This window comes from Trichosurus vulpecula, chromosome 2 (assembly GCF_011100635.1).
Source record: "Trichosurus vulpecula isolate mTriVul1 chromosome 2, mTriVul1.pri, whole genome shotgun sequence".
Taxonomy (NCBI): domain Eukaryota; kingdom Metazoa; phylum Chordata; class Mammalia; order Diprotodontia; family Phalangeridae; genus Trichosurus; species Trichosurus vulpecula.
Window position 1 is genome coordinate 42,008,312 of NC_050574.1, and position 72,089 is coordinate 42,080,400.

The 72,089-nt window shown below is 43.2% G+C and overlaps 1 protein-coding gene across 1 annotated transcript; it reads left to right on the forward strand.

Annotated features, from left to right (window-relative positions):
- The first annotated feature begins 2,590 nt into the window (after positions 1–2,590).
- LOC118836373 (CD177 antigen-like) lies at positions 2,591–34,643 on the forward strand. The gene is made up of 21 exons (XM_036743685.1): positions 2,591–2,630; positions 2,993–3,136; positions 3,228–3,500; positions 3,827–3,958; positions 4,137–4,262; positions 4,938–5,081; positions 5,288–5,470; positions 5,958–6,089; positions 6,475–6,585; positions 12,154–12,472; positions 16,228–16,325; positions 30,010–30,153; positions 30,342–30,447; positions 31,080–31,156; positions 31,483–31,614; positions 31,793–31,918; positions 32,562–32,658; positions 32,771–32,799; positions 32,913–33,095; positions 33,715–33,836; positions 34,144–34,643. Exons 1-21 carry the CDS (start codon positions 2,591–2,593, stop codon positions 34,243–34,245), a joined length of 2,820 nt encoding a protein of 939 aa, XP_036599580.1. The 3' UTR covers positions 34,246–34,643.
- Positions 34,644–72,089: the final 37,446 nt, after the last annotated feature.

Sequence of the window (72,089 nt, forward strand, 5' to 3'; positions counted from 1 at the left end):
CTTCTCTACTCCACCTCAGCCACATACACAGATAGTCATGCCCTTGATCTTGCCATCACCCACAAGTGACCCACTTCCCTGTTCATGAATTCTAAAATTCCTTTATCTGATTTCATCATTTCATTTTTCCCACTACTTTACAATCTCTCACCCTGTTCTTCATCCTTGATGTGACTTCTAATCCCTCTATCCCTCCTTTCTCTCCCAAGATATTCCCCCTAGCACTGACTACACTCTTCATCCCTATCATGATACTTTAGTGAACCAGTTCAATTCTACACCATCCCTGCATCTTGAATGTTTTGTCCTCTTGTCCTACTGATGATCATGCCCTTCCAAGCCTCATGTAAGGTCCTGCTGGATATAGACAGTCTCTGTTCTAAGGCCCCTCCCAGCTCTGACATGCCATGTTCTAAGGTCTTTTCTCAGCTCTGACACCCTATGTAATAAGATTTTTAAGCTCAGACGTTCTAGGTTTCAAGATCTCTTCTACCTTTGACATGTAGTCCTCACATCCCATATTCTAAGGGCCTTCCCAGCTCTGATATCCCATGCTGTGAAGTTTTTCCTAGTTCTGGCATTCTGTGTTCTAAGATCTCTTCTGCTTTCTCATTCTAGATTCTAGGTCTAAGATCTTTTGCAGTTCTAACATTGTCTCACTGGGTCATCACACAACTCCCAATGGTTCTTGCAGGAACGTCTCCAGTTGGGGTTCACAGCTCCTCAGTGATGCCTATTTGGATGAGGATGTTCTGATCACCCTTGGCCATGTTCCTTCCCTACATTTGAGACTCAGCTGACATTACCCCCACCCCATCCCAGAGGAATTTTCCTAAAGCACAGGTCAGATCATGTCACACTCTACTCAATAAACTCCAATGGCTCCCTATGGACTCCAGCGGCAAAGACAACACCCTCTGTTTGGCTTTTCAAGTCCTTCACAACCTGGGCCCCCTCCTCCCTTTCCAGGTTTCTCACACCTGACTCTCCTCCACATGCTGCAGTCCAGTGGCTGGGCTCCTGGCTGTTCCTCACACAAAATGCCCCAGGGCTGGCATTTCCACTGTATGTCCCCTACATGTGGAAGGCTCTAGCTCCTCCCTTCTGCCTCCAGGCTCCTTTGGCATTCTGTAAGACTCAGCTGACATCCCACCTTTTTGAGAAGCTTTTCCTGGGCCCTCAGCCCCTTATCCCCTTCCTCTTAGATCACTTTCCATTTACCATGTATGGATCTTATTTGTGTCTAGATGCCCCCCACACACTTTGGAGACAGCTGGTGGTACAGTAGATACTGCTGGGCCTGGAGTCTGGAAGACCTGAGTTCAAATCCAACCTCAGACACTTACTAGCTGTGTGAACCCTCAGTCTCCTTGACTATCAAGCGGGGATAATACTAGCACCCACTTGCCAGGGTGGTTGTGAAGGTGGAATGAGAGAATCTTTCTACAAAGTACTTAGTACAGTCCTTCACTCCCTTCCCATCTCTCGTTGTATACTAAGCACAGGCCTTGGTGCTAATAGGTAACTGATAAAATTCTCTGCCTCTAAATCATTATTCTTTTTTTTTTTTTTGCTTTTTGGCAGAGCAATCGGGGTTAAGTGACTTGCCCAAGGTCACAGAGCTAGTACATGTGTCAAGTGTCTGAGGTCGGATTTGAACTCAGGTCCTCCTGACTCCAGGGCTGGTGCTCTACTCACTGTGCCACCTAGCTGCCCCCCAAATCATTATTCTTTTAAGTCAACCTAGGGAAGGAGGGAGGACTGGGAGAGATGAGGAGAAAGCATGGGGATAGAAGGAGGGCTAGACAGGAAGAAAGTAGTGTTAAAGATAGGGGGGTCAAAGTTACTGTCAAGCTGTGCAACTTTTATCGCCCCCATTCCCACCAGGGCTGTCTTCATAGATGATTGACACATTCTGAGCTGAGGCAAATCTAGAGCAGAGATGTCCTCATCTGATGAGGAAACTAAGAATCAAGGACCCTGATAGACTCCCCTGAGGTGGTAGGGTCTCGGAAATCAGATGCCCGGAGTCCCTGGGGAGTGGCTGGGTACCTGGGTCTCTGAGGAATGTGGGGGATGGAGGATGAAATTTCCCTAAGGAGCCAGAAGCCTGGCTGCTAAGGTGCTCTACCCTGCCATGCCTTTCCTTTGACTCAATAGTTAAGTAATTATGGGTTTTCTTTCCCCAACCTGAAGAGGATGTTAGCTCAGCAGAGGGACATAAGAAGGGAAGTTGGATCACTTAGAAGGTGACAGAAACAACCTTCAGCTCCCATCCAGATCAAGGCTCCAAGACCATGAGACTCCAGCTGCTGTTCTGGCTCCTTGCGGTAGCCCTCGAGCTTCCTTGTACGCCATGTGGTTCACTAGTCCCCCAGGTCCTCTGGCAAGGACCAGGAGCTAGAACTGCAAGATCTTGGAAGGGGAGGGAGAAGGATTCTGGAGAGTGGGGTCATCCTTGTTGTGGTGGAAAGGGGAGGAGGGCTAGACCTCTGGTGCCTAAAAGTGTAGAGCTGCAGATCCAGGCACTTGGGTGGGTTTGTGTGGAAGGCAAGAATTGGTGAATGGGGACTTCTAGGTCCCTGATAGGATGGAGGTTGGGGATCTCAATGCCTGTCCTTCAGGGAGAGGTAGGAAGGAGGGAGGGAGGGATGTCAGAGTTTCTGAGAGGGGGAGAGTTTGGGTGGCCAAGGGTTAAAGGAGCCTGACAAGAGCAGCTCTGAAAAGAATGTGCCTAAAGGCACTTGGGTGAACTTAGCTGGTGCCTTGGAAGGACTCCTGAACCTGCAGCCAGGGGAGCTATCTGAATGCTGGTTGTCTCTCACTCATGGTGTGATTCTGAGTAAATCACTTCCCTTCTATGGGCCTCAGTTTCCACACCTATAAAATGGGACCCTTCCAGTGTCAGATTTGGGGGTGCTCCTGGATGTGAGGAGCTGAGGTCACCAGGAAGAAGAAGGACAGCATCTAATGTTGCCTCCTCTTTCCCCAGGGAGCAAGGCCTTGGTCTGTAAGAAGGGCTATCTGATCCACGATGACGACAGATCAGCTTTCCCCGTCTCATGGACTATCCATCTGAATGAGACCTGTCAGCCAGGGGAAGGATGTCAGGAGACCCTTATCCTTCTGGAGTCAGGTAAGGAATTCTGGGATAAAAAAGGGGCTCTGTGACCTTCTGTCACTTCCCCAGTCCACCTCCCACCTCCTCAGGGGCTCTATTGTCCTAGGCCAGCAGCTGGTGGACCTCTGCCTCCAAAGACCAGGTACCCAGGACCAGCCTGTCCCTGCCTCCTTCTATCAGAAATTCCTTCCCCCCGCAGGGAACAGAGTGGGTGCAGTTATCAGTCATGGGTGCACTGGAGGCCAAGCCCATGAAGCCAAGGACATCCAGCACAGAGCAGGCCCAGGGGTGACCATTGCATCCCTCACCAAAGTTTGCCACTCAGACCTCTGCAATGATCTTGAAACCAGTGTCCCCTTGTGGACTCCGGAACCCACAGGTACCCTGGGCAGAAGGAGGGAGCAAAAAGGGCTGAGAAGCAGAGGGGGGAAGGAAGGGAAGGGAGGAGCGGAAACATACTGAGGTGAGGACAGGAGAGAGGAGACTGAGAGACAACAGGGAGAAAGATGAAGTCCTACAGGAAAAACAGGAACAAGATGTGGGTAGAGCAGACAGATAGAAGGAGGTGGAGGAGGAGGAGAGTGGAGATGGTGAAAGACAAGGAGGGGATGAAGAAAAATGAAGGGAACAGAGGAAGGAAGAAGGGGTCTGGTCCTTGCTCAGGGATCTGGGCTTCCCCGGTACCCACCCATTTTCCTTCCTCAGATGCCCCAGCACAAGGGGGCTTGCGGTGCCCAGTCTGTGTGTCTCCTTATTCCTGCCCTTCTGATGCTCCCCTGGTCACCTGTCCCTCAGGCACAACTCACTGCTACAGTGGAACCATCCAGCTCTCTGGGGGTGAGAACCACAGGCCTGAGTGCCTCATGGTGGTGGGGGCTGAGTCTGGGCTGCAGTCCAGAAAGCTGCATCTCTTGACTCAGGCCAGGTTCTAGAGCAGGACTTGTCTCCCTTAGGGGCACCTGCATCCCAAGCCTGTGGGTGAGTCCCTCTCACCCCCTTCTGTCTCTCTCTACAGGGGGTCTCTCCCATCCTCTAAGGGTTCAGGGCTGTGTTCCCCACAATGGTTGCCAGCTGCTCAACGGGACAACAGCGATTGGGACCATTTCTCTGACAGAAAGCTGTGAGAGTGAAGGGAGCCAGGGTGAGTCAAGGGACCCCTCAGAACCTCATTAGCCCAGGGTCATTCTTTTATGAATCCTGAACTTCCTTGACCCTGGACGTTCACTTAATGCCCCTGCTGCTCCCAAAATCTGACCCACCCAACATATCCCCAACATGTCCTCTTCTCATCAATCAACAAGCATTAATTCAGTATCTCCTATGTGCCAGCCACTGTGGTAGGCACTAGGGTTACAAGGACAAAAAAGAAACTGTGCCTGCCCTCAGGAAGCCTACCTTCTATCAGAAAATTCAAGCATGTACACCTACACACAGAGCTGATATGGATATAGATATGGAGACAAAATATATTCAGTATATTGGGAGGGGGAACCAGTAGCCAGTCCCTTTCCCAAGAATTCCTCCTCCCACCCCTCTCCTTGCCCTGGAGAACTACTCACCTTTGACTCTCCAAGGGAATGTGGGTTCCCAAAGGATCACAGCAGTGGGGTTGAGGGGAGATCTGGAGAGAACATGAATCCCCAGTTAGGCCACTTCCTGCCACCTGGTGCCAGAGTCTATCTTTACATGCAGAGTATAAGAGGGTCCTATTGATGGGGCAGAGGGAATAAGGAGGGTTGACTAGTGGCCTTGAAACTTGGGACCTGGGGGGCTGAGACACCTGGGTCCCCTGATTCCAGATGTTTTCTTTCCCTAGACACCAGGACCCTGGTCTGCTTCAAGGGACACCTAGTTGCAATAAAGGACAAATCAGATTTCCCCCTCTCATTTACGGCCTCCTACAGAGAGACCTGTGAGCCAGGGGAAGCCTGTCAGGACACTCTGATTCTCCTGGAATCTGGTAAGGTGCAGATAGAGCTCTGAAACTCCAATACATCCTCAGCCCTTTCCTTTCACCAACCCAGGCATCCCAGGCTCCCAGCTCTCACCCCAGGTAGCAAAGCACCCACCATCCCCACATATCTCATCATTTGGCCCCAAGAGGCACATTTATAGGCCCAGTCCAGCCTCCACTGAAAGACTAAGGTACATCCCCCATCCCTGCAGGAGACAGAGTGGCTATAGCCTTCAGTAAAGGCTGCCAGAGAGGCCGCACACGGGAGCCACTCAACACTTGGCACAGAAGGCCCCCAGGGGTGACCATCTCCTCCTACACCCACGTCTGCCACTCAGACCTCTGCAACAACCTCAGCTCCACCTTTCCTTTGTGGCGCTCCCGACCACCCACAGGTACCCTGAGCTGGGGACAAGGAGGGAGGGAGGGAAGAAGGAAGTGGGCCTGAGAGATAAAGAAAGAGGAGACAAGATGGCAGGACGAGCTAATGGTCCTTGTTCTAAGACCCCTGCCATCTCTGACATTCCCTGTTCTAAGGCCCCTCCCAGCCCTGACATCCCCTGTTCTACAGCACTCTAAGTGCTTCCCATTCATTCTACAGCATTACTCAATCCTCACAACCACAAACCAATGAACAAAGATTTTTATTTCTGTCTTAGAGCTGTTGTTGCTCAGGGAGGAGAAGGAGTCACACAGACCAGTCCAGCACAGAGCCAAGATAAGAAAGTCGATTCTGAGGTCTTTCCATAACAACCACCATGAAGACAAGGGAACCCAGAGGCGTGCAGAGAGGCAGAGAGACAGAGAAAGACAGAGCAGGGGGAAAACAGTGGGGGCCCCAGGTTCCCCAACAAGCCTCTGACCCTCTTCCTCCCCAAACAGCTGCCCCTTCCTCCAGTGGTCTCCAGTGTCCAACATGTGTGGCCTTGGGATCCTCCTGTTCAAGCACTGCTCTTTCCCTGTGCCCAGAGGGCACCTCCCAGTGTTACCAGGGACTGTTACAGCTCAGTGGAGGTAAGGGCTGTGCCTGGCTCCTTCTGGATCTGGGACTGGGGGATTAGAATACCTGGGACCCTGAAAGGACAGGGGCCAGGGGATCAGGAGGGCTGGAAGACTGGGCTGTAAGCTGTCAAATCAGGAACCTGGGTCCATGGGGAGGGCGTGGGAACTGGGAGGTCTGAACTCCTGGGTTCCTGGGCTGGTAACTGAGGGATCTGGACTCCTGGGTCCATGTGGGGGGTGATAACTGGGGGATCTGGATTCCTGGGTCGATGTGTGGGGTGATAACTGGGGAATCTGGACTCCTGGGTCCATGGGGAGCAGGTGGGAACTGGGAGATTTGGACTCCTGGGTCACCAGTTCTAGAGTGACAGCTCTTTCTGTGTCTGTTTGGGACCAGGAGGGATTACAAGGAACTTCAGTATACAGGGCTGTGCCCCCGAAGCCGTCACAGGCTGCCGTCTACTTGGAAACACCCAGGCTTTTGGGCCCATTGCTGTGACTGAGGAATGTGAGGACCAGAGCAAACCTAACAGGGTTTCTGCCATCACAGTGCAAGCCTGGGGAATGGGAGCTGGATTGCTCCTGGCCCTGTGGGCGTGCCTTCCCGCAGTCTGATGGCCTCTGGCTCTTCTGTGACCCATTAAGATCTGGAGAGCCCCCTGATCCGTTTTGCTATGAGAATGACCTTAAACACAAATGGCTCCTCACTCCCAATCCCCCCACCCAATACCCCTGTGCCTTGATTCTGGAAGAGGCTTGGCAGGAAGCATGTGGATATTAAGCATATAAGCATATTCATTGAGATTCAAAAATACAATCTGCTCTACAATACAATCTGGGGCCTCAGTCTGTGTATGGCACAATGGGGGAGGAGAAAGCAAAGACCATTCCCCTCCTCCTCTTCTTCCCCCACTCCCTGACACTGCTTTTGTGCCAGCCCAGCTCCTGACAGACCAGTGACCTCTGCATGGGCTCTCCTCATAGAATGGCACCAGCTTAATGGACAGAGAGCTGGGAGATCTGGGGACAAGCTGACCTCTCACCCATCCTGGATGTGAGACCCTGGACAACTGAATTCGTCTTGGCCCCTAATGCTGACCTGCATTGGTTTATAGGATTGGAGCCATTTAATCTGAACCACAGAGGTTTCAGATAAGGAAACTGAGACCTGGGAAAGTTAGGTGATGCCCCAAGGTCTCACTGGAACTCTGCATTAGAAGTGGGATTTAAGCACAGCTCCTTTGCCCTGAGAGCCAGGAATTCTTCCCCTGCAGAGCAGATTTCCTCATGGAGACTTCCCCATCCAGATTACATCACAGTAAGAAAAAAAAAAGATTGCTCAATGAGCCAACTGCCCCCTTGCTCTAGAGAATACCCAACTACCTGAGGGGGCTGTAGCAATAATGTGGGTAGCAGCTGCTGAAGGGGTGTAAGACCCAACAAGACCAGCAACAAGAACTGCCAGCACAGGTTCTTTGATCTGCTTTTCTAAGGAAAGCAACTTTAAGGGGTTTACAATCTCACTTTAATCAAACATACATGTATCATTCAGTTAGTCCAGGGGGGGAAAGCCAGCACCCTGAACTTCAGAGCAAATGTAAACAGAAATTACAAACAGAGAAAATATAAACAGAGCAAATGACACCATTAAACAGACAGACTTTATCTGATCAAGACATCACATACATAGTTACCAAAAAGAGAAGCACCAAGACCTTGGTTTTCTTCAAACCTGGGGAGGGGAGGGGTACAACTCTTTAACAATGGCTACCCAGAGTCTCCACACCAACACTCTTCCAGTGAGTGAGAGCCCCAAACAAAACACTAACCTCTGAGTTTATATACCCTTCTTAGGGCCCAAAGGCTTCATAACTGATCAGCAGAAAGATGTGGGCCTGGGGCTTTGCACCTAGTAAGACTTAATCAAAGGCACTTGATTACTTTAGCATTCTGAAAGAGAAAACAGTAAAAAAAAAAAAGGTCCCACTTTAATTACCATTACAGAGGCTCATCCAGGACCTCTCCCCTCAATGGTCTCATCCTCACAGTAACTCCCCCCAAACTTCCTCAGTGGTCTTCTCCTCGCCATGCCCCCCCTCACCTTTCCTGAGTGGTCTCCTTCTCACAGTGCCCTCCTTGTATGTAAGGAGGATTTTGTTATCCTTTTAGAGTTTGGTTTCTCAGTATCCACGGCCATGAGAATGTCTAGTTTCCAGGTGTTAAATAATAACTTCCAGAATAGTCTCAAGGATCCTAGATAGTAATTCCTAGAATCATAGTGACAGACAGTCCTACTGAGATTTGTGCGGTGAGATATGGGAGTGACATAACTGATGTTTACTATGCTTGCTCAGAATGATGATGTTGTCAAAGTTAACCTGTGAGCTTAATATTGGCAAGGTGCCTTCTTCATCTGTTGCCCTATAATGCAAGTGGGCACTGGTCAGTGAGTGGGGAATCCACAGGGAACCAATCGGGGAATCCATGGGTAATGCATAGAGGAATGCATATGCCTGCCTCAACTGGCCTCCATTGAGGCTTGAGGGGATTTAGGAGAGCCCAGGCTGTGCCTGTCCCAATTGAGCCCATCGAGATGTAGACATAGTTGCCCCCCATTCTCCCCCTCACCCCGCGAGAATGACGATTAGGGAATACTGTAGAAGTTAGTACTCAGCAACACTTCTGAGAAGACTAGACTAGAATAAAGCTGATTATTAACCCCTTCGAAGCTGTCTGCCTCTCTGGTGAGATCAAGAGTGAACCTGTTAGAGGCTGGAGTTCAGAACCTCCAATGGCTCCTGTGTGTTATCTGTGAAACACTCCCCGACCTCTCATCAGTGGTCTCATCCTTACCGTGCCACCATCTCCTACTCATCTCTCCTCAGTGGTCTCATCCTCACAGTGTTGTCCCCACCCCACCCCCCACTAGGAGCCTCAAGCCCATGATTTTCCATAGCAGGAAATAGAAACGATACCTGCAGATAACTTCAATACACAACATTAAACTATTCAACAAAAATTCATGAAACACCTGCTACGGGCACAACACTATGCCAGGTGCTGGGGCTACAAAGGAAAACAATTCCATCACTGCTCTCAGGGAGCTTCCACTCTACTAGGGGGAAGGCAACAGGTCCCACCCTCTGTAAGTGCTTCATGGAGCAGTTGGCCCCAGCTGACTCTTGGATAAAGATTGAGATTCTGAGAAGCACAGAAGGAGAAAGAGCATTCTAAGCAGGGACAATTTAGATGAAAGTGCAAAGACATGGATTATCAAGTTCAGGGTCAGGTTTGTATGATTTCACTGGCATGGGAAGTCTCAGGTGAAGAAGCTCCCTGCTCCACTGCAGGCTGGCACCTTTTCTGCCAGCTTGTCATCTGAGCAAGCACTTCCTAGAGTGCTGAGCAGGAAAATGTCCTGTTCCAGATCACACAGCCAGAGTGTATCCCAAGGGGGTCCTCAATCCAGGTCTTTGGGATTTAAAGGCCAGCTTTCTGTCCACTATGGCCCATCAGACCAATATGAGCTTGAAATGCACTACCATAGGTGGGGCACAAACAGTTGGTGTGAACATATGGAGTGGGGATATCTCTAAATTTTGCTTCTCATGTTTCTTTTGAGCTACTACAATTCTGCCTTGCTCAGAGAGCCCTGCCCCTTCTTTGATGCAGGCACACCACACTGGGAGGTCCAAGTCTCACAATCAATACTAAAGTTCTTCAGAGACCTTGAGAGTGTCCTTGTATTGCTTAATATACATGCTCTCCTCTTGAAGGTTTTTCTTTCCCTCAGTCTGCTGGCTTTCACTTTGACCTGCCTCCTTCTTGATAACATGGAATCTCTGACCACACTTCCCAGGACTGTTTGCAATTTTACTCACTAATTGTGTCAAGGAAGCAGGCATATTCCTCATTCCTCAATTGCATTTTCAGGCTCTCCCTCTACCATCACCACTCAGTAACCTCTCCTCCAACAAATCACCTCCTCAAGATGATGGTAACTATTATTTGCCAACCCCAGAGACATTCTCCTTCCTTCCTCACTGAATTCAGGGACTGACTCACAGTCTTTGCCTCCAGCCTAACTCCTTCCCTTAGCCTAAGAGCTTTTACATATTAAATCAAATTCCCTCACTTCCCAGTTGCTCAATTTACTCAGTTCCAATGACTTTCTTTTCTCTTCCACCTCAGTCACATACAGTCATGTCCTTGATCTTGCCATCACCCACAAGGGATCCACTTCCGTGTTCATGAATTCCAACATTCCTTTATCTGATTTCATCATTTCATCTTTCCCACTACTTTACAGTTCCTCACCCTGTTCTTCATCCTTGATGTGACTTCCAATCCCTCCATCCCTCCTTTCTCTCCCAAGACATTCCTCTGAGCACTGACTACACTCTCCATCCCTTGGTGAACTAGTTCAACTCTATACCATCACCTAATCTTGAATCTCTTGTCCTCTTCTCCTACTGATGATCATGCCAGGTCCTGCTGGATTCAGACAGTCTTTGTTCTAAGTCCCCTCCCAGCTCTTACATGCTGTGTTCTAAGGTCTTTTCCCAGCTCTGAAACCCTATGTAATAAGGTTACCTTAGACTCAGACATTCTATGTTTCAAGGCCCCTTCTAGCTTTGATATATAGTTCTGGCATCCCATATTGTAAGGCCCCTCCCAGCTCTGACATCCCATGCTCTAAGGTCTTTTCCCAGCTTTGACACCCTATGTAATAAGATTGTTGAGCTTAGACATTCTTTGTCTAAGACATTGTTTCAAGATCCCTTCTAACTTTGATATATAGCTGTGACATCCCATATTCTAAGACCCCTTCAAGCTCTGACATCCCATGCTCCAAGGTTCTTCCTAGCTCTGGCATTCTGTATTCTAAGATCTCTTCTGCCTCTCTCATTCTGTGTTCTAGGTCTAAGATCCTTTGTAGTTTAACATTGCCTCACCAGGTCATAGCACAACGGTTCTTGCAGGAACTCTCCCAGTTTGGGGTTCACAGCTCCTCAGTGATGCTGGTTTGGATGAGGAAGTTCTCATCACCCTTGGCCATGTTTCTTTCCTACATTTGAGAGCCAGTTAATGTTACCCCCACCCCACCCCAAAAGAATTTTCCTAAAGCACAGGTCAGATCATGTCACAGCCTACTCAGTAAACTCCATTATCTCCCTATGGCCTCCAATGGCAAAGACAACATCCTCTGTTTGGCTTTTCAAGTCCTTCACAACCTGGCCCCCTCCTCCCTTTCCAGTCTTCTGTAATGTTAATGGAATATGAAGATCTTCCCCGTCCATTAATAGGCCCATGTGACATGTGCCCCCTTTCTTCCTGGAATAGGGGCCATGTTCCCAAGTCTAAAGGCACACAGGTGTTTCAATCACAGATATCTTCCTGCTTTGAGCTCTGGCCCAGCTCACAACTGTGATACATCCTGAGTCACACAGAGCCCATTGGGGGAGGAACTTGCCTAAGGAGGAGCTTGCTTAGGGGGAGGTTTGCTTATGGGGAGGCTTACTTATAGGAAGGCTTTCACACCTTTTGGTACTAAGCTAATTAGGCACTGAGTCACGAGGGTTATGATACCTCCTAGGTCTAAGCCTATTAGCCAAATATTTTGTTCAGACAGTTGGAGCCCTGTCTGTTGAATCTCTGTGCTGATTTCTCTGCTTGTATTTTCTACTTATCTATAATTAAAGTAAGATTGTTGGCCCTTTTAAAAGTTCCCTTTCCTTTAGAAAAGCAGATCAAAGAACTGTGCTAGCAGCCCTCCTGTGTGCTGGTGTTATTGATCTTACACCTCCACAGCAGCTGCAAATAGCATTAACGTTACATTTGGTGTAGTCAGCAGGATCTGCATAGGCTAAAAGGAATGTATGGGGTTTAGTGGGACTGGGATAATTGCCTGTTGTTTGCCAGTTGCGGTGGCTATGGTTCTGTGGAGCCCCAGGAGCAGCAGTGACCTGAGGGGAAACAGGCAAGTAGCAATGACCAGTGACAGGAGCAGTTTCCCAGGTGCCCAGAGCAGGGCCCCTGGGAGATAACCTCTCCTTCCCCCTCCTTACACCACTAGCATTCAGGAGGAGATTGGTGGGAGCAGCAGCTGTGGGAGGTGGGAGGTGGAGATGGCCAGAGCCAGAGCCAGGGCTCAAGTGGAGTAGCCCCACCATGCACTATGCCAGAGGAGTGGACACCCTGAAAGTGTATTGCATTCAGAGCCCATGCAGGGACACTGGCCCCCAGAACTTGAAACAGGAGCTGGAGCAGTGTTCAGAAGCAGCAGAAGCAGAGGAAGTGGAATGGAGCAGTCCCTTCCCCTGTGAGGTGGAATATGGAACAGGAGCAGGAGTGCAGAGCTGCCTCCATGTGGACCTAGGCAGGAGCCAGGAGCGGTCAGCCCCTGCATGAAGAGGAACCCTGGAGTTCAGAAGTCAGCTTCTGGGCAAGATAAAAAACTTTGCAGCAAGGCCGGAGCACTGAATATGCTTTCCTGTTGTATCCCCCTGGGATGGTTTGGGATCTGGGGTGGGGAAAAGTTATCTATGGTGGGATAGGGGAAGCGCCATGGCCCCCAGGAACCCACCCTGTTGGCTTTGTCACCCAGGACCACTCTCAGGACTTGGAACAGGGGGCTGGAACAGTGTTAAGACTAGGACTTGGCTCGTTAGAGCATGTGTGCACCTGAGAGGGCTAGGAGGGAGCCTGCAATGCTAGCGTGGGGAGAAGGACACACCCCCAAGAAGACTTTATTCTTTGTGCTTGTTTAAGACCAAGTGGCCACCCTGGTAATAAGTTGTTATGTAATTTGCAAATGTAAAGCTCATGATGTGTTTATTTTGTGGGAATTATGTTGTACTTACTTCTTAAGTGATGTTAATGCCTATCCAGATACAAGTTGTCCCTAAAGTCCCGTCAGCCTATGTAATTAACATGTAACATCTTGGAGCCAAATGTACTGTTAATGGAATATGAAGATCTGCCCAGTCCATTGATAGGCCTATGTGACCATTTGTGTTCAATCATAGATGTCTTGCTGCTTTGAGCTCTGGTCCAGATCACAGCTGTCATACATCCTGCATCACACAGAGCCCACTGAGGGAGGAACTTGATTAAAAGGAAGCTTGCTTAGGGGAAGCTTGTTTGTAGGAAGGCTTTGACACCTTTTGGTACTAAGCTAATTAGGCACTGAATTATGAGGGTTGTGATCCCTTCTGGCTCTGAGAAGTGTGTGTGTGTGTGTGTGTGTATATATATATATATTTCAAGGTGAGATTTTGCTTTGGGGGCTTGCTCATGAGGACTGTTTGATTCCTTTGATGGGACTCTAGGTAACTGTTTTTTAACAGCCCCCTGACTACTCAGATGTTGGTGCTCCCTTGATCTGGTGGTGTATGTACGTGGTTGTATTACTTTGTTCAGACAGTTGGAGCCCTGTCTGTTGAATCTCTGTGCTAATTTCTCTACTTGTATTTTCTTCTTGTCTGTAATTAAAGTAAGATTGTTACCCCTTTAAAATTTGCCTTTCCTTTATAAAAGCAGATCAAAGAACCCATGCTAGCAGCCCTCCTGTGTAGTGGTGTTATTGGTCTTACACCTCTACACCAGCTACAAGTGGCATTAACACTACAGCTTTTCACACCTTACTCTCCTCCACATGCTACAGTCCAGTGGCTGGGCTCCTGGCTGTTCCTTAAACAAAATCACCCAGGGCTGGCATTTTCACTGTCTGTCCCCTACATGTGGAAGGCTCTATCTCCTCCCTTCTGCTTCCAGGTTCCTTTGCCATTCTGTAAGACTCACCTGACATGCCACCTTTTGTGAGAAGCTTTTCCTGGTCCCTCAGCTCTTTATCCCTTTCCTCTGAGATCACCTTCCATTTTTTCTTGTGTCTAGATTCCCCCCCCCCACTTTGGAGACAGTAGATAGTGCTGGGCCTAGAGTCGGGAAGACCTGAGTTCAAATCCAGCCTCAAACACTTACTAGGTATGTGAACTCTCAGTCTCTTCAATGAGCAAGTGGGGATAATACCACCTACTTCCCAGGTATGTGAACTCTCAGTCTCTTCAATGAGCAAGTGGGGATAATACCACCTACTTCCCAGGGTGGTTGAAAGGTGGAATGAGAGAATCTTTGTACAAAGTACTTAGTACAATCATTCACTCCCTTCCCATCTTTCTTTGTATACTAAGCACAATGCTTAGCACTAATAGGTTATTGATAAAATTCTCTACCTCTAATTCATTATTCTTTTAACTAAACCTAGAGAAGGAGAGAGGATTGGGAGAGAGGAGGAGAAAACACGGGGAGAGGAGGGATAGGCAGGAAGAAAGTTATGTTAAAGACAGAGGGGGTCAAAGTCAATGTCAAGCTGTGCATGTTCTCCCACAGCCTCCCTGGGCAGTCTTCATAAATGATTGAGACGTTCTCAGCTGAGGCAAGTCTGGAGCAGAGATGTCCTCACCTGATGAGGAAACTAAGGACCAGGGACCCTGATAGATTTCTCTGAGGGGGCAGGGTCTAGGTAATGGGAGGCCCTGAGTCCCTGGGTACCTGGGTCTCTGAGGACTGTGGGGGTTGAGGGATGAAGTTTCCCTAAGGAACCAGAAGCCTGGCTGCTAAGGTGCTCTACCCTGGCATGCCTTTCCTTTGACTCAATAGTTAAGTAATTGTGGGTTTTCTTTCCCCAACCTAAGAAGCATGTTTGCTCAGCAGAGGGATATATGAAGGGAATTAGAAGGTGACAGAAGCAACCTTCAGCTCCCATCCAGACCAAGGCTCCAAGACCATGGGACTCCAGCTGCTATTCTGGCTCCTTGGAGCAGCCCTCAATCTTCCTTGTATGCTGCGGGAGTCACTGGACCCCCAGGTCCTCTGTCAAGGACCAGGACCCAAAACTGCAAGACCTTGGAAGGGGGAGGGAGATGGATACTGGAGAGTGGGGTCATCCTTGTTGTGGGGGAAAGGGAAGGTGGGCTAGATCTCTGGTGCCTAAAAGTGTAGAGCTGCAGATCCAGGCACATGGGTTACTTTGTGTGGGAGGCAAGAATTGGCAAATCAGGAGTCCTTGACTCCAGATAGGATGGAGGCTGGGGATCTCAATGCCTTAGTCCTTCAGGGAGAGGTAGGAGGGAGAAGGAGGAGGGAGGGATTCAGGAGCAGGAGTCTGGATCCCTGGAGAGTGAAGAGGATCCTCAGAGTCCTCTGTAGGACAGCCACTGGAGGATTCTGGCCTCTGGTTGGGGTGACAGGGAGACACAATCTTACCCCAGATAGTGACCTAGTGCAAAGTGCCCAGGGCTTGGATTCAGAGGGACAGGCTTTGAATCTTACTTGGCTACTCATTTCCTTGTGACCCTAAGCAAGAGCTTCTATTTCCTTATCTGTGAAGTGGGGATAACAATGGCCCGAAGTCACAAAGCTGGTGTAAGAAAATCACTTGGTCCGCATTAGAGCAGTCCAGAAATGGAAGTGGCTGGTATTTTCCCACAGAGCCACCTCCTCCTGGCTAATGCCAAAATTTCCCTCATGAGGGCTCCCAGGGGGTCAGCCTGGGGTGGAAGATAATGGCTAGAAGACCTGGATCCCCAAAGGGAAAGAGACACTGGTGCTGAGCCAGGCCCTTCCCCTTCCAGGCACTGGGGCCTTGACATATTATACAGGAGTGATTTTAAACTCTGGACAAAACAAGAGAGAGCAACCACAAAACCTAACAATTGAAAATGCCATCACCTGTCAGGACAGGGAGGTGTGTCAGGAGACTGTGCTCTTCACAGAGTCAGGTGAGGGGGTCCCAACTCCATCCCCTTCAAAGACTGTAGAGACCCAGGCATTCTAAATGCCCTAAGTCTCAGCTCCTCAGGGACTTACACGTGTTATTCCCCAGCCTCTAACCTCCTAAGGGCCCCAGTAGTGCTGACCTCTAGCCTCCAACCTCTTGGGGATTCGAGAGTCCCCATTCCTCAGTTCCCCTACTCCTCAGAGACCCACACATCCTGATCCCCCAGTCCTTACCCTGTGTAGGATCCTAGGGATCCTGATCCCCACGTTCTCAGGCTCTCTCTACCTCCAGGGACCAGAGGCACCACTAGGGGCAGTAAGGGGTGTACAGCAGCTGGGATAACTTCCTCTGGCCCCAGCACGATTGCAGCTCCAGGGGTGACATCATCTCCTACACCAAAGTCTGCTCCTTCAACCAGTGTAATGACATTAACAGCACAGCTTCCATCCTGAGTCCAGCTCCTTCAGGTAACCCAGGGTCTGAGGAAATGGGGCCAATCACCAAAGAAAGACCTCAGGAGGCCTGACTCTGGTCCTCTGCAAATTTAGGCCATTTCTGACCCCTTGCCAGGCCTCAGTTTCACTATATAGGAAATGACAGTATTAAGCTAGATAATTTCTAATATTTCTTCTAGCTCATATGTTCCATGTTGCCTGTCCTATGGCCTCTCCCAGCCTTGACATTCCAAGGGCCCTCCCAGCTCTGACATTCCCTGTTCTAAGGCCCCTCCCAGCCCTGACATCCTCTGTTCTACAGCATTCTAAGTGCTTCCCATTCATTCTATAGCATTACTCAATCTTCACAACCTCAGGCCAATGAACAAAGATTTTTATTCCTATCTTAAATCTATTGTTGCCCAGGGAAGAGAAGGAGTCACACAGATCAGTCCAGAACAGACTCAAGATAAGAAAGTAGATCCTGAGGTCTTTCCATCACAACCACCATGAAGATGAGGACCCAGAGACATGCAGAGAGAGACAGAGACAGAGATAGAGGGAGCAGGGGGGAACTATGGGGGCCCCTGATCCCCCAACAAGCCCCTGACTGTGCCCGCAGTGGCGTGGATATATCATGAAGTAATTGACACAAAAAGACAAAGACATGGGGCTTGGTGAGTTGTATAGTTAAGCTATAGACTGATTTTAATGGAGTTACTGACAGTATTTTATACAGGTTAATTGCTGAGTTATCCTGACTTCAAAGAAGAGTACAATAAAGCATTAATTAAGTTTTTTATCTCCTTGTTCCTGGGAGTGAGACACTATTTTTCCTCAAGGCTAACCAAATTGAAACATTTATGTTCTCTCACACATAGATTATTACCAGGCTGAAACATTTCTGTCATCTCCCATGTGGGCAATCAGCTACAAAGGTGGGTTTTCTTTGCTAAGTCTTCTTATCCTAAAACTGGCCTTGCCGTGCATAGACCCATTCTCAATTGACCCTGCCTTGCAGAGGTCTAAGAGGCCTAAACAGGTTATAGCTGGCTCCCCATGTCTCCCCCATTTTTATTCTGTAATTTTAAGTGGCTTAAACATAGCATTCATTATCCTAAGGACACAAGATAGACAAAAAATTACCATGACCAAACAAAGAATACAAGGTAGTGTATGAAAAATAGTCAAAAATACATTATTAAATGGGTTAAATTTTTTGAAAATATAGATAATTGTTTTTGCTACCCCCTCTGAATCAATACCAGGAAGAGGGGCATTTCACTATTTCATCATTCCAATCAATCCCCCCTTTCTCTTTTGTAGACACTTCACCATTAGAGATACACGTGAATTCTTTCCCTTAACCATCACCCATTTAAGTAAATATAGGAAGGACCGATCGAAGCATTGACAAGTCAAAGGGGGCAGTCCCCTTTATAAATATAGATACGTAGACTCAAAAAGAAATAAAAAATGCAACTATCTCTTTAAGATTCAAAAAGTCCTGTCTTATACAGCTGTCTGGCAAGGAATGTCATTAATGAATTCCTCTGGTCTTTGGTATCTGTTCCAGCCATCTCCAGCACAGCATCTTCTTTTTTGTTGTCTTCTTATAGGAATCAGCTTTCTGTCCATTATCCTACAAGAGTGATCTTAGCACAATTTTAAATTACCATTTCTAATCTTTATAACCCTGATCATTTTTACAAACTCAAAATTTGAACCATGGCCAATTGTCATATTTAAAAAACTCACAACAGAAGCCAGTGTCTTACACTTTACATACATCCATTATTAATTTCCTCACCAGGAGGATGAGATGTCACTTAAGGAATTAATAACAGGCTTCGTCACATACATAAATACATTAAATTGTGAATTTTTAACACAATGCATATAGAATCTTAACCTTTTAGTCATGCCATGTTTCTTTGATGGCATTTACAAAACAAACCACAAAACATTCTTCTTTTTAGCCTCATTAATTGTAACAAAACTTTAGACAAGCATGGTATTAATCAAATAACAAAATAACATTGCTTAAGGAACATTTACCAAAGGAGCCTTAAGTAGCTCACATGCATTTCTACCCTTGTTGATAAAACTTTACTAAGTTGGTGAAAAAGTCCTCAGGTAACACTAATTCCAGAGAATTGTAACAAAGTTTCTAGTTATTGCAGAATTCTTAGATATCACAAAGTTTCTTAGTCAAAAAGATGTTGAATACTGCTCTTAGAGTCCTTTTTAAACAAAGGGAACATCTTAACATGAGTCTTAAGCAGTTTGTATAAATTTCTGCACATGTTCTAGTTCTAGATAAAAATAAGATTAGATTGCCTAGTAAGATAACACAAAAGAGCTTGTATCTTATGTTAACTACTTGTTCTGATCACAGAAATTTACTATAGAAGGAAGAGGTGGGGACAGGTGTCATACCCAATATGATAGGATAAAACATCCTTGCTTTATTTAAACTTAGATATAGTTATAGATCTTCAATGCAGATAATTATGTCCAAATTCAAACTCAAAACAAAATTAGTTATGGTCCCAAGTGCCTTTTGCCTTAAACAGCAAGTTTCACCGATCACAGCTTAGTGCCAGACACAGAGCTGCAATAGGCAGTAAAGATTTAGCAGGATTCACATACATAAGGGATTGCATTTAACAGCTTTCCTTCTCGAACTTAAACTTGTCCTGGTATAAAAGTCAATTGTTAGAATCTTTTCTATTTATTGTACATAAACTTGCAATTTCTCAGCAAGCCAAGTTCATTATTTAGAATTTACATAAATTAAACAAGTTCTTTTCCGGGGACTGATGAACTAGCCTATAGACATGGTTTACAGGGGTCTTGGTAATTTTACAAAATGAGGAGCAGTAACATAAATCTCAGGAAGGGGTTAATAGAAAAACCTTGGGCCTGTCTGCTATCTTTTGCCTTTTTTTGGAGCACACTTATTCAAGGTCGAGGCTTTCTAAAAATCATGCATAGGATTTTACAAAACTTTTCTTCATAAAAATATATCTCTTTCTCAGAAACAGCTTACAATTTATCCTGATATTATTATTGTTAATTTCTAAGTACTAAACAATTTTTAAATTTGATCATGAAAACTTTTCCACATAATTGAAGAGAAAAAAAAGAGAGAAAACTAAACACTGTTTTGTAAATACTAGACTTAAGCTTAATTAACAATCTCACAAATTCCTAAATGATAGCAAAACAATTAAAGACAAAATTTGCTAATTTATGATTTCTTAAATTACAACACTACAAAATATTATAATACATGGTCACTTAGAATGATTTAAAAGTTTTCTAACTCAGCACAATTCTTGGCATAACAACATTTAGATTATAAAAGAAATTGCTTTTCTAACAACACAGATGATACAGTTGCTTACCAAGTTATACAACAAGGAAAATTTTAGAAATGCCACAATATCCTAAACAATTATTATTTATTTAAATTTCAAAACCAAAACCAATTAATTACCATTCCGGTGGCTTTACCTCAGTCAGATGTGATCCCAAATTGCCTGATACAGAGAATCATTCACCTCACATTGAAGAAAATCCACATAAAATTAATGAATATGAAGCAATTATATTTAACTTAAAACAGTCTACATTCAAATAGCATTTATTTTTTGCCAAGTGTTATGCTAAGCACCTTTATAATCATGCGATCTTTGTAATATCCCTGGGAATGACTTCCACCACCATTCCCTTATTGAACAGTAAACTCAAAGTAAATAGAATTTTCTTGGGGCTATATAGTTAACAAATTTCTCAATGCCAAATAACAATATGCACTTTTTTATTTATTCAAATATACATTTCTAAGTTCCATTCACATTTTTCTTGGGAAAGTTTTACAAATAGTTTGCAATCACCTATTATAATTAGGTCGGTTTAAAATGTGCTGGGCCAGTATTCTAACTACTTCTTTTGGCCCAGGTAAAAAGGAAGCCTAAGGAATTTGAATCATTGCTAAAAAGGTATAGTCAGTTTCCCTTCTAGGCAGAGGAGTTTGATAATTAATTGAACATTAATAATAATAATTCACAATAACCAATATCTTTACCATAGCTAATATCCATATTAGATTTAATAGAACCTACCCACGAATCTAGCCTGAAAGGTGGGAGGACATAATTCCTTTTATCTCTCTAGAACTTTATTGGTTTTTAACACTAAAACAGTAATCCCAAAAAACCTGATTAACAATGTCACAAGTTTCATAAGTGCTGGCCGAATTGTTTTAGCTGTGACCTTCTATTAAGTACAGGTAAAGGTAGCAATACCTGGTTTTTTAAATGGCAATTACAAAACGTGAGAAGACAGGGTTAGCAAGACTGAGAAAGTAACTTAACCCAGTTTTACACAATTGTTTCCATTTTTTAGTTTCAACAAAATTCAGATTAAAAATTGCTTTGTCTAACACTATTTTTAGCTCACAACATTCACTCAACTTTTACAATACAGGAGAATTTTACTACAATTTAGAAGTACAATAATAGTACAAACAGAAAAATTTCAGATGACATTAATTGCATTCCCAAATCGTTACATATATTGGGCTTACCAAGCATAGAGGCTTTTCTTCTCTCCCCACAATTGCACAGCTTGGCTGTGGACTGGGGGTGGTCGAGCCAGGGACTTAGGAAAGGGGAGGGGGCCTAAGGACCGGGGAGTGCTGGGAAGCTATAGAGTCCAGCACCTGAATTAAAGGTCTGAGGAGTCATTGAGGAGGGTCCCTGAGGAATCTTTGCTTCCTAATAGGGGTTGCTGGGCTTTGGGAAACTTGAAGCAAAAATTCCAGGTTCCAGTGGTGTGGGAGCAAGGACTTGGGGGCTTGAGAGGAGAGGTTCCTCTGCTTGCCTAGAAGCATGGGTGTCAGGACGCCCAGGGGTCCAGGGCTGTTGTCAGTGGGGTATGAGAGGGCAACAAAGTAGCAAAGTAGAGAACAGGGAGTAGAGCTTTTGTTGCAAAATGTATTTTGATTTTTGTAGTTTCAATGTTATTATAATTTAATTTACATAGAGACTTTAGGTGAAAAAACATCAAAATAAAGGGCCTAAATAAGAAAAAGCAGCTGTAAACAGGGCAATTATTTTGAAATGGAGCCAACTGTCTATTGTATATTCACAGCTGAATCACTTTTTAAACTTTCCAAGTAGCAAACTTAGGAAGACCACAGCAAGCTAGAAATATGTATCTATTGAGATGATTCCTATTCTAAGAAGTATTTTTGTTTCTCAGGACTACAGTAAGTAACAGTCTTTCTGGTCAAATATGTTCAGATTGGCTCTCATTCTCTGCTTTTACTTCTCTGCTTTGGAAGCTTTAAGCCACTTGTTTCAAACTCAAAATAGGAATGAGGGTCATTAAATTTCACACAAGGATCTCTGTAGTTGTATATTAAAAAGTACTTATTAACTCTATAGATTTATTTAATACCTTTATGTTATTAAATATTTTCCAATTCTATTTATAAGATCATTACTTAAAGTTCTTAATTCTAAAAATTGGGAAACCATAATTACAATGCATTGTAGAGCACATTCTAGATTTTTTTAAAGTCCTTTTTCCAATTTTTTATTTATTCTAGTCTCATGGTGATTCTTATTAACCACACATGAAATAAAACATCTTTGTATATACTTCTGACACAGAGCTGGAATCTATAGATAGATTGGAGGGGCATATAAAAAAATATAACTCTTTTGTCATTTAAACTGATTTTTCTTCACATTCATAAGTGTATTGTTATTTTGAAAAAGGTTTCATATGCTTCACCAGATTTTCTATGGTAAACAGAATCTGTTAAAGAATTTTTAGCTACTTTAACATTTATTGCAGCCCTGGCTCAGTCAGAGATAGGGTGTAAAGATCTTAATCTTTGTAATTTTTACTCAAGTGAATTTTACTTCTATGTTTACTTCTTAAAAACTTTTTTGAAAGTGAGAACCTTAAATCCTCCCACCAAGGTGAGTGGGACTCTGGAAAAGATCCAGTGGTGCTTTGTCCCTTCTCCCCCATACTGGGAAACTCAAAATGTCTCTTTTTCAGATCTATGCATTTTCCGAATTTGCCTAGTGCCAGATAGCATAATAAATTCTAACTTATCTTAAACATCAAATTTAGGAGTAATATATTTCACTTAAATTTAAGGGGAAAAGAGTCTCATTTTCCTTCTTATCTCTCTTCACAACCCAAATTTGGCCAGAATTGGAATGAAGGGAGAAAGAAAGAACATTTTCTTATTTCAACAATTTTAACAACAAAGAGTGAGATAACATACTCTCTTCACACAGAGACACACAACACAAAACAGATACAGACAGAAAATGACAGGACGCACAAAAAGGATTTCTATAAATGCACTGCACAAATTAGACTTTGCCGGCATTTTTCTTTTCCCTTTCTACTTCGGTAACTCCCAATTAGCTAGTCTACCCACTAATGGGTTATTGTCATCCATCCCTGGGCTGAGGCTCACAAGATCTCTCCCCAACCCCAATATCATGCTTAACTGATCTTTGTACCATAGGAACTTTTCCTTATGAAGTAAGACACATTTTTAAAATGTTCCGTATGGAAAAGGCTGACTTTAGGAAGTGTTCTGGTCCACCTTCCCTTAATCTTTTGCTCATTTGTTTTTCAGTGATCTCCCATCTTTCTAAATCAATTGTACCTTCTTGTTTTTGCTCTTCTGTTATACAGAAACCTCTTTCTGTTACAATTTTTCTTAATACTTGCAGATACAGATCCCTATCCTTAAATTGTATCTGTCCCATGGTTAACTTTTCTAAATCTACTTTTCTAACTCTCTAAACCTCTAAAATTTCTACAATCCCCCAGTAAGCCTAGTGATAATTAATCCTCTTACCTACATGAATCTGCTCCAGAGCCTGTATTGGTAAGACATTACTTCATCCCTATTGGGGTCCTTGACCAGCAAGGACCTGTCTCGGTAAGCAATAAATGAGGCCAGAGTCAAGGTGGAAGTGACTGCAATTTATTGGGAGAAATCATCCATTTTTATGGGGTTTGCACTACCTGAGCATAAGCAAGTGGCCAATGGGTATGAGGATGACAGCATGGGAAAGAGCAGAGATGTTGCAGTGGGAAAGGATAGCGATGCTGCAGTACAGGTATACTGTTGCACTTTGTTTCAGTATGGGTATCGGCATGGGCATGGGAAGAATCTGGCTTGTTGCAACATGGTATCAGAGCTACATGGGCTACATGAGACACGAGGCAGGATGTCCCCATAAAGTGTCAAAGATGTTCCAGTAAGTAAAGTAACAAGGCACTGCGTTAGGCAATGGTTCAAGAGCATTAGGTAATGGCCAACTGGGTCTCTCCTTCTGGGCTCATGTGTCCCTCGTGGACAGGCTCTGCCTGCATGTGTAGATAGACTACAGGGGCTTCCCAAGGGCAGAGGCCCTTCCTCCGGGTGCCTGCTGTTCCACTCCTACTAAGCCTGTCTGGTTTACCCAGGAAACAAGCCAAGCGCTAGGGTCCTAACAGCCCCGGGGTCGGCACCAACCCCTTATGCATCCCCGTCAAGTCCCGGACCTGTACTCCCTTTTCCGAGCGCCGACTGTGCCCGCAGTGGCGTGAATATATCATGAAGTAATTGACACAAAAAGACAAAGATATGGGGCTAGGCAAGTTGTATAGTCAAGCTATAGACTGATTTTAATGGAGTTACTGACAGTATTTTATACAGGTTAATTGCTGAGTTATCCTGACTTCAAAGAAGAGTACAATAAAGCATTAATTAAGTTTTTTATCTCCTTGTTCCTGGGAGTGAGACACTATTTTTCCTCAAGGCTAACCAAATTGAAACATTTATGTTCTCTCACACATAGATTATTACCAGGCTGAAACATTTCTGTCATCTCCTATGTGGGCAATCAGCTACAAAGGTGGGTTTTCTTTGCTAAGTCTTCTTATCCTAAAACTGGCCTTGCCGTGCATAGACCCATTCTCAATTGACCCTGCCTTGCAGAGGTCTAAGAGGCCTAAACAGGATATAGATGGCTCCCCACACCTGACCCTCTTCCTCCCCAAACAGCTTGTCTTCCTCTGATGGTCTCCAGTGTCCAATATATGTGGCCTTGGGATCCTCCTGTTCAAGCACCGCTCTTTCCCTGTGCCCAGAGGGCACCTCCTGCTGTTATCAGGGACTGTTCCAGCTCAGGGGAGATGAGGGCCAGACCTGGCTCCTTCTGGAGCTGGGACTGGGGGATTAGAACACCTGGGACCCTGAAAGAACAGGGGCCAGGGTCAATCAGGAAACCTGGGTCCATGGGGAAGGGGTGGGAACTGGGGGGTCTGGACTCCTGGGTCCATGGGGGCTGGGAACTGGGGGATCTGGACTCCTGGGTCCCTGGGGGTAGCAACTGGGTATCTGGACTCCTAGGTCCCTGGGGGGTGGAAACTGAGGGATCTCAACTCCTGGGTCCATGGGGAATGGGTGGGAACTGGGGGATCTGGACTCCTGAGTCCCCAGTTCTAAAGTAAGAGCTCTTTCTATGTCTCTCCGGGAACAGGAGGAATTTCAAATGGCTTAGGCATTCAGGGCTGTGCCACCAAAACCATCACAGGCTGCCATCTACTCAGAAACATTCAGGCTTTTGGGCCTATCGCTGTGACTGAGGTCTGCCAAGAAGGGCAATCAGAGGACCAGAGCTCCTCTAACAGGATTTCTGCCAAACCTCCGAATAGAGTTTTTGCCACCATAGCGCAAGCCTGGGGAATGGGAGCTAGATTGCTCCTGGCCCTGTGGGGTTGCCTCCCTTCACTCTGAGGGCCTCTAGCCCTTCTGTGACCCATTAAAATCTTGAGAGTCCCCTGACCCATTTTGTTATGAGTGTCTTGATTCAAACAAAGGCAGGACTCCAAGACACTTGATTGCCTTAGTGCTGAGAAGCACTCCAAAAGAAAAGACAACAAAAATATCCCACCCTGCTCGCCATTATATTTTCAAGCCCTCCAGGATCCTTGGCCTGCACAATCTAAATGGCCATGGATCCTGGAACAAATAAAGGCATTAATTATACTTTGCAATCCCACATTGTTCAATAAACTAAATGTAACATTCATAGCAACATCCTTAAGCAAAACATAGCATTCCCCAAAATACCCCCTTATTTAAACAAGCAGGGGGTCCCAGGCCAGGGTCTTCCCTAGCACAACATATCATCCTTAAGGGGTGGCAGAAAATACAAACACCATCCATCCCAGGTCACAGCAAATTACAATCTCCTCAGTCAATACAGAGTGTCCAAATGAAGCCCTTCTTGAGGGTGTGTCCTTCTCCCCACACTGCTGTTGCAGGCTTCCTCCTGGCACCCTCAGGTACTGGCATGCTTTAATGAGCAAAGTCCCAACACAAATAAAAAAGTCCAAATAAAGTTCTATTGGGGTCTATTCTCCCCATACTGCTACAGCCTACAGCCACCCATTTCCAAGTCCTGAGGGGCAGCTGGGAAACAAAGCCAACAGGGTGGGGTCCTGGCGGGGGGGGAGGTCCATGTTACTTCCCCCCACCAACCATAGACAACTCCACCCTTCCCTTGGGTCCCAAACTGTCCCAGGAGAAGGCAGCAAAAAAACATACTCAGCTGCAAAATTTTTATTTTGCCCTGGGGCTGAATTCCAAGCTCCAGGGTTCCTCCTCCTCCAGCAGGAGCTGGCAGCTGCTGGCCTGAATCCTGATGCAAGTAGCTCTCACTTTTGCTCTCACTTCACCAAGGTCAGCTTGCAGGCAGTTTTCCTCTCTTTCTCAGTCAGTTCAAAGGCAGCTCTCCACTTTTTCTGTCACCTCACCAATGCTCCTGCTGAGTCTGAACAAAGACGGTTCTCTGCTCCTGCTCCATGGCTCCACATACAATATAATCTCAGGACATTCACACCTCCAGCACAGTCTGGAGCTGGGCTAATCCAGTCAAGCCCTGGCTCTGGCCATCCCCACCTCCCCCAAGCCTTTGCTTGTTTTCCTCCCACAGCCACTGCTCCTGCTCCAGCCTGTCCCCTCCGGAGTGCTAGTGGAGAAGGGAGGGGGAAGGAGAAGTTATCTCCCAGGGGCCCTGCTCTGGGCACCCTGGGAAACCACTCCCATCACTGTTACTTGTCTGTTTTCCCTCAGGACACTGCTGCTCCTGGGACTCCACAGAACCATAGCCACCACAAGTATAAAGAGCAACCCAATAACTAGGAAACATCCAACCACTATCCCAGTTCCCCAAAACCCCATTCGTTCCTTTTAGTCTGAATATCCTGCCAATTATACGATTTTGTAACAACAATGTTGCCACTTGCAGCTACCATGGCTGTGTAAGGCCAATAACACCAGCACACAGGAGGGCTGCTAGCACAAATTCTTTGATCTGCTTTTCTAGGGAAAGCAACTTTAAGGGGTTAACAATCTTACTTTGATTAAACATATGTATTTCATTCACTTAGTTCAGGAGAAAAAGTCAGCACCCTGAACTTCAGAGCAAATACAAACAGAAACTGCAAACAGAGACAATATAAACAGATCAACAGACAGGTTTCTGTCTGACCATAACAATACATATATATTTACCAGAGAGATAAGCACCAACACCTGGGTTTTCAAAGCTGGGGGCTCCAATGGCTACCCAGAGTCTCATCTTGCCAAATCACCAACAATCTTCCAATGAGTGTGCCCCCAAAGCAAAATGCCAACCTCAGAGCATATGTACCCTGTTTAGGGCCCTGGGGCTTAGTACCTACTTAGCAAAAGCGTGTGGGAAGGATTAATCACTAGCACCACGACATATATATTATTTCTAATCAATGACTTTTGACTCAAATAAAGGCAAGATTCAAAGACACTTGATTGCCTAAGTGCTGAGAAGCACTCCAAAACAAAAGACAACAAAAAATTCCCACCCCGCTTGCCATTACACTAGTCGTGTCAGGGAAGCAGGGATACACCTCATCCCTCAATGGCATTTTCAGGCTCTCCCTCTACCACCACCACTCAGTAACCTCTCCTCCAATAAATCACCTCCTCAAGATCATGGTAACTATTTTTACTAACCCCAGAGACATTCTCCTTCCTTCCTCAATGCCTGCAGGGACTGACTCACAGTCTTCGCTGCCAGCTTAACTCCTTCTTTTAGCCTAAGAGCTTTTACATATTACGTCAAATTCCCTCACTTTCCAGTTCCTCAATTAACTCAGTTCCCATGACTTTCTTCTCTACTCCACCTCAGCCACACACAGAGACAGTCATGCTCTTGATCTTGCCATCATCCACAAGTGATCCACTTTCATGTTCATGAATTCCAAAATTCCTTTATCTCATTTTATCATTCAATCTTTCCCACTACTTTACAATCTCTTGCCCTGTTTTTCATCCTTGATGTGACCTCCAATCTCTCCATCCCTTCTTTTTGCCCAAGACATTCCCTCTAGCACTTACTACACTCTCTATCCCTATCATGACGCTTTGGTGAACTGGTTCAACTCTATACCATCCCCTAATCCTAGATCTCTTGTCCTCTTCTCCTACTGATGATCATGCCCTTCCAAGCCTCATCTAAGGTCCTGCTGGATTCAGACAGTCTTTGTGCTAAGGCCCCTCCCAGCTCTGACGTGCTATATTCTAAGGTCTTTTCCCAGCTCTGACACCCTAAGTAATAAGGTTAGCTTAAGCTCAGACATTTTATGTTTCAAGGTCCCTTCTAGCTTTGATATATAGCTGTGACATCCCATATTCTAAGGGCCCTCCCAGCTCTGACATCCCATGCTCTAAGGTTCTTCCTAGTCCTGGCATTCTGTGCAGTTCTGTCTCACCAGGTCATAGCACAAATTCCCAATGGTTCTTGCAGTAAAGTCCTCGCTTTGGAGCTCACAGCTCCTCAGAGATGCTGGTTTGGAAGAGGAGATTCTCGTCACTCTTGGCCATGTTCCTTCCCTACATTTGAGACTCAGTTGACATCCCATCTTTTGTGAGAAGCTTTTCCTGGTCCCTCAGCTCTTTATCCCTTTCCTCTGAGACCACCTTCTGTATACCATGTATGCATCTTGCTTATGTCTGGGGATGTTTGCATGTTGTCTCCTCCATTAGTGAAAGGAAACTCTTACCTCCCACCGCACTTTGAAGACAGCTGGTGGTACAGTGGATAGTGCTGAGCCTGGAGTCAGGAGGACCTAAGTTCAAATCCAGCCTCAGACACTTACTTGCTGTGTGACCCTCAATATCCTCAACCACAAAGTGGGGATAATGGTAGCACCCACTTCTTGGAGTGGTTGTGAAGGTGGAATGAGAGAATCTTTGTAAAAGGTACTTAGTACAGTCCTTCACTCCCTTCCCATCTTTCTTTGTATACTAAGCACAGTGCTTGGCACCAATAGGTAACTGATAAAATTCTCTGACTCTAAGTCATTATTCTTTTAAGTCAACCTAGGGAAGGAGAGAGGATTGGGAAAGATGAGGAGAAAGCATGGGGAGAGAAGGAGGGCTAGGCAAGAAGAAGGTTGTGTTAAAGGCAGAGGGGGTCAAAGTTACTGTCAAGCTGTGCAACTTCTCCTTCCCCCTACCCTTGGGCTGTCTTCATAGATGATTGACACATTCTGAGCTGAGGCAAGTCTGGAGCAGAGATGTCCTCACCCAATGAGGAAACTAAGGACCAAGGACCCTGATAGATTCCCTTGAGGAGGCAGGGTCTCAGAAATAAGATGCTTGGAGTCCCTGGGGAGTGGCTGGGTACCTGGATCTCTAAGGAATGTAGGGCCTAGGGGATGAAATTTCCCCCTAAGGAACCAGAAGCCTGGCTGCTAAGGTGCTCTACGCTGGCATGCCTTTCCTTTGACCCAATAGTTAAGTAATTATGGGTTTTCTTTCCCCAACCTCAGGAGGATGTTTGCTCAGCAGAGGGACATAAGAAGGGAAGTTGGATCACTTAGAAGGTGACAGAAAGAACCTTCAGCTCCCACCCAGATCAAGGCTCCAAGACCATGAGACTCCAGCTGCTGTTCTGGCTCCTTGCAGTAGCCCTCAAGCTTCCTTGTATGTCGTGTGGTTCACTAGTCCCCCAGGTCCTCTGGCAAGGACCAGGAGCTGAAACTGCAAGATCTTGGAAGGGGAGGGAGAAGGATTCTGGAGAGTGAGGTCATCCTTGTTGTGGTGGAAAGGGGAGGAGAGCTAGACCTCTGGCGCCTAAAAATGTAGAGCTGCAGATCCAGGCACTCGGGTGGGTTTGTGTGGGAGGCAAGAATTGATGAATGGGGACTTCTAGGTCCCTGTTAGGAAGGAGGTTGGGGATCTCAATGCCTGTCCTTCAGGGAGAGGTGGGAGGGAGGGAGGAAGGGAGGGAGGGATAGATATCAGGGTGTCTGAGATAGGGAGTGTTTAAGTAGCCAAGGGTTAAAGGAGCCAGATGGGAGCAGCTCTAAAAAGAATGTGCCTAGAGGCACTTGGGTGAACTCAGCTGGTGCCTTGGAAGCCTCCTGAATCTGCAGCCAGGGGAGCTCTTTGAATGCTGGCTGTGTCTTACTCATGGTGTGATCCTGAGTAAATCACTTCCCTTCCATGGGCCTCAGTTTCCACACCGGTAAAATGAGACCCTTCCAGCTCCAGATTTGGGGGTGCTCCTGGATGTGAGGAGCTGAGGTCACCAGGAAGAAGGACAGCATCTAATGGCACCTCTTCTTTACTCAGGGAGCAAGGCCCTGGTCTGTAAGAAGGGCTACCTGATCCATGATGATAACAGATCAGCTTTCCCCGTCTCATGGACTATCCATCTGAATGAGACCTGTCAGCCAGGGGAAGGATGTCAGGAGACCCTTATCCTTCTGGAGTCAGGTAGAGAACTCTGGGATAAGAAAGAGGCTCTGTGGTCCTCTGCTACTTCCCCAGCCCACCTCCCACCTCCCCAGGGGCTCTTGTATCCTAGGCCAGAAGCTGGTGGACCTCTGCCTCCAAAGTCCTGGTACCCAGGACCGTCCTGTCGCTGCCTCCTTCCATCATAAATTCCTCCCCGCCCCCCGCAGGGAACAGAGTGGGTGCAGTTATCAGTCATGGGTGCACTGGAGGCCAAACCCATGAAGCCAAAGACATCCAGCACAGAGCAGGCCCAGGGGTGACCATTGCATCCCTGTAGCCAGAATGGACTTTGTTTTCTTTGAATGACTCAGCTCACCTCGTTGAGCTTCCCTGGACGCTGGGGCTTGCTCTTCTGGGGCAGGACTAGAGCTTCCTGTGTGATGAGTCGTGGCACTGGCTGAGGGGAGGTGTGTTAAGGTGGTCTACGCTGGGGGAGGGGCCGAGTCAAGAACCAATCGGCCCTGGTCGTTCAGGCGGCGCTTGATGATGTCAAAAACTCTATAAGAGGGGAGAGGACAGCTTGAAGATCCTCCTTTCCTTTTCCGGTTGGAGCCAGAGACACCTACAGCCGAAGCTGAGCTGCCGGTAGCAGAGCTGACTAGAGGCTAGTGGGTAATCTTCTTACCGTAGAGGGGAAGCATGTATATGATTTTGCCTTATACCATCTCGCTTCTCTGTGGCCTTTTGGTTACCCTTGTAAGGCGGACTTATTGGGCCTGGAAGCTTTTGATGAAAATATCAAAATGGGGACGCTGGTTTGTGGGCTTGTTATTGTGGAGTGTAAATACATGCTTTAGTTCTCTTGCCTTCTGCCTAGAGAATTCCTTATATCCTGCGGTTCTGGACCTTTTAGGCACATATGAGATTCTCTTTGAAATCATAAATTCTGCCTTCCTAATATAATCCCTCACCAAAGTTTGCCACTCAGACCTCTGCAATGATCTTGAAACCAGTGTCCCCTTGTGGACTCCGGAACCCACAGGTACCCTGGGCAGAAGGAGGGAGTAAAAAGGGCTGAGAAGCAGAGGGGGGAAGGAAGGGAAGGGAGGAGAGGAAACGTACTGAGGTGAGGACAGGAGAGAAGAGACTGAGAGAAAACAGGGAGAAAGATGAAGTCCTACAGGAAAAACAGGAACAAGATGTGGGTAGAGCAGACAGATAGAAGGAGGTGGAGGAGGAGGAGAGTGGAGATGGTGAAGGACAAGGGAGGGATGAAGAAAGATGAAGGGAACAGAGGAAGGAAGAAGGGGTCTGGTCCTTGCTCAGGGATCTGGGCTTCCCTGGTACCCACCCTTTTTCCCTCCTCAGATGCCCCAGCACAAGGGGGCTTGCAGTGCCCAGTCTGTGTGTCTCCTTATTCCTGCCCTTCTGATGCTCCCCTGGTCACCTGCCCCTCAGGCACAACTCACTGCTACAGTGGAACCATCCAGCTCTCTGGGGGTGAGAACCACAGGCCTGAGTGCCTCATGGTGGTGGGGGCTGAGTCTGGGCTGCAGTCCAGAAAGCTGCATCTCTTGACTCAGGCCAGGTTCTAGAGCAGGACTTGTCTCCCTTAGGGGCACCTGCATCCCAAGCCTGTGAGTGAGTCCCTCTCACCCCCTTCTGTCTCTCTCTACAGGAGGTCTTTCACATCCTCTAAGGGTTCAGGGCTGTGTTCCCCACAATGGTTGCCAGCTGCTCAATGGGACAACGGCAATTGGGCCCATTTCTCTGACAGAAAGTTGTGAGAGTGAAGGGAGCCAGGGTGAGTCAAGGGACCCCTCAGAGCCTCATTAGCCTAGGGTCATTCTTTTATGAATCCTGAACTTCCTTGACCCTGGATGTTCACTTAATGCCCCTGCTGCTCCCAAAATCTGACCCACCCAATATATCCCCAACATGTCCTCTTCTCATCAATCAACAAGCATTAATTCAGTATCTCCTATGTGCCAGCTACTGTGGTAGGCACTGTCCTCAGGAAGCTTACCCTCTATAAGAAAATTTAACCATGTACACCCACGTACAGAGCTGATATGGACATAGATGTAGAGACAAAATACATTTGGTATATTAGGAGGGGAAAGCAGTAGCCAGTCCCTTTCCCAAGAATTCCTCCTCCCACCCCTCTCCTTGCCCTGGAGAACCACTCACCTTTGACTCTCCAAGGGAATGTGGGTTCCCAAAGGATCACAGCAGTGGGGTTGAGGGGAGATCTGGAGGGAACATGAATCCCCAATTAGACCACTTTCTGCCACCTGGTGCCAGGGTCTATCTGTACATGCAGAGTGTAAGAGGGTCCTATTGATGGGGCAGAGGGAATAAGGAGGGTTGGCTAGTGGCCTTGAAACTTGGGACCTGGGGGGCTGAGACACCTGGGTCCCCTGATTCCAGATGTTTTCTTTCCCTAGACACCAGGGCCCTGGTCTGCTTCAAGGGAATACCTAGTTGCAATAAGGGACAAATCAGATTTCCCCCTCTCATTTACGGCCTCCTACAGAGAGACCTGTGAGCCAGGGGAAGCCTGTCAGGTCACTCTGATTCTCCTGGAATCTGGTAAGGTGCAGATAGAGCTCTGAAACTCCAATACATCCTCAGCCCTTTCCTTTCACCAACCCAGGCATCCCAGGCTCCCAGCTCTCACCCCAGGTAGCAAAGCACCCACCATCCCCACATATCTCATCATTTGGCCCCAAGGGGCACATTTATAGGCCCAGTACAGCTTCCATTGAAAGGCTAAGGTACATCCCCCATCCCTGCAGGAGACAGAGTGGCCATAGTCCTCAGTAAAGGCTGCCAGAGAGGCCGCACACGGGAGCCACTCAACACTTGGCACAGAAGGCCCCCAGGGGTGACCATCTCCTCCTACACCCACGTCTGCCACTCAGACCTCTGCAACAACCTCAGCTCCACCATTCCCTTGTGGCGCTCCCAACCACCCACAGGTACCCTGAACTGGGGACAAGGAGGGAGGGAGGGAAGGAAGTGGGCCTGAGAGATAAAGAAAGAGGAGACAAGATGGCAGCAGTTAATGGTGCTTGTTCTAAAACCCCTCCCAGCCCTGACATTCCCTGTTCTGGGCCCCTCCCAGACTTGCCATTCCCTATTCTAAGGCCCCTCCCAGCCCTGACATCCCCTGTTCTAAGTCCCCTCCTAGCTTTGACATTCCCTTTTCTAAGCACCCTCCCAGCTGTGACCTTCCCTGTTCTAAGACCCCTCCCAGGTCAGACACTCCCTGTTCTAAGGCCCCTCCCAGCCCTGACATCCCCTGTTCTACAGCATTCCAAGTGCTTCCCATTCATTCTACAGCATTACTCAATCCTCACAACCACAAACCAATGAACAAAGATTTTTATTCCCATCTTAGAGCTGTTGTTGCTCAGGGAGGAGAAGGAGTCACCACTTAGTCCCGAGCAGAGCCAAGATAAGCAAGTAGATCCTGGGCTCTTTCCATCACAACCACCAGTGCAGAGAGACAGAGAGACAGAGACAGAGGGAGCAGGGGGGAACCATGGGGGCCCCTGATCCCCCAACAAGCCTCTGACCCTCTTCCTCCCCAAACAGCTGCCCCTTCCCCTAGTGGTCTCCAGTGTCCGATGTGTGTGGCCTTGGGATCCTCCTGCTCAAGCACTGCTCTTTCCCTGTGCCCAGAGGGCACCTCCCGGGACTGTTGCAGCTCAGTGGAGGTGAGGGTCAGACCTGGCTCCTTCTGGAGCTGGAACTGGGGGATTAGAACACCTGGCACCCTGAAAGTACAGGGGCCAGGGGATCAGGAGGACTGGGAGGTTGGGCTGTAAGCTGTCAAATCAGGAACCTGGGTCCATGGGGAAGGGGTGGAACTGGGGGATCTGGACTCCTGGTCCATGGGAAGAGGGTGTGAACTGGGGGATCTGGACCCAAGGGTACCTGGGGAGTTCTTGGGAACTGGGGGAGCTGGACTCCTGAGTCCCCAGTTCTAGAGTGACAGCTCTTTCTGTGTCTCTCTGGGAACAGGAGGGATTACAACTAACTTGGGCATCCAGGGCTGTGCCCCCAAAGCCGTCACAGGCTGCTGTCTACTTGGAAACACCCAGACTTTTGGGCCCATTGCTGTGACTGAGATCTGTCAAGGATAAGGGCAATCTGAGGACCAGGGCAACACCAATGGAGTTTCTGCCACCATAGTGCAAGCCTGGGGAATGAGAGCTGGATGGCTCCTAGCCCTGTGGAGGTGCCTCCCCCCACTCTCAGGGCCTCTGGCCTTTCTGTGACCCATTAGCGTCTTGAGAGTCCCCTGACCCATTTTGCTATGAGAATGACCTTACACATAGATGGCTCCTCACTCCCAAGCCCCACCCCATACCCTTGTGCCTTGATTGTGGAAGACAGTTGGCAGGAAGCACGTGGAAGTTGTTAACAATTACTAAGTTCTTTCTTTGAAAGACAAAGAAAATTAGGCTGCACATGAGTGTTTATTTCTCTTAAAGCTAATGGAACATGCATATAGAGATATGTATGAGGGCTCATCATAGACAATGAACTCAGGGCTAGACAAAGCAGACTTTATGTCTTCAGAGCAATCCCCTCCCACCCCTCCCTCCCTCCCTGGCTCAGGATGCCTGTGTCAGCCAAAATTATAGTCTCTAGATATGTTAACCATGATATGAGAAAGGAATTTCTTAATTGAATAGATTGTAAATACAATAAGATAGGAGAATGTCAAGTGTCAATTGAAATTATGGATCCAGGATGTTTGTGTTTCCCCTACAAAGCATATGTCCATAAAATACCAAGATAAGAAAAGTCCCACTACTCAAGACAGTGTCCGGTTCCAGGAACCCTGTCTTTAGTGGTCATAAACAGAATGCTCCTGGTCACCCTCATCCCACTACTGACACAGGAAGGGTCGTTTTGGGTTCACTCAGAGAACAAAGCAAAGCACGTCCACTATGCCATAACACACAAAGCATTGTGGTAGGTTAAGCTCAGAGTGGGCCAAAATGTCTCTCCTGATTGGCCAATCCATGTTTTAGGCCTTTCTCAGGTCTTGGGGGTCCAAAAATGGTTTGGGGAGGAGTCTACAAGGATTCGGAAATGCATTCTGTACCCATCTGGGACCTCAGCCTGCCTATGGTGTGATGGTGGAGAAGAAAGCAAAGACCATCCCCCTCCTCCCCTTCTTCCCTCACTCCCTGACACTGCTTTTGTGCTAGCTCAATTCCTGATAGACCAGTGACCTCTGCATGGGCTCTCCTCATACAATGGCCCTAGTTTAGCGGACAGAGAGCTGGGAGATCTGGGGACAAGCCAACATCTGACCTATCCTGGCTGTGACACCCTGGACAAATGACTTCATCTTGGCCCCTAATGCTGACCTGCATTGGTTTATAGGATTGGAGCCATTTAATCTGAACCCCACATGTTTCAGATGAGGAAACTGAGGTCCAGGAAAGTTAGGTGATGCCCCAAGGTCTCACTGGGTACTCTGCATTTGAAGAGCAATTTAGCTCTGTAGAGGAAATTTCCTCATGGAGACTTCCCCATCTAGATTACAACGCAGCTAAAAAAAAAAAAAAGTGGCCCAATGAGCCTTGTTCTAGAGAATACCCAGTTGCCCGAAGTGGCTTTATTCAGGACTTCTCCCCTCCCCTCAATGGTCTCATCCTCATATTGCCCCCACCTCTCCTCAGTGGTCTCATCCTCACGACGACCTCCTCAAACCTCCGAAGTGGTCTCATCCTCACTATTCCCCTGTCCCCCATTTCTCCTCAGTGATCCCATCCTCACAGTGTCCCCCCTCTTCCCACTAGGATCCTCAAGCCTGTGATCCCCCATAGTAGAGGGTAGAAAAGATACCTGCAGATAACTTCAATACACAACATTAAAGTATTCAACAAAAATTCATGAAACACCTGCTATGGGCACAACACTGTGCCAGGTGCTGGGGATACAAAGAAAAACAACTGCATCCCTGACCTCAGGGAGCTTCGGCTCTACTGGGGGGAATGGAACAGGTCCTGCCCTCTGTAAGTGCTTCATGGAGCATTTGGCCCCAGCTAACTCTTGGATAAAGATTGACATTCTGTGAAGCACAGAAGGAGAAAGAGCATTCTAAACATGGAACAATTTAGATAAAAGTGCAAAGACATGGATTGTCAAGTTGAGGGTCAGATCTGTGTGATTTCACTGGCATGGGAAGTCTCAGGTGAGGAAGCTCCCTGCTCCACTGCAGGCTGGCACCTTCTCTGCCAGCTTGTCATCTGAGCAAGCACTTCCTAGAGTGCTGAGCAGGAAAATGTCCTGTTCCATATCACACAGCCAGAGTGTGCCTCAGGGAGGTCCTCAAACCAGGTCTTCAGGACTTAAAAGCCAGCTCTCTGACTACTATGGCCCATCAGACCAATATGAGCTCTGAATGCAGGCTACCACAGGTGGGGCACACGTAGTTGATGTGAACATTTGGAGTGGAGATGTTTCTGAATTTTGCATCTCATGTTTCTTCTGAGCTAATATAATTCTGCCTTGCTCAGAGAGCCCGGTGCCTTCTTTGATGCACACACAACATGTTGGGCAGTCCAAGTCTCATGATCAATACTAAAGTTCTTCAGAGAGACCTTGAGAGTATCCTTGTATCACTCAACAAATGTGCTCTCCTCTTGAAGCTTTTTCTTTCCCTCAATCTTCTGGCCTTCACTTTGACCTGCCTCCTTCTTGATAACATGTAATCTCTGACCACACTTCCCAGTACTGTTTGCACTTTTACTCACTAGTTGTGTCAGGGAAGCAGGCATACTCCTCATTCCTTCATGACATTTTCAGGCTCTCCCTCTACCACCACCACCACACAGTAACCTTTCTTCCTTTAACATTCATTCAAACCAAATACATCACCTCCTCAAGATCCCAGTAACTTTTTTGCCAACCCCAGAGACTTTCTCCTTCCTTCCTCACTGCATTCAGGGACTGACTCACAGTCTTTGCCTCCAGCCTAACTCCTTCTTTTAGCCTAAGAGCATTTATATATTACATCAAATACCCTCACTTCCCAGTTCCTCAATTTACTCAGTTCCCATGACTTCCTTCTCTGCTCCACCTCAGCCACACACAATCATGCCCTTGATCTTGCCATCACCCATAAGTGATCTACTTCCATGTTCATGAATTCCAAAATTCTCTTATCTGATTTCATCATTCCATCTTTCCCATTACTTTACAATCCCTCACACTGTTCTTCATCCTTGATGTGACCTCCAATCCCTCCATCTCTCCTGTCTCTCCCAAGACATTTTCCTGACCACTGGCCACACTCTCCATCCCTATCATGACCCCTTAGTGAACCAATTCAACTCTAAACCATCCCCTAATCCTGAATCCCTTGTGCCCTTGTCCTACCAAGGATCATGCCTTTCCAAGCTTCATCCTTAAATGACTCCCACCATCTGCTCCCTTCCCACCTATTTCTGTGGTACTGAGCTGGAGAAAATCAGGAAACTGTGCTGACTGGGTCAACTACAAATTTATGTTTCATTATCACAGTGGGCCCTAACTGTAGCAAGGCAATTTTTTAATCAATTCACTATTCCACTCACCATAGTGGCTATTTTAAACTTTCATACTTCCTCAGACCTCCCATGTCAACTCTTCCCTGCCACCCTCTCAGCTGAGAACCTCGCCTCATGCTCCACTCAAAAATTGAGGCCATTAGCTGAGAACTCCATCTTTATCTCATAATACCCAAATGCCCTCTCCCACTACCTCCTCCTTCACTGGTGTCTCAGGAAGAGGCAGCCCTTCTCCTGGCCAAAGCAAACCATTCTAAATGCACAAGCGATCCCTTTCCAGTCCATCCTCTTCAGCAGACTGCCCCTTCTGTCATCTCCACTCTCACTCATCTCCAATCTCTCCTTGTCCGTTAGTAGAATCCCTTCTTCCTACAAACATGACCATGTCTCTCCCACCCTTAAAAACTGTCATTTGCTCCATTCATCTCCAAGACGTATCAACCCATGCCTCTCCTTCCTTTTGTGACTACACTCCTGCAGGATGGTGCCTACCATTTATGCCCCCACTTCCTCCCTTCTCCCTTCCTTCTCATCTTTCTGCATTCTGACTTCTGACCTCATCATTCAAATGAAACTGCTCTTTTATTAAATATTTTATTTTCCCCCAATTACATGTAAAGACAACTTTAGCATTCTTTTAAAAAAAAATTTTGGGTTCCAAATTTTCTCCTTCCCTCCCCCATATCCCCCCTCTCTGAAATAATAAGCAATTTGATATAGGTTATACGTGTGCAATCATGCAAAACCTATTTCCATATTAGTCATGCTGTGAAAAAAAGACAGACTCAAAGAAAAGAAAAAACACCAAAAAAGTGAAAAATAATATGCTTCAATCTGCATTCACATTCCATCCAATACCTCTCAACTGACTTTCTTGTTGCTTATATTTGTATCCCCACTGCTTAGCACAGTGACTGATTAGTGTATAATAAGCACTTAATAAATGCTTCCTGCTGACTTAACTGCCTTGGATCTCTCCCCCATTCAGTTGTCAAAATCATCTTCCTAAAGCCCAGGTCAAACCACATTACTTCCCTACTCAATAAACTCCAATGGCTTTTTATTACCTCCAGGATCAAAGATAAAATCCTCTGTTTGACCCTTAGATCCCTTCAAAATCAGGCTCCTTCCTACCCTTCCAGTCTTCTTACACTTTATTCTTTTCCACATACTCTGTGATTCAGCAACACTGGCCTACTTACTGTCCCTCAAACAAGACACTCCATCTCCCAACTCAATGCCTCCTTCACTGGCTGTTCCCCCTACCTGTAACTCTCCTTCCTCACCTCTGCCTCCCAGGTTCCTTCAAGATTCAGCCCAAATCTCATCTTCTCCCAAAAGACTTTCCTATTCTTTTCTCCTACACACCCCTACCCCTAAGCCTGCCAGATGAGGACCTTGGGAAATCCAGAAGGTTGGAGGATGTGGACTTCTCACTGGAGTCCTAGCAGCATCTCTGAGACACCAAAAGCTGGTGGCACTGTCTGAATTGGAAGTGAAGACAAACCAGACACCCTGAGGAAAGGCCGCTTTAGGACACTATGAGGAAACCAGCAAAAACTACAGCTTATTTCAAGAGAATTTCATGGGAATCCCACGGAAGGGAGAAAAAGACTTCTAGCAACCAGCACTGGTAAGTTATGGTTTGGGTATATATGCTCTCTAAGCTTGGCTACAGAAACCCACAACCAGCCGAATAAACATGTCTGCTGTAAGGACTGCTTGTAAGCCTCCAGGTTGGGAGGAAGCTGGCTCCTCTCCCATCCACATGGGCAGTGAATATGCAGCATGTCTTTTTTTGTCTCTTGGCATTTATTCTTTTCTGCTTATAAGAGGGAGTTTTTTTTTAATTTCATTAAAAGAGAGAGGAGGGGGTTATCATGAGTTTATGCCTACAGTCTTAACTCCTTCCCACAAAATGCTGTTTACACAAAAGAAAATTCACAAATAGTGAATAGTAAATATCCAAACAAATGACAGACATTTATCCAAACAAATGGCAGGCAGAAATTGGAGAAGTTATACAGATTCAAATATTTCAGAAAATATACTGAGGGAATGATTTCTGGTGGGAGTCAGATAACAGAGTTCAAGACCAAAAAAGAAAGAAAGACTCTGATTTCATCCAAGGAGAAATTCTCTGAAGTCTTAGACGGTCAAGCAAGGAACTAGCTTCCCCTACATGTCTGCTGTTTTCAAAATCTATTTTTCTGCATGCGTCTGAACCCATGGGACCTGAGACAGGATGAAGAAGAAAGACGGATACTCAGTATTGCTTCAGACAGTCACAAAAACAGAGGTCTCGTCCATTTTAAAATCCCACTCTTTCAACTCATTGGGGCCTTCCCTGATGCTTGGAAATCTTTCTGTCTTTCTGTTCACTTTTTTATTGACTCTGAAATTCATTCCACACAGAGACTGACCTCACCCTGTCCTCAGTCTCTCAGAAGATGTTTCTGTCTCCCACTTCCCTGAGAAGGCTAAGGTGCCCTCCTCTCCAGATCACACCTGAATGGTCAAGTCCCCTTGTCTCCTTCAATCTTCTCCTCCTGCTCTCTGATTTCTGAAGAAAATCAAGTCCTTCTCCTGACCAAATCAAACTTTACAGCTTAACCTGGATCCTATCCCCTCCCACTTTCCTCATATTATCCTTACAGAGTTAGAAGGGAATCCAAAATTTACCTGTCTCAAGCCCTCCCAGAACAGGAATCCCCAGGAATCAATCCTTGACAGATGGTCATCCATCCCTGACTAGATGACTCTATTAAGTCATGTGTCAGGTGACATTATATAATGATTTCTGGGGTTTTTAAAGACTACCCATAGATGTTCCTTTAGTAGATATATATTTTTGAGAACTGGGGCCATCTCCAGTCATCCTGATCCATTTCTTGCCACTCAGCCTAGATGGCTCTGGAGGAGAAAGTGAGGCTGGTGACCTTTAACAGCCCTCCTTCACTTAAATCCAATTCACTTGCATGCCATGGCATCACCTCCCTGATGTCATGATCCTCTTTGAGAATGAGGGACAAACAGCAACAACAACAAATTCTGAGAATTTGGATTATTGTACAATAAAGCAGTTAAGTGGTTTGTCAAGGGTTGCACATCGAGGAAGTGTCTGAGACCAGATTTGACCTCGTCTCCTTTTTAATAGATGTGTCATTCTGGGTGAGAGAAAAGATCATTAAAAACTGATATCTTGGGGAGAATCAGAGCTCTTTCCTTCTTCCAAATTCCTCATTTTAAAAAAGTTCAATCTCTTGAAGAACATTACTGATAATGAGATGGAATTAACTCTCTTCAGTTTTGGTCAGACCCCACCCAACCTTTAATATAAGGTGGGGAAGCACATTGTGTTCTACTCAAGTTTGAGTGAAGGCAGATCCTTTTGTCTAGATAGCCCAAGGCTGGGAGTGGTCGATATATAGTTTCTCTGTTCAAGGGTGACAGTGTCACCTTCATTTTCTTGTGTTGTCTAATCAGAGTAATTACAGCCCCTTATTGAACATCTACTCTTCAAAGGGTATATAAACTGTGAGTCTGCTACCATGATTGTCTTTGGTCTAAGACAGACAGTCAAATGACCATCTTTTTATTAATAACCTGCTGGCTTATTAATAAAATGTTTGTTCCCCAGAAACTATGTCTCTCAGACCTTTTTAATCGTCACATAGACAAGTCACTTATGTCACATAGATCTTCTTTGCTTCCGCTTCATTGGTAACTTCCCCAATACCCTGCTGATATTTGGATTGGGGCAAATTCCTTTCAATATCCATCCTGCCCCCAGAAGCTAGCACCAGCACACAGGTTGTAATGGTGCTTCATTAACAAAATAAGAAGGGATAGGATGGAGTTGGTAGCATTTGTCCTGCATTCTGAGGTTATATCTAAGTCACTGCTTCCCCTGCTTAAGCATGTGGAAGCTGTCCAAGAGAGGTGATCAAAGTTAGTTAGAAATAGATTGGGGAAATTATGTGTTATTACTCATTGTTGTTACTAATAATGTACAATTCCTTATTTTTTAAGACTGGGTCTCCCCTTATTGCCCAGGCTGGATTGCAGTGGCTACTCCCAAGGGCAATATCTATACTGCTTTGATTTGGTCCATTTTGGACCTGGGCTGCTTTGCTGCCCCCTTAGGCAATCTGGTAGGCCTCTGCTCCCAGGGACTCACCACAGAGATGTCAGACTTAGTGTGGTTGACTGATAGCCTCACTCACCACACCTCAGAGCTCCCAATCTCAAGAGATCCACCAGCCCCAGCCTCCCCAGCAACATGAATTACAGGCAGGACCACAATTCCCAGCCATGATACCTAATTCTTACCAATTATTATTAGTAATTTCTCCTTTGAAGTTTGCCTCTGACTCCTCTGCAGGGGAGAGGGCTGGGGAGGAGGAGATATAGAAAGGGGAGAGAGAGAGAAGTTGGGCATAAAATACAAAGGAAGGCAAATCATAATAAAGAAATACACAGGAGAAAGGACTATAGCAAAGAAGGGAGGGGAGAGAGATCTAGGGAAGATAGGGAGAGGAAATGACTAAGAACAAGGTAGTGTGGGCTCTAGGAAGGAATACGCTGGTAAATATTTAACAACCAACTCTCCAAAAAAAATTTAATTCAAGACACACTTTTAGGTTTAGTCTGCAGCTGGGGTAGGAAACCTTTTCATGTTGGAAAGCCACATCAATATTTAGCTGTAATCAAATAAGGCTGCATTCAAGAAACTTCAATTAGATATACTTAAAATGCACATTTCATAAAAATCTAACTACTAAGTACTTAATAATTTCAAAAATTGAAATCTATTTGTTAATTTTAAAATTAACTAGCCTTTTAATGACCTTGTTGTGTCTGCTTTTTGTTGGAAAGCATGGAGCATGTTGCAGCATGGAGGTCCATAGTTTCAGTTGATCCTCTAGGTGCATATCACTCATTTGTGTCCTTAAGGGCATCTTGCTTTGGGTTACATAGGAGAATGTAGATTCACAGAAAGAAATGGTTGAAAAGCAAGAAAGCATTTTTCAGGTATGTTGCTGAATGTGTGGGTATTCTACCGCATTTTTCCATCTTTCTTAACATCAAACAAGGCCTTTAAAATGTCATCTACTGAGAGCTCAAGCAATTCTATCTGCAGTTTTTTAGGCGCCTTGGTGACATCAACTAGGTGAGGCTGAAATGCTCATTTGAGTGTGATGTCATTATTCTCAAAGTCAATGAACCTTTCATCGTGTTCTCCAATTAATAGGTCTGCAACAGCTGCATATTCTTCAAATGATTTGCATATATCATACTGCTCATCAATGACCTTTGCTAACAGAGGAAATGTTCATCCACAATTTCTTTTTGAAGAAGAAGTGTTTTGAAAAAAGATAGCTTTTAAAAAAATGTTTGGATTTTTTGCCACATATCATATATAGACTTAATTTTACCTTGCAAAGAAATACTCAAGTCATTTTGACTTGACATGATATCACACAGAAATGCAGCATTTCTAGAGAAATCTTCTTTCAATAATTCAGCTTGCTGATTCTGCTCTTAATAAAATTTAACTATCTATTCTGGCAGAGATAAAATTTTGGCTAACACCTATTCTTGCAATAGTCAACTCACTTTAGAATTACATGGCAAGACCACAGTGAATACTTCATTGTTCAACTTTAGTATGCTATGAAACTGATGATACCATGTTGCATTTGCACAAATATGTTAACAATACTTGTAACTTGCTGCAAAATGTCACTTAAAATAGTAGCTTTAGCACAGAGATTTTGCTGATGCAAGTACAATGAAAAGAAATGGGAGCATCTGGATCTGCCAATATATTTTTATCTATACAATAAATCCTTCATATTTTCCTGTCATGGAAAGTGCACTGTCTGTACATACACTCACTAAATTTACCAAATTCAGTCCAACTTCATGACATTTATCTTGAAAGTTGTTGAACATGTCTATTCCCTGCGTTCTGTTTGCAAAAGTGCCCAAAGCAAGTAACTCGATAGGAAAGAACACCTTCTGTTATGACCGGAATGAAGTATAAAACCTGTGCTGAGTCAATAGTATCCGTTGATTCACCCAAAGTGATTAAATAATATATATTTTCCTTTTGAAAGTATGATATGAAGTTGTTCTGTTAAGTTGAAGTCTAATTCATGCTGGCAATCAGTTATGGTTCTCCTTGAAAGAGTTGTTGTTTGTACCTTGAAATGTTGCTGGGATCTAAGCACCCTACAACTTCGACAATGCATTCTCTCACAATTTCTACATCACTAAATGGCTTCTCTTTTTCCTCAAGTACATAAGCTACTTTTTAAGTTGCTTCAGTGACATTATTTCCAGATCTTATTGCTGCTTGAAAGAATTGTCTCTGCTTTGACTTTTCCTTTTTTAATGTCTCCAATACGACCTTTTGCTCCTCTCCCTCTAATTCAAAATATCTGTGGTCCTTATGAGTGTTATAATGCTGATAAGCATTGAATTTCTTTATTTTTTATTTTAGACAAATACTAAAACTTAAATACATAATAAGAAAAGAAAAGGAAACATTATAAGCTTAAATATAAAATAAGAAAAAAGTCATGTCCACAACAGAACATAGGAGAGCATTCAGAACATATAGCAATAACTTTCTATATCAAGAAAGCCTATATATTAAATACTATGCATTATATCTTTTTTTTTTTTGCTTCCTTGTAGGTTTTCTTTGGTTCTCTACTGTACATTTTTTACTTTGTTCTTTTTTCCTTCTTCCTCCTCTCTCCCCCCATAACTTTTTTTTAAACTTTAACCTCAAACACCAGAACTCAAATACAGAATAGAGAAAAGAAAAAGAAACATAAACTTAAATATTGAAACTTAAATACAAAGGAAAAAAAGAGAAAAAAAAGCCTAGAATGTGCACAGCCGACTTAAGAGAAGATTCAAAATATATAGCAATACATTTCCATTTCAAGAAAGCCTGTATGATAATTGCTATACATTATATTGAGAGCTGTCCATCTTTTCTTTGCTTCCCTGTAAGTTTTCTTTTGTTCTCTGCTTTTTCCTCCTTCCTCCCCCCTCGCCCCAAGGCTACAATTTTAAGTGCAGATATATTTATACATAGATACAGATATAAAAATAGACATATACATAAATAAATATTTATACATATGTGCATACATACATATACAGACATATATTTTCCATAACAAATTCTACTCCTGATCTTTGTTTTTATGTTTGTGTGTATCTCTTATTTCCTATCCCTCTGGACTCCTCTACTTCTACCCAATACCTTGTCCTATTATTTAGCCAACCCCTCCCCTCCAAGGCTCCCTCCCCTATCCACCTGTTCCCATAAACCTAAACACCTTTCTATACCCACCTTTAACCTCTTCCCTCACCCTCCCCTTTAGAGATCCTTCCCTTATCCTCTCCCCTCTCCCTATCCCCTTACCATTTTATTTCTTTTGAATTTAGAAGACTTTTATACTCTCCTAGACATGTGTGTGTGTATTGTTCCCTCTTAAACTCTTTCCTGATGAAAATAGGTTACCAGAACTACCAGTCCTCCTCCCCATCTAATTTCTCTATGTCAATTCTTCCTCTTGCCCCTCATTTGTATAAAATAATATATAATTTGTATAAAATAATTACTCTTTTTGCTCCTCCTAAACAATTTTAGCTCTTTCTTTCTTTTTTTAATTTAATATTTTTGGTTTTCAACATTGATTTCCACAAGACTTTGAGTTACAAATTTTCTCCCCATCTCTACCCCCCACACCCTAAGATGGCAAAAATTCTGATTGCCCCTTTCCCCAGTCTGCCTTCTCTTCTATCACCCCACTCCCCCCATTACCCCCTTTCCCCTTACTTTCTTGTAGGGCAAGATAGATATCTATATTCCATTGCCTGTATATCTTATTTCCCAGTTGCATGTAAAAGCAATTTTTTTAAACATTTGTTTTTAGAACTTTGAGTTCCAAATTCTCTCCCCTCTTCCCTCCCACCCACCCTCCTTGAGCAGGCAAGCAATTCAACATAAGCCACACATGTATCATTATGCAAAACACTTCCATAATAGTCATGTTGTGAAAGACTAACTATATTTTCCTCCATCCTATCCTGTCCCCCTTTATTCACTTTATTCACTTTTCTCTCTTGACCCTGTCCCTTTTCAAAAGTGTTTGCTTTTGACTACCTCCTTCCCCAATCTGCCTCACATCTATCATCCCTCCCCCCTCTTATCCTGTTCCCTGCTACTTTCCTGTAGGGTAAGATACCCAATTGAGTGTGTATGTTATTCCCTCCTTAAGACAAATCTGATAAGAGCAAGATTCACTCATTTTCTTTCACCTACCCACTCTTCCCTTCCATTACAACAGCTTTTTCTTGCCACTTTTATGTGAGACAGTTTACCCCATTCTATCTCTCCCTTTCTCCTTCTCCCAATATATTCCTCTCTCACCCTTTAATTTTATTTTTTAGATATCATCCTTTTACATTCAACTCACCCTGTGCCCTCTGTGTGTGTGTATATATACATATGTATATATACATATATGTATATGTGTAAATATATGTATATGTGTATATATAGGTAATATGTATATATGTGTGTGTATATATATAATATGTATATACATATTCCATTCAACAATATATATATAGCATTCCCTTCAACTACCCTAATACAGAAAAAGGTCTCATGAGTTACAAATATCATTTTTCCATGTAGGAATGTAAACAAAACAGTTCATCTTTAGTAAGTCCATTTTGATTTCTCTTTCCCGTTTACCTTTTCATGCTTCTCTTGATTCTTGTATTTGAAAATCAGATTTTCTATTCAGCTCTGGTCTTTTCATCAAGAATGCCTGAAAGTCCTCTATTTTATCGAAAATTCACATTTTGCCCTGGAGCATTATACTCAGTTTTGCTGGGTACATGATTCTTGGCTTTAATCCTAGCTACTTTGACCTCTGGGATATCATATTCCAAACCATTCAATCCCTTAATGTAGAAGCTGCTAGATTTTGTGTTATCCTGATTGTGTTTCCACAATACTCGAATTTTCTTTCTGCTGCTTGCAATATTTTCTCCTTAACCTGGGAACTCTGGAATTTGGCTTCAATATTCCTAAGAGTTTTCTTTTGGGGATCTTTTCCAAGAGGTGATCAGTGGATTCTTTCAATTTCTATTTTACCCTCTGGTTCTATAATATCAGGGCAGTTTTCCTTGATAATTTCTTGAAAGATGATGTCTAGGCTCTTTTTCTGATCATGGCTTTCATGTAGCCTAATAATTTTTTAATTATCTCTCCTGGATCTATTCTCCAGGTCAGTGGTTTTTCCCATGAGATATTTCACATTGTCTTCTACTTTTTCATTCCTTTGGTTCTGTTTTATAATATCTTGATTTCTCATAAAGTCACTAGCTTCCACTTGCTCCATTCTAATTTTTAAGGCAGTATTTTCTTCAGTGGTCTTTTGGACCTCCTTTTCCATTTGGCTAATTCTGCCTTTCAAGGTATTCTTCTCCTCATTGGCTTTTTGGAGCTCTTTTGCCATTTGAATTAGTCTATTTTTTAAGGTGTTATTTTCTTCAGTATTTTTTGGGGGGGTCTCCTTTTTTTTTAGAAATCTATTATGAGTTACCAGACTTCTCAACCCACAAACACCAAAGACAACAGAGAAGGATAGTGGGAAAAGTTGTGGGGACAGAGTGGAAGGAGTTTGAAGTTCGGCCATCGCCCCAGGGGCAAATGAGGTGGTGCAGCTACTGAACTACAGCTGCAGTTGCTTCCAGACCCAGGCCCACCTGGTAGAAGGAATTAAGTGGAGGACCAGAGTGGGAGTGCAGAGGCTGCTTAAGATCTGAGTCAGCTCTGGATTGGGGGTTCTTGGGGAAGGAGGAGTGCTGGTGCAGCAGAGTTGGCTATACAGAAATAGCTCTGAAAACAACAGCGCATACCCTCAAGCTTGGAACAAAGTACTCATTACTCTACAAGCAGTCATACCCCAACGAAAAACTCAAGGATCAAGTAAGTTGTCTGGGAACATGGCCAGGCAGCAAAAAGGCACTCAGATTCAGTCTCAGACTTTGGAATGACTTTGGTGACAAAGAAGACCAAAACATACAGCCTGAAGAAGTCAACAAGGTCCAAGAGCCTACACCAAAAGCCTCCAAGAAAAACATGAACTGGTCTCAGGCCATGGAAGAGCTCAAAAAGGATTTGGAAAAGCAAGTTAGAGAAGTAGAGGAAAAATTGGGAAGACAAATGAGAATGATGCGAGAAAACCATGAAAAACAAGTCAAGGACTTGCTAAAGGAGACCCAAAAAAATACTGAAAAAAATACTGAAGAAAACAACACCTTAAAAAAATAGACTAACTCAAATGGCAGAAGAGCTCCAAAAAACCAACAAGGAAAAGAATGCCTTAAAAGTCAGAATTACCCAAATGGAAAAGGAGGTCCAAAAGACCATTGAAGAAAATATTACCTTAAAAATTAGATTGGAGCAAGTGGAAACTAGTGACATTATGAGAAATTAAGATATTATAAAACAGAACCAAAGGAATGAAAAAGTGGAAGACAATGTGAAATATCTCATGGGAAAAACCACTGACCTGGAAAATAGATCCAGGGGAGACAATTTAAAAATTATTGGACTACTGAAAGCCATGATCAAAAAAAGAGCCTAGACATCATCTTTCAAGAAATTATCAAGGAGAACTGCCCTAATAGTCTAGTGCCAGAGGGTAAAATAGAAATTGAAAGAATCCACAGATCGCCTCCTCAAATAGATCCCAAAAAGAAAACTCCTAGGAATATTGTCGCCAAATTCCAGAGCTCCCAGATCAAGGAGAAAATACTACAAGCAGCCAGAAAGAAACAATTCGAATATTGTGGAAACACAATCAGAATAACCCAATATCTAGCAGCTTCTAAATTAAGGGATCGAAGGGCTTGGAACACGATATTCCAGAGGTCAATGGAGCTAGGATTAAAACCAAGAATCACCTATCCAGCAAAACAGAGTATCATGCTCCAAGGCAAAATATAGATTTTCAATAAAATAGAGGACTTTCAAGCTTTCTAAGTGAAAAGACCAGAGTTGAATAGAAAATTTGACTTTCAAACACAAGAATCAAGAGAAGCATGAAAAGGTAAACAAGAAAAAGAAATCACAAGGGACTTACTAAAGTTGAACTGTTTTGTTTACATTCCTACATGGAAAGATGAGGTGTATGATTCATGAGACCTCAGTATTAGGGTAGCTGAAGGGAACATGCACATATATATATATACACATATATGTGTGTGTATGTATATATGTATGTGTGTGTATATATGTATGTATATGTAGACAGAGGGCACAGGGTGAATTGAATATGAAGGGATGATATCTAAAAAAAAAAAATCAAATTAAAGGATGAGAGAGGAATATATTGAGAGGGAAAGAGAGGGAGAGATAGAATGGGGTAAATTATCTTGCATAAAAGTAGCAAGAAAAAGCAGTCCTGTAGGAAGGGAAGAGGGGGGAGGTGAGGGAGAATGAGTGAATCTTGCTCTCATCAGATTTGACCTGAGGAGAGAATTCCATGCACACTCAATTGGGTAACTTACCCAACAGGAAAGAAGGAGGAAGAAGATAGAAAAGGAGGGACAATAGAAGGGAGGGCAGATAGGGGGAAGAGGTAATCAAAAACAAATACTTTCAAAAAGGGACAGGGTCAAGGGAGAAAATTCAATAAAGGGGGATAGGTTAGGAAGGAGCAAAATATAGTTAGTCTTTCACAACATGAGTATTGTGGAAGGGTTTTACATAATGATACACATGTGGCCTATGTTGAATTGCTTGCCTTCTTAGGGAGGGTGGGTGGGAAGGGAAGAGGGGAGAGAATTTGGACCTCAAAGTTTTAAAAACAGATGTTCAAAAACAAAAAAAAAAGTTTTTGCAAGCAACTAGGAAATAAGATACACAGGAAATGGGGCATAGAAATTTATCTTGCCCTACAAGAAAGTAAGGCAAAAGGGGATGGGAGGAGAGTGGGGTGACAGAAGGGAGGGCTGACGGGGAACAGGGCAACCAGAATATATGCCATCTTGGAGTGGGGGGAGGGTAGAAATGGGGAGAAAATTCATAATTCAAACTCTCGTGAAAATCAATGCTGAAAACTAAATAAATTAAATTAATAATAAAAAATATATATTGCTAAAAAAAAAAAAAAAAGAAGAATGATCAACCCAGCAAAACTGAATATAATCATTTGAGGGAAGAATGAATAGAGGACTTTCAAGCTTTCAAGATGAAAGGACCAGAACTGAATGTAAAATTTGACTTTTAAGAACAAGATTCCAGCAAGCTTAAAAAGGTAAACATGAAAGAGAAATTGGAAGGGGACTCAACTGAGTTAAACTCTTTATGTTTCTATATGGGAAGATTCTACATGTATCTTCTAAAACTTTATGATTAAAAGTACAGTTAGAAAGATACTACATAAAAAAGAAATCTATTATGATATGATTTATTGTAACAAATTCATTCATGTCCCTTAAGATACAGCATTTGGATGCAAATAAATGCCTTACATATATATATATACATACACACACATTTATATGTATGTATGTGTGTATATACATATGTATATTAAAACGGAGTTGGTTTTGGCCTCCATCCAGCATAATTCAGGGATTCTGATGTATTCATTAACACTTCATCTGTTAGGCACACCTTACATGGTGATGATTACTTATATCTGAATATGAGTGACTGAAATCTTGTAAGAAGAGAATTAATTTGCATATTAACAATACCAAGTTACATACATGTACATAGAAGATAAGTGTAAAATGAAATCAAGTTTTGGTAACCTAACATATTCTGTATCATATACATTTAGAATGGACTCAATTACTGAAATAATTTCCAAAATTACAGAAAGATAAGCTTAATATTTCCAATTTTCAATAATAAAATCATTGTTCATATTCTTGTCTAAAGAAAAGAAAATCATGCATGTTTTTCTTTTTTTCCTCTAATTCCTGCAAAGTAGCTGAGATTTTATGTTATAAAAGTACCCACATGTTAATGCTCCCAGTCTCATCCTTCATCTTTTCTTAAGCCAGAGGCATCAGTCAGTAATTTGATTGAAATGTCAAAGAGTTGTATAATATTAAAATGTGCTAGGCTGAGTTTTGATAAGTGGGGGGAGGCAGCCAGGCACTATAAATAATTTCCTGTCAGAAATTCTGCATTATCTTTTCACATATTGTTCTATTTAATGGTGAACATGAATCAAAAGCCATTAAGGATGAAGATTCTTCACATTATCCTAGATTCCTAGGAATCACAGTAATTATTGAAAATTAATTCTTCTAAAATGTGCTGCTACTTTGTAGAAATTAAAGATGGAAAAGAACAGAAATAGAATAGGGTCTACAATTGTATCTGTTTATGAACACTTGGGTAGAGGGATCTGTGACACCTGTAGGTCAACATTTTAAAATTTAATTACATGTTGCCCAGAGAAATCTGATAGCTTTTGGTTCAGGCAAGGCGCCCATTTTTCACTCATGAATTCTAAGGCACATACAAAGAGGGTAAAACATTCAGGCTAATAATCCACTTCAACTGTTTTGATTAAGCATTTCATTTATAGCAGGAAAACCAACTGTGACTGATTAGATAGAACATTATATTGGACCAATCCAGTGTTGTTGTGGGGTACTCTGCCTTCCTGTATTTTGTGCATACAAGTACATGTTACTTGAATGAATAGATTGATCTCTGAAAGTTTCTCGGCATACCAAATTTCCATATCAGATTTTTATTTTCCCAAAGATTTTCTCTGCAAATTGAATATGTACTCTTCATTTTTTTAAAAGAAAAGGTGCCTCTGAGTTGTAATAAAATCGCAAGTTTTTTAAAATCACCTATTATGAGGAAAATTTTAAAAATAAATCTGAAAAATTACACTTTACAAATATTATCTCATTTGATCCTCACGATCCTATGACATAGGTAGTGTTATTATCCCATTTTAGAGATGAAACTAAGGCTAAATGAAGTTAAGCGTCTTGGCCAGGGTCACATAGTCATTAAGTGTCTGAGGCAGGATTCAAGTTGAAGTCTTCTTGATTCAGTCTAGCATTCTATCCACTATAACACCTAGTTTAACTGAACAGAATATATTTCTGACTATAAAGTCATTGACATTAGGATCATAGTTTTAGCCAGCCAGAAGGTACTTTAGAAGTCATCTAGACCAACGTGCACATTGAAGAAAGTGAAGGTCAAAGAGGTTAAGTGAATACCAAATGAATACCACACAGATGGTAAATGGCAGAAATGGGATTCAGATCTAGGTCTTTAATTCCAGAATCTGAGCTTTCCCCATTACATAAACTTTGTCACTTTCTAACTATAGCAAAATACCGAATTCCCTATGTTTGCTCAAACTCTAATTTCTAGAAATTTGTGGAAAGTGATAGCATTAAAGATGAACAAATAAATTTGAACTAAAGAGAGAAATAAAAGTTGTACATCAAAGACTTTTAAAATAGGGCAATAAATGGAAAACTGGGGAGAAGAGAATATTTGCTACGTATTCTGCATTTGTGATAGAAGCATAAAGGCAAAGTGCTCTGAAATTTGTCAACAGTACACCTTCAGACAACATGTCAGATTACCCCGTTGGTTAAATTACATGACATGGTAGTAAGTTCCTTCTAACAAGGCAAGCAATTATTTTTGAATAATAGCAGAGGGATCTTCATTCACCAAGATGGGTAGGAGTTGGCATGTTATAGTGAAATAGTTGTTGGTACACACACATAGATAATTTTATATACACGAAAACATTCTCTTAAATTGTTTAAGAATCTTTCATCTGAAGACTTCCAAGTGATACTGACTTGTCTATGCTTTCATCATAGACAGGACAAAGGCATCATGATGCCTAGAGAAATTAAGTGACGTTGTTAAGTTATTAAGCAACTTAGATAAATTCAAGCATGCATCTCTAATTCCCAATATAGAACTTGTTCCACTATATCCTACTGCTTCTTAACAGTATAGTCTCTATTACAACTGACTCAAAATGAATGGAATCCAATTGAATGAAATTTGACTGCACCTTTACAAGCAAATGAGGAGAATTGAAAGCTCAATTGAACTACTATTTATGGTTATTATTTTAATTCTCTAATGTCAGGATGAGGTCTTTGGAATAGTATCGGAAATGTTTCAAAAATAACTTTAATTTACATATACAAAGGTGGGCAAGATCTTAAGTAAAAATTATGATCAAGGAAAGTTTGTTTGTCCTTCTCTCTTGAAGAGGACTATGACATTGGGAAGGTGATATCATGACTTGCAAGTGAATTGGATTTAAGTGAGGCAGGGCTGTGCAAAGTCACCAGCCTCACTCTCTCCTCTGGAGCCATCTGAGTTCAGGCGAAAGACACAGATCAAGATGACTGGAGGTGCCCCCCCAATCGAGGAAATGTATAACTCAAAAAAGGAGTAGGCTATGTAGCAAACACCCAGAATAACAGTCCAAGTACTGGACCAGACCCACAAAAATTTAAAGGATTCCAGACCACTGGGTAGATGTTCTATGGTGGATTTCTGGGAAGAAACGGACAAGACTGGTACAAGACAAAAACTAGTAAGTGACTGAGATTTACTCCAGTGTAAGGAATGTTTGAACCAGTCTACACTATTTAATTGGTCTACTGTATCAACATCATTGGATCATAGATTTAAAAGTAGCAGAGATTTTAGAGGTCATCAAGTCTAACTCCCTCATTTTAGAGATGAGGAAACTGAGGCCCAGATATTAAATGACTTCTTCAGTATCTGAGAATTAGTAAATGTCTGAGGTGAGACTCAAACTTAGCTCTTCCTAACCCGACACCAAGTCAGTACTCTATCCACTCACTTTGCCCCTTAAATTTCTTCGTGGCAGTCTGAGCATTCATAGATATCTTGTAATCACATCAGTCTAACCACATAGATATTTCTGTAACCATACCAAGGAAGACTCTACCTTTTAGAAGAGGTACTAGCTTTGTGACTATGGTCAAATTCCTTAACCTGTCTGAGTTTCAGTGCAATATCAATCATGCAATCAAAGATGTCAACTAGATGTGAGCAAGTTGGAGATGTGAATCTGTTTCAGAGAGGAATGAAATGCTGAGATGGAATCATTTGAAACTGCTAAAAAAAAGAAAATGTCTTGGGATTGGTTGAAAGAACTAGACCTATGTCTGGTATATTAGGAAGGCAGAATTTATGATTTCAAAGAGAATCTCATATGTGCCTAAAAGGTCCGGAACTGCAGGATATAAGGAATTCTCTAGGCAGAAGGCAGGAGAACTAAAGCATGTATTTACACTCCACAGTAACAAGCCCACAAACCAGCGTCCCCATTTTGATATTTTCATCAAAACCTTCCAGGCCCAATAAGTCCGCCTTACAAGGGTAACCAGGAGGCCACAGAGAAGCGAGATGGTATAAGGCAAAATCATATACATGCTTCCCCTCTACGTTAAGAAGATTAAGAAGATTACCCACTAGCCTCTAGTCAGCTCTGCTACCGGCAGCTCAGCTTCGGCTGTAGGCATCTCTGGCTCCAACCGGAAAAGGAAAGGAGGATCTTCAAGCTGTCCTCTCCCCTCTTATAGAGTTTTTGACATCATCAAGCGCTGCCTGAACGACCAGGGCCGATTGGTTCTTGACTTGGCCCCTCCCCCTAGCGTAGACCACGTTAACACACCTCCCCTCAGCCAGCCCCACGACTCATCACACAGGAAGCTCTCCGATCCCTGGCATGGTTGCTGGGCCTCCTGCCCCGGAAGAGCAAGCCGCAGCATCCAGGGAAGCTCAACGAGGCAAGCTGAGTCATTCAAAGGAAACAAAGTCCATTCTGGCTACATCTGGGCTTGTGTATATCAGAGAGGAGATTTCAGCATGAAAGAAGTCAAGGTGAGGTGCACGTGGAGGAGGCAGACCTGTTTTGCCTGTACCAGCGAAAAGCAAAGGGAAGAGGGGATGAATTCAGAGGGAATGGTACACCTCCTAAGCCCCACTGATATTGACCAGCAACAAACAGTGCATCCCAAAGGGAGATGAGAGATGACAAATTAGAAAAAAGCACAAACTCTCAGAGCCAGTAAAGAGCTATTACTAATAGCTATACACCTTAGAGCTCACATTCATGAAGACTCTATGAAGAGAAAGAAAGACTTCAAATAACCAGGAGCCAAAAACTACCCTTCAGCCACATGTGCTTTCTAAATCTGAGCCTGCTCTCTCCAAAGGGCTGACACGTGTGAGAGAATGAGTCTCATCTTGAGTGGGAATATTTTCTGCCAACTCTTCTTCTTATGCCAGTTTAGAAAATACTCATTTCTAAAAACTAATTCATTCTGGCTACCTAACTTATAATCAATGGGGAAAGAGAAGGGAGGAAGAAGCACACATCTTATTAGGGGCTTGAGAGTAAAAGTACTAGAAAAAAACTCCAAACTCTCAGAGTTGCCTATAACCCCACAAGAAGGAAAAGCAGCTCTTGGGTGACCTGGCAGCAGCTAAGTGGCAGAATGCATAGTGTTGGACTTGGAGTCAAGAAGACATGAGTTCGAATCCTGCCTCAGACACTAACTGTATGATCCTGGACAAGTCACTTATACTTTCTGTGCCTCAGTTTTCTTATTTATAAAATAAGGGTAATATAGCACCTACTTCCCAGAGCTGTTTGATTTGATCCCAGAGGATCAAATAGGATAACATATGCAAAGTGCTTTGCAGAATGTAAACCTAAATAAATGTTAGCAATTATTATTATTCTAGATTATTATATTATTATTGTCATAATTAGAAATTATATATTAATTTATTATTATTATTATCCTGACAATATGAATGGTAGTTAGGGTATTGTCCCTGGAGGAAGCTTTGTACTAAGTATTATCATTTCCATTTTTAAAGAGGTAGAATGGTAGAGTGAAGAGAGGTATTTTCAGGGCCGAGAAGATCTGGATTCAGGTCCTGCCCTTGAAATGAACTAGCCATATGAGGTTGGGCAAGTCAGCTAACCTTAAGTGCTCTAGGCAACTCTCTAAGACTATAAATTTCAAAGAAGGAATAGATCTGCATTGTTAGAGGGAGTTTCCTCATTTGGAAGCCCCCTATACTAGTGAAATCATAGGTTTAATCCAATTTCATTCAATCAGTTCAATCCAATTCATTCCTATCCCTTTCAAAACAAGCACAGCTTTGTAGGAACTTGTTCAAGGACTTGATGCCAGACGTTGTATCCCCAGAATCAGTTCACTTCCATGTAAACCATACTGCCTCCCAATAATATACTCTGGCAGTATATACATTAAATAGTTATAAAAACCTCTGAGGTTTTTCTTTCTGGGTTCTATGTCCTAGAATAAAAGAGAGCGTTGCATAAAATGCTTTCAAAATATTCTATTACATGCTAAAGGATGTCTTTTGATTTTTTTTTCATTCTACTTACCACAATTCTTCAAACAGCTATTCTATAAATACATAATGGAAAGAAAAGACAAGGAACAGCAAAGTCTTAAAATAAGCCTTGGCCACTGATGCCAATGACAACATTACTTTCCAACCCTCAGGAATACGGGTTTTTCCATGAAGCAAGAATTATCTGCATTCCATGCTAATAACTATGGCATAAATATTTCCCTATGCCTACTGAAATGTGAAAATGCCCCCTCTTGATGCTACCCTTTAAATTTTCTTACATAATGAAAAGATTTACAGAGAATTTTCTGTGAAATAGAGAATGTAATTTAAATGGAATTTTGTTGGAGACCTCAAGAAGTGCTAATCAATTTTCAAACACCTTAATCCTTGCAGAAAAATAATATTTCTTTTTCTTTTCAAATTTGTTGACATATTTTATTCTGACATAAAAGATATTGACTGTCCAACAAATGACCAAAAAAAATCTTCTCACAAAGAGTCGGGAAGGCACTAATTCTAGTGCTGCCTTAACTATTTAATAGCAATGTCACCCTAAGCAAGCTGTTTAGCCTATCTTAATCTGTTTCCTCAAATGTAAAAAGGAGATACATAATATAGTACCTCCTATACTGTATAGTCATGTTATATATATAATGTATGTATATACATACATATACACACATACACACACATATATACACTGCATATATATGCTTCTACATAGCAGGGCTATTGTGAGAATTGAAAAGATAATAATAGTGAGAGATAGCCATTATGGCTGCTAATGCCTGTAGTGATAGTTAGAACTGAGGAAAAGGTGGGGTGCGGAGCCAAGATGGTGACTGGAAAGCAGGGACTTGCTTAAGCTCTCCCCCAGGTCCCTCCAAACACCTTTAAAAAATGGCTCTGAACAAATTCTAGTGCAGCAGAACCCACAAAATAACAGAGGGAAGCAGGGCTCCAGCCCAGGAAAGCCTGGATGGTCATTGGGAAGGAGCACAGTCCAGCATGGTCCACTCCAGGACCAACCAGACTGGGAGCCAGGTGGAACAGGCCCTGAATCATTGAGCTGTGGCAGTTACCAGACTTCTCAACCCACAAACACCAAAGACAACAGAGAAGATTAGTGGAAAAACTGCTAGAGTGAAAGAAGTGTGCAGTTAGCCCTACCCCCAGGGACGCAGAAGTGGTGCAGCTCTAGGGCTGCTTCCAGAGCACCAGCTGCTGTTGCTTCCAGCCCCAGGCCCACCCTATGGGAAGAATTAAGTGCGGATCAGAGCGGGAGTGCAGAGCCTGCTTGGATCTGGGTCGCAGTCTGGGTTGCGGTTCTTGGGGGAGGAGGAGTGCTGCTGTGGCAGAGTTTGCTGTGTAGAAGTAGCTCTGAAAACAGCAGCACAGCCCCTTAAGCTTGGGACAAAGTACCCTCTACTCTAAAAGCAGTCATATGCTGACAAAAAGCTCAAGGGTCAAGTAGTTGGCTGGGAACATGAACAGGCAGTGAAAACGGACTCAGATTTAGACTCAGACTTTGGAATCTTTCTTTGGTGACAAAGAAAATCAAAACATACAGCCAGAAGAAGTCAACAAAGTCAAAGAGCCTACATCAAAAGCCTCCAAGAAAAATATGAACTGCTCTCAGGCCATGGAAGAGCTCAAAAAGGATTTGGAAAAGCAAGTTAGAGAAGTAGAGGAAAAATTGGGAAGAGAAATGAGAATGATGCAAGAAAATCACAAAAAACAAGTCAATGACTTAATAAAGGAGACCCAAAAAAATACTGAAGAAAATAATACCTTAAAAATAGACTAACTCAAATGGCAAAAGAGTTCCAAAAAGCCAATGAGGAGAAGAATACCTTGAAAGGCAGAATTACCCAAATCACAAAGGAGGTCCAAAAGACTACTGAATAAAGTACTACCTTAAAAATTAGATTGGAGCAAGTGGAAGCTAGTGACTTTATGAGAAATCAAGATATTATAAAAGAGAATCAAAGGAATGAAAAAATAGAAGACAATGTGAAATATCTCATTGGAAAAACCACTGACCTGGAAAATAGATCCAGGAGAGACAATTTAAAAGTTATTGGACTACCTGAAAGCCATGATCAAAAAAAAAGACCCTAGACATCATCTTTCAAGAAACTATCAAGGAAAAATGCCCTTATATTCTAGAGCCAGAGAGTAAAATAGAAATTGAAAGAATCCACTGATCACCTCTTGAAAAAGATCCCAAAAAGAAAACTCCTTGGAATATTGAAGCCAAATTCCAGAGTTCCCAGATGAAGGAGAAAATACTGCAAGCAGCCAGAAAGAAACAATATGAGTATTGTGGAAATACAATCAGGATAACACAAGATCTAGCAGCTTCCACATTAAGGGATCTAAGGGCTTGGAATATGATATTCTGTGGGTCAAAGGAGTTAGGATTAAAACCAAGAATCACCTACCCAGCAAGACTGAGTATCATGCTCCAAGGCAAAATATGGATTTTCAGTAAAATAGAGGACTTTCAAGCTTTTTCAATGAAAAGACCAGAGCTGAATAGAAAATTTGACTTTCAAACACAAGAATCAAGAGAAGCATGAAAAGGTAAACAAGAAAGAGAAATAAGGGACTAACTAAAGTGGAACTGTGTTGCTTACATTCCTACACGGAAAGATGATGTGTGTAATTCATAAGACCTTTCCCAGTATTAGGGTAGTTGAAGGGGATATGTATGTGTATATATATATATATATATATATATATATATATATATATATATATATATATATATATATATATATATAGACAGAGGGCACAGGGTGAGTTCAATATGAAGGCATGATATCTAAAAAAATAAAATTAAATTAAGGGATGAGAGAGGAATATATTGAGAGAAGGAGAAAGGGAGAGATAGAATGGGGTAAATTATTTTACATAAAAGTGGCAAGAAAAAGTAGTTCATTGGAAGGGAAGAGGGGGCAGGTGAAGGGGAATGAGTGAATTTTGCTTTCATTGGATTTGACTTGAGGAGGGAATGACATATACACTCAATTGGGTATCTTATCCCACGTGAAAGTAGGGGGAAGGGGATAAGAAAGGGGGGACGCTAGAAGGGAGGACAGATAGGGGGAAGAAGTAATCAAAAGCAAACACTTTTGAAAAGGTACAGGGTCAAGAGAGAAAACTGAATAAAGGGCGGACAGGATAGGATGGAGGGAAATATGGTTAGTCTTTCACAATATGACTGTTTATGGGAGTGTTTTGCATAATGATACATGTGTGACCTATGTTGAATTGCTTGCCTTCTTAGGGAGAATGAGTGGGGAAGGAAGAGGGGAGAGAATTTGGAATTCAAAATTTTAAAAGAAGATGCTCAAAAAAAGTTGTTTTTTGCATGCAACTGGGAAATAAGATACACAGTCGATGGGGCATAGAAATCTATCTTGCCCTACAAGAAAGTAAAGGGAAAAGTGATGGGGGGAAGGGGAGTGGGGTGACAGAAGGGAGGGCTGACTGGGGAATGGGGCAATCAGAATATATGCCATCTTGGAATGGGGGGAAGGTAGAAATGGGAAGAAAATTTGTAACTCAAAATCTTGAGGAAATCAATGCTGAAAACTAAAAAATATTAAACAATAAAGTATGGAATAAACTGTAAAAAAACAGATAATAATAAATAAAGCACAAATGTTAGGTATTTATCCAACTGTGGCTGGTCAGTATTAGTACCATGTTAAAGGAAGAGGATATCTCTCCTTTCAGTTATACTAACAATCAGGAATAACAGCAACAGTTGGACACACTGTAACTCGACTCTAGCATAGTGATGTCACTTTGGTCCTCTTCGAGAACAAAGGACAACCACCAAGTAATATTGACCATCCACTGTACTTGACCAGACATTTGTTGCCTCTCCATATTTATTTCATTGACCTTAAATATGAATATAATGGAATATTTTTTATTCTTAAAAAAACCTACAAATATGAATACAGAAAAACATTGAAAGATTTATATGAACTCATTCAAAATGAAGTAGTCAAGAAAATAATATATATAGTAATTACAGCAATGTAAATGGAAAAAATAACTTCCACAAAACAACTGAAATTTGCAGCTGAATGCTGCAAAATTTCAAAAAGCTTGGCCCCATGGAGTGAATGTGCAATCTCCTTTTCAGAATTAAGTAGTTCTACCAATTTGAAACAGTGTAGACTGAGAGATATTTCCCCCCATCTATTAATCCATTTTGCTGATATTTGTTCTTCCTTTTTATTTTCCTTAAATTTGTTGTTGGTGTTTTATTGGCTTGCACTCTGGGAGGGGGTGTAGGAGTTATAGAAGGAGAAATTTAGGTGATATAAAAACAAAATATTAAACAATTTTATTAAAAATATTATCCTAATGGTCCAAATGAAAGGTGATTAAGGTCAGACCTATTATAGTGGTGGTTATATCAGTGGAGAGATGGGGACAGATACAGAAGATATTTATGGAGGTAGATTCTCCAAGACTTGGCATCTGTTTAGATGTTAGTAGTGGGACAGTGAGGGAGAATGAAAAGCTGGAGATGATTCTTAGGTTGTAAATCTGGGCAACTGGAAAAATGATAGTATTCTTGACAGATACAGGGAAGTTAGCAGGAAAGGTGGGGTTTGGGGGGAATGATTATGAATAATGTTTTGGACAGATCTTAAAATATATGAGGGACATCTGGCAGGTAGTTTGTAATATAGGATTAGTGCTCAGGAAATGAGAGCCAGATATATAAATGTAGAAGTTATCTGCATAGACATGATAGGTCAATCTACTGAAGGTGATGAGTGTAATGGATACAAAGATCTAGGGGTGAACATTTGAATTATTAATAATTATTTTGGGATGATTGATTGAAGAGATTGTCTGGCTGGGATCTAGGGGTGGATCACATTTGAATAGTAAACCAATATTTGGGAATGTCACTGAATGATATGTTTTGCTTTATTGTGAATGATATGTTTTAGTTTCCTGCATAATTGGATCACAATGTTCTAGGATATATAATTTAATTTGAATTATGATTGGATTGTGCATCCTAGAACATTGTGAGGGGTGGAGTGTAACCAGAATGGACTTTGTTTTCTTTGAATGACTCAGCTTACCTCATTGAGCTTCCCTGGACACTGGGGCTTGCTCTTCTGGGGCAGGAAGCCCAGCGACCATGCCAGGAATCAGAGAACTTCCTGTGTGATGAGTCATGGTGCTGGCTGAGGGGAGCTGTGTTAACCTGTCTATGCTAGGGAGAGGGGCCAAGTCAAGAACAAATCGGCCCTGGTCGCTCAGGCGGCGCTTGATGATGTCAAAAACTCTATAAGAGGGGAGAGGACATCTTGAAGATTCTCTCTTCCTTTTCCGGTTGGAGCCAGAGACGCCTACAGCCGAAGCTGAGCTGCCGGTAGCAGAGCTGACTAGAGGCTAGTGGGTAATCTTCTTACCGTAGAGGGGAAGCATGTATACGATTTTGCCTTATACCATCTCGCTTCTCTGTGGCCTCCTGGTTACCCTTGTGAGGCAGACTTATTGGGCCTGGAAGGTTTTGATGAAAATATCAAAATGGGGACGCTGGTTTGTGGGCTTGTTACTGTGGAGTGTAAATACATGCTTTAGTTCTCCTGCCTTCTGCCTAGAGAATTCCTTATATCCTGCAGTTCCGGACCTTTTAGGCACATATGAGATTCTCTTTGAAATCATAAATTCTGCCTTCCTAATATAATGAGGCCATCAAAAGAGAGTGTAGAAAGGGAAAAGCTAGAGCCTTGCCCATACACGGTGACATTTTAAAAAGTCTGAGAGACATAGTTTCTAGGTAATTAGTGATTTTATTAATAAAAGAGGTCAGTGGCACTCTTGAGTGCCAAAGAACCCTCATGGCAGTGGGCTCATAGTTTATATGCCCTTGGAAGAATGTGGGTGTTCCTGAGGGTGGCAATCAATTCTGATTGGTTAACAATAATGATATTCCCTTCTTGAACAAAATCTGGTGAGAGTAAAGCTCAAATATTGCTCTTCTCCCTCCTTTCTTTCCCTTTACTACAATATGTTTTTGTGCCTCTTCATGTGATGTAAATTACCCTTTTCTACTACCTCCTTACCTCTTCTCCCAGAACCATCCCTTTATGTCTCTTAATTATATTTTTATCATTATATCAGTTATTTTATACTGACACCCACAGTCTATGAATATCCCTTTCAATTGTCATAATAAGTATACTATTCTCAAGATTGACATATATATAAAACATATATAAAACAAAATAATCCTATATAAGAATGTAACTAATTAGCCTTGTTGATTAACTAGGGGTTTCTTCCCCCATTTGCCTTTTTATGTCTCTCTCGAGTTTTGTATTTGGAGATCAAATTTTCCATTGAGCTTTGGCCTTTTCATCAGGAAGGTCTGGAATTCCCTTCTTTCATTGAATGTCCATCTCCTTGCCTGGAAAATTATGCTCAGTTTTGCTGGGTAGTTGATTCTTGGTTGTAGTCCAAGCTCCTTTGCCTTTCAGAATATCATATTCCAATTTCTCCTATCACTCAAGGTAGAAGCTGAAAGATCCTGCGTGATCCTGTAGTTCTGCAATATTTGAATTGTTTCTTTCTAGCTACCTGCAGGATTTTCTCCTTGACCTGGTCTTTCTGGAATTTGGCTATAATATTTCTTGGAGTTTTCAATTTGGGATCTTTTTCAGGGGGTGATCGATGGATTCCTTTGATGATAATTTTACCCTCTGGTTCTAGGACCTCCAGGCAATTTTCCTTAAGGATTTCATGGAAGATACTGTCCAGGCTCTTTTTTTTCATCATAGCTTTCAGGTAGACCAATAATTCTTAGATTGTCTCTCCTGGATCTATTTTCCAGGTCATTTTTTTTCCAATCAGATATTTTACATTTTCTTCTATTTTTTTATTCTTTAGATTTGTTTGACTGATTCTTGATGTCTCACAGAGTCATTAGCTTCTACTTGCCCAATTTTAATTTTTAATGTTTCGTTTTCTTCCTTTATCTTCTCTATCTACTTTTCCATTTGGTTGATTTTACTTTTCAACGAGACATTTTCTCCATTCATATTCTGATTTTCCTTAACCATTTCACCAATTTTACCTTTTAAAGATTTGTTTTCCTCATTGAATTTTTTTTCCATTTTTTCCATTTTTTTTTACCTCCCTAATTTGGTTTTTAAAGTTCTCCTTGAGTTCTTCCAGGAATGCTTTTTGGTCTGGAGAAGAGTTCACTTTCCCTTTTGAGGTTTCAGATGTGGGTGTAGTGTCCATGCTGTCTTCTTCTGAATTGGTATTTTGGTGTTCCCTGTCTCCATAATACAAGTCAATTGTCTTTGGCTTCTTAGCGTGCTTTTTCATGGTGTTTCTTTTTTCTTCTGGCTTCTAAAGTGGATCTCTGTTTCTGAGGCTCAGGGGGCTCTGTCCCAAGTTTCTTGTGTTGGAATCTGTGGGCCTGCTCACTGGCTTTATGTTCCATGGCCTCTGGTTTCATGAGGTGTGGGAGAGGGGTGGTCTGGCTGCTGGGGGTCTCTTCTTCCCCAGGACTCTCCTACAGCAGGGATGGTCTCAGCTGTTTTCTGTGCTGGTGTCTGCCACTTCCCCTGGCTGTGCAAAGCCCAGTCTGGGTTCCTGGTGTTGACATTAGTTAGCTCCACCCCCTGAGGAGCAGTTACTCTCGTTGTTCTGCTGAGGTGAGGGCTGCTGGAACACCTCTCTTCCTGCACTAGTCTCCTTCCACCACCACAGGAAGGGCCCTCTCCCCCACTTCCCTGGCTACTGAAGCCCCCCTTCTGGCTCCTCTGTTTCTCCTGAGGTATTATTCTCTGGGTTTATTCAAGGGAAGGATAAGAGTTGTTTTACCTGAACATCATGGCTCCCAGAAGTTCAAGAAGGAGAGTTTTAAACCTTTAGACTGTGTGTTGGAGGCCTCTGGGCTAGCTGCTCTGGCAGCCACAGGTTCTGTGCTCCAACAGACTCCCATCCTGGGCTGAACGGCCTGGGGCTCTATCACGGCCGTAGCCAGACTTCTGCCCTGGGCCTGTTCCTGCTCCAGCATTTTGCTCACCCAGCATCCTCCCAGACCCATGTGCTGGCTGGATTCCTTTGCTGTTCACCACTGGTTTGGTCTGGTGACGTTGTGTTTGCCAGGGGTTGGAGGCCTCTGGGCTAGCTGCTCCCGTGGCTGCAGGCTCTGCGCTCCACAGTGACAGAATCCTTTCCTGAGCTGAGAGACCTGGGGCCCGATCCCGGCTGTAGCTGTCACTTCCACCCTGGACCTGTCCCTCCTCCAGCGTTTCACTCCCCCAGCGCTCTCCCAGACTGGCGCACTGGCTGGATTCCTCTGCTGTTCCCGATTGGTTTGGTCTGGTGCCATTCCGAGTGCCTGGTGCTCCTACCCCTCTCAGTCTACTAGTGGCTTCTAACTGGGGGAAGGTCTACTTTAGCAAGTCATTAACTTGTTTTTCATGATTTTCTTGCATCACTCATTTCTCTTCCCAGTTTTTCCTCTACTTCTCTTATTTGCTTTTCCAAAACCTTTTTGAGCTCTTCCACTTTTCTCCTTTGCCTATGCTTTTTTTTAGTAATAGCTTAATTTTCGTAATCACTTCTAGCTTTGGGGTATGGAGGATGGTACCTCTGGCTTCAGATCTTCAGTTCTCTCCTCTAGCCTAGAACCAAAGTCAAACCTCCAGCCTCCTGCAAGTGGCCACAAGCATCAGTGTTTCTGCCCCACTGCTTCTGTGCTCACTGGGTATGTGCTGGTTCCTTCAGTTTCTCCTCACACCCCCCCACCCACTGCTGCAGCACAGCTGGGTCTCCATCTTACCCCAGCTCAAATGCCCAACTCCCCTCACTGTCCCAGGGTAGAAGTTCCTGTGGCTGGGGCTGGGGCTGGGGCAGCCTCTCACCCCAGAGCTTGCTGCTTATTGTTTAAGTAGACCCTAGCCTGGAGATGTTTACTTTTCACTGGGACCAAACCTAGTCCTGAGATTTTTTTCAGATTTTCTCAGATTGTCCCAGAAGGACCCCTGTTGTGCCCCTATTCCCATTTATTTTATTTTTTACTCACACTTTGTTATCCCTGGGGTGCTATTTTATCTCTTTTGTGGGGGAAAATCTTGAGAGCTTGCATTTTCTGACCTACTCTGACATCTTCCCAGAATCCTCTCTCTTACTGAATTTCTTTAATGTTGATATTGCAGTAACACAAAGCAAGTGAATCATCTTGTCTTTAGCAGAAACAAGATAATATTGCAATTCTCAATCCTCATTAAAAAATCTGTTTTCTTCCTTCAGTGTTCTCTTGGTCTCCTTTGACATGATGAGTTGTTAAGCAGAAAGAATTTAAAAATACAGTTGAGCTGCACAACTATTCACAAATTCCACTTCAAACAGAAACACTGCACCATTGTCAAAAGCTAATAACAGACTGGCATACTCGACCCCCACAAACTCTCACCAACCAGCCTCCTGTGGTAATGAGCATCGCAGCCATCGATTTAGCCCTTATGGCTTACTAATGTTCTAATTGTGCCAGTCAGTCTGGGATGATTGTTTCATTGAAACTTATTTTATTCTTTGGTATTTTAAATATTTTAATTTTAAAATAAAATAAAATATGAAAGATGAACAAAATGTATTAATAAAAATTAAAGGATTTCTTCTCTAAAATTTGGATTCAACCAAAAGGCTGCACTTAAGGACCTAGAAGGCTATATGTGGCCTCAAGGCTGCAGTTTTCCCACCCTGTCTACATTTTTAACATTTTCTCCATCCCTTTCTTAAGTCATGGCAATCAACAAAACAACAAATCAAGATCTTATTTGTAGTACTTGCTGTCAGTTAATAAATGACTGCTATGTTATATAAATAGTAACTGCTATATTCCAGGCACAGCCCAAGAAATACCACTACAAATAAAAAGAAAGACAATTTCTGCCCTCAACAAATTCACGGTCTAATGAGGAAAGACAACACACAAAAGGAAGCTGAAAAGTGAGCGGGGTGGGGAGAGACAGAGACTCCCACTTCTGGATGATTCAAAAGCTTACCAGCTTACGGGAAATGGAGAAATGCTGATTTTGTAGATGCAATTGCGCCTGTGAAAAATGTAGCAACCAGCCTGAAGATGAAGGTTTGAGCTGACTCCAACACCCCACCCCAGATGTCAATTGTGTGTGTGAGTGTGTACAAATTTATTGGGTGTGCCATGGTATATTTGGGGCATTGCAATTGGGTAAGCAGTCAACATTGCCTTGTGAGCAACCTTCCTTAATGCTACAGAAAGATGGGTTGTCACTTTACTGACTGACCAGTGGGATTAACCAATAATACATCAGTTACTCAATTTATGCTGCTTACAGCTTGCTTTGTATATATGGTTTATGCATTGTCTCTTCCATTTGAGTGTAAGCTCCTTGAGGGACTGTCTTTTGATTCATTTGGTATCTCCATCACTTAGTAGAATGCCTGGCACACAGAGGGTGCTTGTTTATTGACTGACTGTCTAGCAAGTGGCACTGAGCTCAAGCCATCACTAGCCCAGTTGTAACAACAATATTACTTGCAGCTGCTATGGAGGTGTAAGACCAATAATGCCAGCACACAGGAGGGCTGCTAGCACAGATTCCTTGATCGGCTTTTCTAAGGAAAGCAACTTTAAGGGGTTTACAATCTCACTTTAATTGAACATACATATACCATTCACTTAGTTCAAGGGAAAAAGTCAGCATTCTGAACTTCAGAAAAAACACAAACAAAAATTACAACCAGAAATTATATAAGCAGCAAAATAACACAAACCAGCAGACAGGCTTCTAGCTGTCTGTCCAAAGCTATACTTGCATAGTTACCAGGGAGAGAAGCATCAACATCTGGGTTTTCAAAGCCAAGGGGTTCCTTAATGGCTACCCAGAGTCTCCACACCAACACTCTTCAAATGAGTGAGCCCCCAAAGCAAAACTTCTCCTCCCAAAGTTCTGAGAGTTCTCAATTCTCAATTCTTGATTTTGAGTTCAATGGCTATCCTCTGGGTACATATACCCTTTTTCAGGTCCTGAGCACTTCACACCTCTCAAGGGCTTCACATTTCTCAAGGGCTAACTAGCAAAAGGGTGTGGGCCTTCCTACAAACAAAGACAAGACTTAATCAAAGGCACTTGATTTCCTTAGTGCTGAGAAGCTCTCCAAAACAAAAGACAACAAAAAGTCCCACTTTGCTTGCCCTTACACCAGTCCATTCCTCAGAGTGTCTCCACTAATACAGCAGCCTACTTCCTCTCCCAATTGTGCGCTGGGGGAGCATAAGGAAGCCATTCTGAAAAACAAAACAAAACAAAACAAATAAACAAAAAAGAACTGGCCTGATTTCAAATTTGGGGGAATGAAAATGGCATGCCACTCAAAATATAAATATAAAAATACACTTTCTGCTTCTCCCCCAACCCAAATCTGTAGTCTTTCCTTCTCTCTCTCAATCTCCACAGTCTTAAATAATACCCATAATTATATGGCTTTTGAGTTTATAGGGGTAAAATGGGAAAGAAGATAAATTAGATTGTCCTGCATGAAATACTCACCCCACCATCTCCAAGTCTTCCTCCAGTGACCTTCCCAGCTTTAATTAATCAAACAAAGAAATGACAAGCATTTATTAAGCACCTAAGAGGCAGCCAGGCATCAAAGTGTACTAGACTTGAAGTCTGGAATTCCTGAGCTCAAATCCAGTCTCAGGTTTCTGTGACTCTGGGCAAGTCACTTAACCTCCCTCTGCCTTGGTTTCCTCATCTGGAAAATGGGGGTAAGTATAGCACCTACCTCTCAGGGTTGTTGTGAGAATCAAATGAGATAATATATGTTAATTGCTTTGTCAATCTTAAATGGGTATTTGAATGCTAGCTAGGTTGGAGATACCTTACAGTGTAATCGGGGCAGACAACACATACAGATCATAGAAATAAAAGCAGAGATAATACAGATAATAATCCAAGATAAGGAAGGAGTTCCCTTTAGGGAAGGAGATGTGTATATGTCATTCCTTTCAGAATCAGAGACTTAAAGAAAAAAAAAACATGGTGGGGGAGCTGTCGTCCCTTGGTGTTACCAAATACTAAGCTGCCAACTCCCCCCAGCCCCTCTGCTTCCAGGGTAAGAATAGTATCTAGAAAGCATTCTCCCCATAAACCTGTGGCATGCTCTCTCAAAGATATACAAAGCATCCATCAGGAAAGTGGGAAAGGAAGGCATCACCCAGGTAGGGAGCCTTTGTGGCCAATACAACTCATTCAGGGCCTCCATGACTTATTTTATTCATAGATTCAACCTCCTCAAAGTGGCTCTTGATAGCCAGGGCTAGTTCTCCCTTGAATCCATACTTGGCTCTCTTCTCTGCTGCCAGGGGGTCACATTCCTAGAAATGCTTTGTCCCTTGAGTCATTGCTTCTCTGTGTCTATGTCTCTGTCTATGTCTGATCCCTCAGATCTGCCTATGACTCTCTTGAACCGTTGGATGGGCATCTACTGCTGGGCAAGTAACTCTAAGTTAGATATCATGGCCAGTAGAGGGAAGGAGAGAGAAATTCCTTTCCCCTTGATATAGGCTTCTTAGATATAGGCACAGGGATCACACTTCACAAAGCTGCTCCAAAATCTACACTGGCTCAAACCTAGTTAAGCTAACTTTCAGAATTGCAGTCTTCGAAGGATGTCTTAGGAGTATGGCCAATGTTTTGCCCAGTCAATAACAATAACACATAATTCAATCAAGGAGCAACTTGTTCACACTTTATAAAGGATCACCCATGAAGACCATTTTAAAGTTAGTTGACACCTGATTTGTCTTTTCCTGTCTATAATTACATTCTGGGCTTCCTGGGCTTCCCATACATACCAGGTCTTTGTGAACACTGGGTTCCTGGTCCCAGTTCCCCAAACAACAGACAAGGATGCCCTTATCTGGAGGCATCATTTTCACTTCCTTGTTCCTCAAACCTCTTGGCAGGAAGTTTCTCTTAAGGAAAAGAAAGGAAGGGGAGAAAAACCAATTGGAAATGTACCTCCTTCCTCACCCACACCACCCCTAGATTCCAAAGCAAGCAGGTACTCTATGACTCTCACTGAGGGGATAGGCCATGTCAATCCGCAACAAAACTCTGCCAGTCCTCTCCCTTCATCCTGAAATTAGACCCTGAGGCTCAATGATTCAGAACAGATAAGTATGGGGCAGATGGGCTGAGTTTTAGAGGGGAGAATACTAGGAGAAGAAATAAGGAAGGGGAGGGGAATGGATGGAGAAAAGGATGGGTAAGACACTGTAAGGAGCAGAATTAGAAGGGGGATATTGAAAGGCATAGCCTAGGATAAATAGAAAGTGGAGAAGAATAGGAAGAGAGATAAACAAGGGAAGAGATAGGGAAAATATGGAGGAAAAAGGACCCAAACAGGTGGGGAGGAGAGAGGACTAGGAAAATGGAGGAAGAACTGCAAAGGCAGAGAAAGAGAAGGAGAAAGGACCAGGCAATGGGATGGGGAAAGGCCTGAAGTCCTGAAGAAGGAGAGCTACAAGGTCTGACAGTAGATGTAGTCTGGGGTGTATTCTTCCCTCTTGCTCTCCCTTTGTTGGCTTCAAACTGACCTATTCCAAGCTTTGGGGTGAGTGGAGTGGTGGGGGGTATTGGGGAGAGCAGAAAACTGTCTGATGGAAAAATCAGAAGAGAGAGACTGGAATTAGACACATAAGTGCCTCAGGGGTGGAGGCTTGGAAATCAGAACCATCAGCCTCAGGCCAGACCAAGGTGCCCTGAAGCCAGGGACCCAGGCCTGTGGCTACTCCTTCACTTTCTGGAATCCACTGTCACTCTGCTCCAGAAAGAAGGAGAGATCTGACCCTCTGGATTCCTGAAAATGGGGGCAAAGGGGAATGCCCCATGGAAACTTGTGAGTTTTAAAGGTCAGGAGAATGAGCTGCCTAGGGGCCAGGAGTCAAAACCATGCTAGATTTTGCAGCCAGCCCAGCAGTGATGCCCCCAAGGAGACATCACTTCATGACCCAGCTCAGAGATGGCTGAGTTGAGTACTCACAGAGTGGTGATGTCACATTTGGACCTTAACTCGGTGGGAACAGTACCATGTAGAAACTATATTAAGTCTGAATTCTCTCTGAGGAGACATAGGGGAATGTGGCCCCCAAAATGTTAGGGAGGGGAAAGAGTGTTTTTACTTCTACTCTTGTAATATCTTCAAAGCAAAGGTCCTTTTGTAAAACCTAATTGATGGTAAGTGGTTAAATGGAACTGGAGTTCTAATAACTAATAGCTAATAGTGGAAGGAAAATACCAAAATTAGTCTTGAGCCATAACATTAAGAGAGAGGTCCCCCACCTCCAACCACTCAGGTTGCAGCTTGACAGAGAGATGTAACTGGCATTGCTAGAAGAAAGTGAAGTCATGAATACTTGCTAAATAGATCCTGGTTCACAATCAGTAAAAAGGTAGTGTTGGTAAATCGAGTGCCATTTGCAATGAACCAAAAATAGTCCAGTCTAGTGAGATTGCCGAATTCTTAGAGGGCAGTAAGCAGAGGTGTCAAACAGTCCTGGGCCTGCAACACTCCCAAGTGCTGCCCAAATCAGAATAAAACATAATTAGGAATTACTTAACAAAACAAATAAACATACACCAATATGTTCTTACAGAGATCTTTATGTATGGTTTAGTGACCCTGTTTCCATTTGGACAAGGATAGGGAGAGTGAACCAAGAAGCATGTTACCCTTTGTTAAACCATTCGGGTTTTATGATCATTGGTCAGTTGCATGTTTGGTCATTCATAAATTGATTTATTTCTGATGGAAATTTGGTTAAAATTATTGGTCGATCAATAATTTAGCTACTGAGTATAATGTACCTTTACATTAAATAATTTATCTCCCTTTACAAACAAAGAGAATCTATTTGAATAGTACAAGATTCGTTAAGGCTTAAATTAGGTCTTTCTCCACCCTACCCCTATCATCTTTATGGATAAAGATACAATTGCTTGGGATTTATAAAGAGAGTTTGTATATTCATTGCTCTTCTGTAGTAATATGAAAACCTGCTTAAAATCTTCTGACTATGACTACATTGAACATCTTAAGAGTCCTGCAAAACATCTTAAGAGCAAAGACTAAAGAAAATGTCCATCTCTTTAAAGGAAAGGAAGCATATCAGCTCTTCTGACATAATGAAACTCCATAGGAATATAAAACCACTGTAACGAAACTAGTGGTTTGTATTTTTGCTGTTGATTGCTAAAAATAGAAATATATTTTTCTGCTTCCATGTAGCAAGCAGTTCACTTGTAAAGATTTTATGTTTTTATTTTATAATATTAAAATAGTAAAATTAAATTTACAGCAAATACCTTTTAAAAGGAGCCCTTGATTCAGAACCAGGTAAAGATCACACTGAAAAAGAAAATGATAGACCAATTAAAAATAGTAGCTATCATGACACAATAAGAAATTTATTCGTCATGGCAAAAGAAGTTTCATATAAGCTTTTTAAGGCTGGTTCAACATCAGAAAGGCTATCAACTTAATAAAACATATACACAAAATCTCAATAAGATCATAGGATAATAACAAGAAATTTTTTAAAAGCCTTTGGAAAATTCGACATTCATTCATGTTAAAAATACTAAAAGTAGGTATAAAAGGTTTTTACCTCAAAAGGATAAAAAATTATGTACCTTAAGCCATCTCATCAAAGGATCACCACTCAGCAGTAGGTGCCTAAATCAAAGGCCACTGACGACCAATTATCATGGTGGTAAAGGCTGTCCAAAAGCTAGGCCAACGTGGCCTAGTCAATTAACACTCAGAGAAGAATGTCCACAAGC

Coding starts and splice junctions, on each gene's coding strand:
- LOC118836373 (XM_036743685.1), top strand. CDS start 2,591: ATGGAGGTTGGGGATCTCAATGCCTGTCCTTCAGGGAGAG. Junction 30,154..30,341: donor CCTTATCCTTCTGGAGTCAG/GTAGAGAACTCT, acceptor CGCCCCCCGCAG/GGAACAGAGTGGGTGCAGTT. Junction 33,837..34,143: donor ACTGTTGCAGCTCAGTGGAG/GTGAGGGTCAGA, acceptor CTCTGGGAACAG/GAGGGATTACAACTAACTTG.